We start from the raw sequence: 66,588 nt of genomic DNA on the forward strand, positions 1-66,588 counted from the left end.
CAAACATCAAAGTGCGGTTGGCGTGTGTGAACGTTCAGGAAGAAGACGGCTAGAAACAAACGGCTTGTAGCATTATTTCACATCGGACGCGTGTGCATCGCGTCATCGAGAAGTGTTGGAGATGTGTCTAACGCTCGCATAACTTTGGCAAGTATGGACCAGGCCGCCGCGCAACCCATCTTGGACCCGTCACCTCGCCGCTTCGAACATCTTTGCTCCTTCTGCTATGCTGTGTAACGAACGCCTGACATGTAGGAAAGCGTGCGCATCACGTCATCGAGAGGTGTTGGAGATGTGTAGCGCCCGCCTAACATTTACAAATACAATCCGGGCCGCCGCCCGACCCATCTTTCACCCATCACCTCGCCGCTGCGTTAACGTTTTGCTGGCCGCAATCGCGAACGGATAGCGCCTCGTTATGCTACGGTTAGCGTGCCCGCTAACGCTATGGGCGCGCTAAAGTGGTGCTTTCCGCTATACTAAAACTCCCTATTTTTGTTGATTCTCAAGGGAATGCCTCACGACGAAGAGATTCCATTCTAATCGCGTGTTGCGGAAGGGTGAATGCCGTTTTGAAGTTGCATCACAATGGGAATGGTGTTCAATCGGCCATTAATGCGCTCGATGTGTGCCTATGACTGGACCGTGCAGGTTTGACTTGAGCTTTTTTGATTGCATGCTGCAGCTATTTTGTGGATTCGCATTGCAATTTATTCGTTTGTTCTTAATCAGGTTACGAAAGTATGCATCGTTAAATTATTCAGCCAGAGGAATTTGCCTGTGTACAGGGGGGACTAAAAGAAATACGAACGGAGCACACAGCCTCCGACGCATACCACACCGTCTGGCTGCGCTGTCAGTAAACGGCGCGCATGCGTAATTCTTTCAGAGTGTTTGAGAGTGTGGCCTACTGTTAGTGGAAATCCTTGATAAAGAAGGGACGCCGGCCATTTATTTTGGGGCGTCTTCTTATGCTCTGTCGCCACTGAACATATTGTTATGTACTACATTCGGGAGCCAAGCTCGCAGCAGGCTGATTGCGGCTAGCATGATGCCCTTGAACGATCACCCTACTCAGTGGCGACGCAGCGTGAAAAGACGCCTCTAAATAAACGATCGGGGTCGCGTCTTGATCAAGCATTTCCCATAAATATAGGCCACACTCTCAAACGCTCTCAAAGAAATGCGCATGCGCGCAGTTTACTGACTTTGCAGCCAGACGGTGCAGCATGCGTCGGAAGCTGTGTGCTCCGCTGTTCACATTTCTTTTAATCGCCCCTGTACCCTGATAATAAAACGTGTTGCCATGTTTCATTGCTTTGTTTGAACTTGCCACTGGTTCTGATAGAACTAGTACACTCTGGTAGACCTACCAGACTGATAGTAATAGACGAATACAGACTGATGGACCTAATCTAATAGACTAATACAGACTGATAGGTCTATTAGCGGCAATAAGTATGTACGTGTATTAGAATTTGTATCAGAATTTCGCCAATAAAAGAAAAACAGTTAAAAAGTTTATCAGAAGTTCTTTTTTTTTTCAAAATTAGCTAAGTCCACTTTGGGTGGAATCGAGAAAAACGTCGTTTTTTGCTCCCAAAATAACGGTGGCAACTGCTGAAATAATTTTTTGATATGGTGTAGAAGCAAGGAAAGGAAGGGCAGAGGCGACAAACACACACGGGCGCCTCTGCTCTTAGTCCCGTCCCTGCGCTGTTCAACTTCATGCAATGAACCAACTAGCCCAGTTACAAACCCTCCTAAAGGAAAGGATCTTATTTGAGCACTGAAATAGAAATGTGGCTGCATTACTTCCCTAAATGGTAGGTACTTGTAAAGTTCAGATCTGGCACACATTGATGTGACATGCAGGATTTGACCCATTTTGGATGAAAAGTTGTTAATTGCACAGGTCTTTGCGAGTGAATAACGGCTGGAAACATATCACTTAAGGGCTTTTTAAAGTAACCTGCACAAAAGTAGTAATATGACTCATTTTTCAGCGGCAATGCCTTGCTGCTCTGGAACTGAGGTCACTGGGTGTCGAGAGCACGATTGATGCGGACAGAAGTGTCTTCTTGGCAACATCCGCACTCTTCCTGTTCAACAGCTGCCTTTTCTTTATCTTGGAATATCCTCAAAAAGTCGGAAAAGTACTTCAACTCTTCATGCAGCTGCCATGATTCTCCTAAGCTAGAGAAGTCCCGTGATACCTTTCACCTTCAGGGGGGCTTACGTTGTGCTCGTACAAGCCACGCCTCTCTGGGGCACCTGAAAGATTCTTCCCTTTGCCTGAAACTGAAACAAAATTTGACACCAAGAACTGGTAATGTGGTTCTGCTCGAACTTCCAGGGTTTGTCTGTTGGGGTTCAGCTAGCCTATATACTCCGCTTTAGTTTTCTTGGGTTACCCGTGCCGTCTTTTCGGATGCAGTGTTTTTGCCTTCCCGCCAGGCACGGCTTCCCCAGGTTCTACTGTAATCATTTAGGACGTGCCCGATATCTGTAGTGAGGCCTGTTGCATTAGCTTGTGAAAAAAAGACCGAGAAAAAAGAACATCAGTTTGTATCCTGGAAGTGTACGAAAATTGTCCAGCGGCATCATTTTGACGACGTTCTGAGGATGTACGCTGGACGGACAAACGGACCCCGATTGGACTGGCTGAGGATAAGATATGGACAACCTGAGGATGCTGAAATGTCCAGAGCCGGACATCCTGAGGATTTACCCAGGTTTGTTTTGCGTTATCTGGGGTAAGATCCCTTTCATAAGTTCCGCAATGAAGGCAGTTCCGCGGACCGTGATTAGGACTTCCGGGGCTCCATGTCGCAGCACAACTTGGCTTATAAAGAACTTTGCCACTTCTTGTGCAGTCCCCCTCGGAAGAGCGGCGGTCTCTGCGTAGCGCGTCATGTAGTCTGTCGCTACGACAATCCACTTGTTCTGTGATCGTGACGTAGGGAACGGGCCTAAAAGGTCCATTCCAATCTGTTCCAATCCAATCCAATACACCACCGTTCCAACTTCATCATACTCAGCACTCCTTCGGAAGAAAGAGCCCATAAATATCTTGCCCTCTCCTCCCTGCGCTATCAAGACGCCACGTATCCCCTGGCCAACCATATACCTCCCCCCGACAACACCACCGTCGGCGTGCTCTTTGACGTACCGCCCTCTGACGACCCGGACACCATCCTACGCAGTCTTGTGGACTACAACCCAGCTCTGCAAATCCTCGACGTCAAACGCCTGCACAACACTCACCTTGTTCAAATACTTTTTAACGGCACCCTGGTTCCTTACTGGGTACGCTACAGAGGCGCTCTCCTCCGCTGCTACCCCTTCAAACGCAAGTCTGAAGCATGTTTTAACTGCTGGACCCCCAGTCACAGGAGAGACGTTTGCCCAAACCTGCCACCTACCCCACGCTGCACCACTTGCGGCACCACCAACCCGGCAGAACAGCACCCCTGCAAGCCGTCATGCATTCTCTGCGGAGAAGGCCACAGCACAGGAACAACAGGCTGCGCCAAAAGGTTCCAGCCGCGGCGCACCCAGAAACCATCCCTATACCGGAATTCCCAGTCGGACCGAGCCAAAAACTCCCCAACTGCATCCGGCACGGCACCCCTCACCCCTTCCCACTCATCGAAGACCTACAGCCAAGTCCTCACGTCAACAGCAGGACCCACCAGCTGCACTTCAACTCAGGTGAGCTCCCGGGGTCTGCTCCCTCTCTCAACCCTCCCTCTCGCAAACACAACTACCACACCCACCATCCCCTCACAATATGAAGCACTCATCAAGGAAATCCAATCACTTCGAGCAGAGGTCACCCGCCTTCGACAAGAAAACGCACTACTCCGCCAGCAACAACACAGCCAATCCCAACCCCCTCCACTCCCCCCCCCCCCCCCCACGAGCCCAACCTCGACCCAACCACCGTCCCCACCCAAACGCCACCTGTCAAACGCAAAGCCCTTTCGCCAGAAGAGGGTTACGACAAGTCAGACAAAATCCCCCCCCCCATCTAGCACCAGCTCTTGAGACACAACGACAAGAGTACCTAAACCTCCACCAAACCATCGTAGCCAACCAGACAGCAATGCAAGACTCAATTACTTCCCTCCATACGGAACTCCTTACATGCATGAAGGAACTACTACCTTCCAAATTCGCCCCGTCAGTCTCTGACCCCACCCACTTTGCCCCTCTCCCTGATGACGATGACTTGGAAGAAGATATATGAAGCCTGCCACATTTGGCAATGGAATTGCAGGGGCTTCGCCCACAAAAGAGCAGTCCTACAGACCCTCTTATCCACCCTGCCCACGCCTCCGGTAGTCATCGCGCTCCAAGAAACAGGCCCTTCTACTAAAGTCAAACTCCCTGGGTTTCAATCATTTCAATCACCCGATTTCCCATCTATCGCCACTCTGGTTCACCGCAACCTCCACACAGCTATCATCACCCTTCCCACCTCTCCTATTCCACATGTGCTAATCGCCGTTTATCCACCCAAACCCCCCCAGCCCATTTTGTACATCCTCAATATTTATAGCGCCCCCAAAGAACACACACACAACTTCCATCCCCTCTTCAAAGCAGCCCTCCACGTCGCCAACAAAAACCCCCTCCTCATACTAGGCGGCTTTAATGCACCGCACCCCGCCTGGGGATATAGCCACACCACCCGCAAAGGGCGCCTACTTTGGGAAGCAATCCAATCCCTCCGCCTCACCCTCGAAACCGACCCACACACCCCCACCCGCATCGGCAACAGCGCCCAACGAGACACGACCCCAGACCTAACACTCACCAGCCACCTCCCACACACCACCTGGCTACCCACCCCCAACAATCTGGGAAGCGACCACTACATCATCCAAACGACACTTCAGCTTTCTCATCGGCTATCATCTCCCATCACCCCTCACCACGTCACGGACTGGGACGCCTTTCGCGCCGAATGTGCCGAACTGCCACCTCCCGAAACCTTTTCTGAATCGGACTTAAACGGCTGGCTCGCAAAAATAATCCGCGTCAAGACTTCTTATGACACCCCCGTCGACCCCGAAATACCCCCTGCCCTTGCCGACACCCGAATGACGCATCTTTTGGAAGCATATCGTAGCATCGAGCGTAGGTGGCGCACCCGCAAACACAGACGTGTCCTGCGCCGCAAGCTTGCGTACCTCCAAACACAAATTCAAGAACACGCAGCAGCACTCACCCGAGCTCACTGGTACCAAATATGCGACGATATGCGCGGTGGGCTCTCCATGAAGCGCACGTGGGCGCTACTACGACATTTACTCGACCCCACCACTACCAAAGAATACACATCATCCCGCATTCATTCCCTTATCCACACATACCCTGGTACCGCAGCCCAGCTGATCTCCGAACTCCGGTCCCAATACATCCCCCTCAGTACCACCTGTACTCCTACGGGTACATACGCGGGCTTGCCTAACACCACCCTCGACGCCGACATCACCATCGCAGAGATCGAACATGCCATCACAGAACTTCGGCGCCAAACAGCCCCCGGAGCAGATAACATAACTGATAAACTCCTACGTAACCTAGACGGATGCACCCTAGACACCATCTTGAACCTGTTCAACCACCACTGGCGATCTGGCACCCTCCCCAATTCCTGGCGCCATGCCGACATCTCCCCGATACCGAAGCCCAATAAACCCGTCAAAATCGAACACCTCAGACCGATATCCCTCACGTCGTGTCTAGGAAAACTCCTTGAGCACATTATCACAAGCCGCCTCACAACCTACCTAGAAGATCATGACCTTCTCCCACACAACCTCACCGGCTTCCGCCCCGGCCTCTCTACTCAGGACACCCACCTTCAACTGCACAATGACCTACTTCTTTCCCCATGCAAGAGCGACAGTGCGGCTATCCTAGCCCTCGACTTGCACAAAGCATTCGACAACGTCTCTCACGCAGCCATCCTACGGTCTCTAAATTCCCTCAACCTGGGATCTCGCACTTACTACTATGTCGCCTCCTTTCTCAGTAACCGCACAGCAACCCTTCGCCTAGGGCCCCTTACCTCAGACCTCTTCCCCCTACCACCAGTCGGCACACCTCAGGGTTCGGTTATATCCCCCCTTCTCTTTAACCTCGCTATGATCCCTGTGGCCACCGCCCTACTAACTATCCCCAACCTACACACTTCTGTATACGCCGATGACATCACCCTCTGGATGACCAGTGGCAGTGATGCACACATCGAAGAGACGCTGCAGCTAGGAGCAGAAACTGTGAGTACAGTCGCCCGCACAATCGGTCTATCATGTTCACCGCACAAATCAGAACTTCTCATCCTACATCCCACCCGCCCACGCCCACCCACTGCGCCCCCCATCACCGTCTGGATTGACAACACACGAGTGCCTATCGTCCCCTCCATACGTATACTTGGCATCACTATACAAGCTAACCGCGGCAATACGCCCACCTTTCAACGACTCCGCTCACACACACTTCAGACCATAGGACTCCTCAGACGTATTACATCTCGGCACCACGGCCTCACGGAGCCCGAGCGACTTCGGCTGCTCCATGCTTTCGTAATTAGCAGGTTCACGTACCACCTCCCATACTGCAGGCTCACCGTATCAGACAAAGCCAAATCGGACTGCCTTCTCCGCAAAGTCTATAGGGCTGCTCTTTTACTTCCACCAAATGCCCCTACCGACCGCCTCCTTCAGCTTGGTGTACATAACACCACGTCTGAACTCATCGAAGCCCACCGCACGGCCCAAATCCACCGACTGGCCCGCACCCACACTGGGCGTTCCATACTCGCTCGACTTTCCATCTCAACCCCTATCCTCCCCCCATCCTCCGTCCCCATCCCTAGAGAATTTCGCCAACTCATAAGAATTAAGCCACTACCTCGCAACTCTCACCCCACATTCCATGCGGCCAGACGTGCTGCACGCGCAGCGAACCTACAACGCCTGCACCCCCCCTCACCTCATACCATCTACGTAGACGCTGCTATAGCTACCCCTCCCGATCTGCATTCTCCATAGTAGCGCTCTCCGAGGATAGCACACCTCAGGACTCCCTTACTGTCCTCACGAGTTCAGCCACAGCGGCGGAGGAGGCGGCCATATCCCTCGCCCTAGCCCAAGACCCCTGTCCAGACATCATCCTGTCAGATTCACAATCCGCAATCAGAAATTTCCAAGCTGGCCGGATATCCAAAATTGCCCTCCAAATTCTACCCCGAAAACCCCCTCCTCACCCCGTGGTCTTGTTGTGGGTCCCCGCCCATACAGGAATAGGTGCCAACGAGGCGGCCAACCGAGAAGCTCGAGCTATGACCACCCGAGCAGGCCCTTCGTTGGAGACCAACCACGGCCTTCCTAGCTCCCGGGACATTCTCATCTCGTACAGGGAAATCACACAACATTATCGCCTCCTCCGCCGCCACTATCCCCCCCCGCACCCCAGCCTCACACAGGAGGAGGCCAGAACCTGGCGCCTCCTCCAAACGCACTCCTTCCCCTGCAGAGCCTCCCTCTCCCACTCACACCCTTCCCTGTTCCCCTCCTCACTCTGCCCACTCTGCGGCGCCCGGGACTCTCAACTACACTCTCTCTGTGACTGCCCGCGCTCCCCTTTTCCCCCTTTCCCCACACCCACCCACTGGGAGCAGGCCCTGCGGAGCTCGACCCTGGAGACCCATACCACCCTCGTCTCCAGGGCCCAACAGGTCGCGGAAACCCTCTGGGCCACCGTCACCTCCTCCCCCTGACCCAGCCGTAAAATAAAGTGGTTCTCTCTCTCTCTCCAATATCCTGCGACATTGACTGCCGAACTGCATACTGAGCTCTTTTTCATGCCCGTCTTCGTCATCTGAAGAGGCCTTGTGCACCTTCCAGGAGGTCGCACCAATTTTTGTTGACCAATTTCTCCAAAGTATGCCGGGACTTGGATAGCAGTATCGTTTCGCGAAAGTATCAGAAAAACAGAACGCGGTCCTCTGCTCAGAGCTGGCCCGCACAACAACGGCGAGCGCTTACATCACAGTCGACGTCAGCTCCAACCGTTCGCCTTGAAACCACCGAGCACTCCTCGTCGTCCAGCAATACTACGAGGACCTTTTTCTGCCCATGTCTGTTCTCCGTCTGACGCATTGGACACAAAATGAAATAATCGACGAGGCCCATCCATCAGAAACCTCACCGTGTGGTTCCACAAAGCGACGCGGCGCGGTACGGCGACAACTAGAGTAAATGTTAGAAGACGACTCCATCGAACGTCGAATAGCCTCTCGGCATCTCCCGCCGTTTTTGTCAAAAAGAAAGACCGCACATGAGGGTTTTGTGTAAGTTATCTCAAGCACAACTGGGCGAAAAAAATACGTTCACCCGTTGCCTCGGATTGACGACTCGCTAGCGTGTCTACTAAACGCTGGCTATTTTTCGTGCACGGGTATAAAAATGTGGTATTGGCAAATAAAAGTCGACGGAATGAACCGGGAGAAAACGGTTTTTTGTGACGCCGGAGAGGCTTTACGAAATCAAGGTTTTGTCCTTTGATTGTGCTCAGCTCCCCCCTACTTTCAGACTTATGGGCACCGTGCTGTCATGCCTTCAGTGGCAAACATGCTTGCTATACCTGGACGACGTGATCATATTTTCCACCACGATCGAAGAACACCTAGAACGTCTGACGACGGTCGTCGAGGCCATAAGATCCGCCTGACGTACACGGCAACCCGGGAAAAGTGACTTTGGATACGAGAAGTGCTGTTGTTTTCTATGCGGTCAGCAGTGCCGCAGTTCGCCCTTATCCTGGCAAGGTATAAGCGGTCGCCCAGTTCCCCACGCCGGTCAAGAAGAAACCGCTCAGGTGATATTTAGGCCTGTGCTCCCACTACCAGCAGTTTATTAAGAACTTTGTCCACATTGCTCCACCCCTCACTCGTATTAGCCGGGATGATGCCGTATTACTCGGGACTGACAAACCAGAGAGTTCGCTCGCCGAGATGCTGAAACGGCTGCAAATGCCTCCACTCCTGGCCTATTCACGAACGCACCCGCCACCACGCATCATACCGACGCCAGCATCTTTGGTATCAAGGCTGTCTTTCTGCAATGGCCAGAAGGGGCCGACACATATATAGCATGCACCAGCAGAATACTGTTACGCAAAGAAGCCAACTACTAGGAAATTAAAAACGAGGGTCTGGCGGTCCTGTGGACGGGGCTGATATTTCGACCGTACCTAAATTCCTATTCTTTCACACTGGTCAGCGATCTTCACTCACTTTGCCGGTTATTGATCTTCAAAGAACCGTCCGGACGCCCAGCACGCGGGAGCGTCAGGATTCAGAAATTTGATGTTACCATCGTGCACAATGCCCACCAACAACACGCGGATTCCGACTGATCCTCGCGAGCGCCAGCTATTTCAGCGTCGGCAAATCACTACAACGATGACGACGCCTTTCTTGGAGTGATGGACGCATCGTCTCGCTCGAGCTGTAGTCCGAGCTACAGATCCAGAGCTGTAGTCATTCATTGAATTATCGTAAGAATCGGCGCCTACCGTGCAGAATCCGGTTTTGTGAGAATTATCTTTATTAGATATCCGGGAAGGATATCTAAACAGGACAAACCTTTCCCACGTGGCAGAAGCTACCTTCTTTTTGTTTTCGCAGCACTCAGGAACTATATTTTGCAGGCTTGCCATTGCGAGCCAACAGCGGGTCACCACGGCTACGCCCGTACTCTAGCCAGGATCCAGCAAGCCTATTGCAGGCCCTAGCTAGCAGCAACGGTGGTACGCACGTGTCCCAAGTGCTAAGGGCGGAATGCACCGCTACTACGACCAGTGATTGTACTGCAGCCTGTTTGAATGCCAGGAAACCTTTTGAACAGATTGAAATTTACCTTTTGGGACAATTTCCGACGTCTTCTGCTGGTAACAAGTGTAATATAGTTGCTACCTACTACTTCACTAGGTACGTGGTCGCCCTCAAGCGGGGAAGGCCTCTCATGTCACACAGTATTTCATTACACAGATTGGTCTCCACTACGTTGCTCCGGCTATTGTTATTACCGACCGACGAAAAGCATTTACGGCTACCCTCGTCGAGGAAATCATGCATCTCAGCGGTTGTTCGAATCGGAAGTCAACCGGTTGTCATCCGCAGAATAACGGCCTTACGGAACGCCTAAACACGACAATAGCAGGCAAGCTAAGAACGTACCCCCACGTGGAGTACAAAAAGTTGGACGTTGTGCTGCCATACGCCGCTTTCGCCTATATTATGTCTCAAAAAAATAAGACACCAATGACATCGTTCTCTCTTCCTTATGGCCGACGTGTCACCGCTAGAAGTGACGCAACGCGGCGACATGACGCCAAAATGGACGACATGGAACTGCATCAATTCACGGAAGGAGTGGAGGAAGAGCGGCAAATATGGTGCTTGCAAACTTGACGGCAACAGCTTTACGACTCCCAACGATACAACCTCCGTCACAAGACTGACGTTTACAAACCTGGCTGCCGAGTCTGGAAAAGGACCGACGTATGACGTGAACAACTCTGTCAAAAGCCCCTTAAATGGGGATTTTGACCTCATCGAGTGTTACGGACAGGTTACACACGTAACGTACGAAGTTTTCGACGATAGAATCGTGTTGTTCATGTAGGTCACATGAAGACCTACTTAGATCCCTGATGGACTCGTTCTGGAAAATACGAAAAGCGCATCTACTGTTTTCGATAAGTCAGGGTGTGTTGGGACAATGCTGTTTGAAGGACGGGGGTAAAATGTTGACTGGATGTGGGGTAATCCGAGCATTTCCCTGTTTAAGGTGTACCGGTTTAAGGTGTAAGGTGTACTGTACCGGCAATTGTGCTCGGTACATTCTCCGAGGGGCACGTACACTGTTCCTACGTCGGAGGGTAGCACGACGACGACGACGAAATAAACGCGCATGCCCTGCGCCCTCGTGCTTGATTCCGTAAGCGTCCATCCGCACGAGCTGTGGAACGCTCAGTCGCTGCTTGATCGGAGTTGGGTTTGGCCAAGTATCGGGTGTCTGATTTATTGGGTTTACGTTTACGTTCATCTGTGTGAACGCATAGGCTTTTGCCATGTCTATTTTTTCTCCCGGCCAGGGGTCTTCTCCCTGGTCGGCTAGTCTCTCGGCGCAGGACTTACCCCTGGACACCTTCCTGAGGAATGGTGTGACGGCCGTTCCTGTGGCTTTGGTCCCTACGAATGGCGGAGCGATCCGGCTTAAACATTTCAAAACTATTCAGAGGGACCTGCAAGGGGCGAGTGAGCACTTCATGAACGTGAAGGAGGTGAGACCATACGGGAAGGGCGGAATCGTCTGCAAATCTTCGGATAAGGCCTGCTTAATCGATCTTCTGAAGTGCTCGACCTTCGCATCGTTCCCGGTGAGTCCTTTTGTCCCCTCCCACCTTGCCTGCACAAAAGGAATAGTCCGAGGTGTAGACACGGAGATTTCGCCCAGCGAGCTCCTTGAGCAGTTTCGGGATGCCGGGGTAATCTCGGTGTACCGTTGCTCCCGTGTAGTGGAGAGTACCACTATTCCATCAGAATCGGTGATCGCAACCTTCGCTGGTACATCGTGCCCATCGGAAATCAAAGTCTGGCCTCTCATCTACAGGGTAGAACCGTTGTCCCCCCGACCTCGTCAATGCCGGAACTGCTGGCGCTTCGGACACAGCGCAGGGTCATGCAAGTCAGCATCGCGCTGCTGCAATTGCGGGGGCGAGCATTTGGCTAGCCAATGTACCGCAGACGACTTCTCCTGTTGCCTTTGTGGAGCGTCTCACACCGCTGATTATTCCAACTGCCCGGCCCGCTCTTCTGAAATCAGTATCCTTGAAGTTCTTGAAAAGCGCCGTTGCTCTCGCAAGGAGGCGGTAGCGATAGTTAAAGAGAGAACGCATGGATATGCAGGTGCTGCTGCCCGCCAGGCACCATCCAACGAGGCTTCTCTTGCAAAAGCGATAGCGCTTGCTCTCAAAGAAGTGCTACCGGAGGTTTCACGGAATATGGTTGCGTCTGTAACGGAGCAGGTGTCCAATCTTTTGGCAGCGCAAACACATCAAATTGCGCAGGCACTCTCTCTGCCCGTGGCTCCCTTCCGGCAGCAGGGTTGCTTGCAATCCTCATCTTCGCCTCCCAGGGATCAAGAGCCCCAGGATTCATCGGTGCGAGCTGTCGATCTGGCAAGGAATCCTTCCTCAGCGAGCGCTCTCCAGAATGTGACTTCGAGGGAGACAGTAGGCCCAAACTCTACTCCGATGGCAACTGTCCAGGTTTCTGCACCTTCTATTTCTGAGACTTCCCAAGGTCAGCCTTCCTCTTCAGATCTTTGCCCATTCAATGAGACCGAAATGGAACTTGACATTTCCACTGAGTCGCCAAGGCGTCCTGACGTTAAGCGAGCTACTCCATCCACTTCGCAACAACCAACTTCTTCCCCAGAGTCGCGATCCAAGAAACCTAAAAAGGTCCAAGGGAACATTAAACTGAAAGAAAGCATCTTGGAGGCAGCCATGGCTGCCATTAACTCTCCATAATGTCGATCCGAGTACTCCAGTGGAACTGCCGTTCGATAGCTGCGGCACTGACAGATCTTAAATGTCTTATAAATAATCACTGCCCAGATATTATTCTCCTTCAAGAATCCTGGCTGTCTAGAGGCAAACCATTTACGTTACCAAATTTTCGCGTGTTTCGCTTAGATAGGGACACGCGAGGAGGGGGTCTACTTATTCTAATAGCTACAAAGATGTGCCACAAAGCCAAGCTGTCCTTCCAGTTTTTGTCACCGGTTAGTGAACTCATGGTGGTAGATATATGTCTGCCAGGTTGCTTGTCCTTCTCTGTTCTGAATGCCTATTTCCCCAATGGAGTGTCCACCACAGAACCGCTGGATCTCGCCCTATCCTCCTGTAATCAAAACGTCATAGTTGCCGGAGATTTTAATTCACACCATGTGAGCTGGGGCTTCAAGACCGACACTTCTGGTTGGCGTTTATTAGACTGGACAGAGGAAAATAATTTAGTCTGTCTTAACTCGGGTAGTGCGACTTTTTTTCGGAATCAAACGCGCTCAGTCTTAGACTTAACATTAGTAAAGGGTGGGTTGGTTTCTAGTTGGTGAACAGTAGATGGTCCTACAAGTAGCGACCACGTTCCGATAATTTTTGATATTGCGGTCTCCCCAAGCACACCTAACCGTGTAGTGCGGACCTTGGTTAACTATGAACTCATGAAAAAGAAGTTGAGTTCGTCCCTTGCGTCTCTGCCCAGTGATTCTATGGAGCTTAGGGCCCTAAACGTCACAGCATTAATGAAAAGTACACTGAAAAATTCAGAGTTTGTGGTTTCGTCAACCAAGAGAGACGGTATAAGCCCGTGGTGGAATAATGATTGCACGAGAGATTATCGGCGCAGGAAAGCAGCGTGGAAAAAATTTATCCATAATCAGAGCCCCAATAATTGGACCAATTTCAAGTATTATTCCGCAATCTTTCGCCGAACCATCTCAACGGCTAAGCAAGACTATTATTCGCAACGGTTCTCCGCGCTTTCCAAAACGAAAAACCGGCGTATTCTTTTTGCTTTTTTGCGTAACCGCAAGAGCACTGACGACAGAAGCAACGGTGTATCCATTGTGGAAACGCCGGAAGAAAGCTCAGAGTCGCTCGAAAAAGTCGCCCGGGCCTTGCAAACAAGGTTTACGGCTACTCTCCGACCCATGATATTTGAAAATACCCCAGTTTTAGACTTTACCCCTGTCACGATGGAGGAAATGGCGGATATAGTTATGCGCCTCCCGCCAGCTTCCCCGGGACCCGATGGCATCTCGACTACAGCGATAAAGCTTCTCTTTGAGGAATCTCCTCACGATCTATTAAACATTATCAACACGTCATTGGAGAAAGCATGGGTGCCCGAAGATTGGAAAATTGCAAAAATTGTACCCCTACTAAAAAATCCCAGTCTTGGCCTTCTCCCGGACAACATTCGCCCAATTGCTTTGACCAGTAACTTAGTCAAATTGATCGAAAGAATTGTATACGGCCGTTTACTTCGATTCCTATCTAGGGAAAACTTACTGAGTGCACATCAGATTGGCTTCCGTCCAGGCTGCTCCATTTGGTCCGCCCATGTGGACCTGGAGAGTCGTATCCAGTTTGCCCGTAGAAACAAACTAATCTGCACGCTTGTCACACTGGACATTGCGAAAGCATATGACAGTGTAGAATACAGCGTCCTTATGGCGAAACTTAAAGAATGCGGGATACCCAATTATATTATTTCATGGATTCAGCAGTTTCTATCTGGCCGCAAATTCTTTTGCTCGAAAAATGGTTTTAAGACTTCCACACTACATCAGACAAGGGGCGTTCCACAAGGGTCAGTGCTTTCTCCGGTTTTGTTTAACATACTGATGAGATCCATTCCTACCAGCAATGAAGTCTGCAGTTACGTTTATGCGGATGATATAGCCTTTTTCGCAGCAGCACGGGACATACATGAGCTTTATCAGGCGTCACAAAATTATTTGGATTCTCTCGAAAGGTGGCTGTCAAATCTGAATTTATCGATGAACGTTGCCAAGTGCGCGGTCCTGGTATTCCCCGTATCAGTGCCTGTTACCCTCTGCCTTAGATACCGGGAGGATTTTATTCCGCAAGTGACAACTCTAAAATACTTGGGTATTATTTATGAGAGTAAGCTTGATTGGCGGCATCATATAAAGCACATTTCGACGAAGGGGGAACGGGCACTTGGCCTGTTGCGAAGAATTAGCAACCGGAATTTTGGGATGAGAAGAGACACCTTAATATTCATTTACCGCGGGTACATGCGCCCTATCTTAGAATTTGGCTGTGCTCTCTTTTCAGGATCTCCAATGTACAAACTCAATCCGCTTATACTGCTAGAGCGACGTGCCCTGAGATTGTGTCTCGGCCTTCCGAAATACACAGCTAATAACATCCTGTACTTAGAGTCCCGGCTGCCTGCACTAGAATCTCGGTTTAAGCTTTTAACTGCTCTGACGATGCTTAGGATTTTCGAATCGCCCCTCAGCAGAGATTTGTCGCTGATGGTGGCTCGACCGGCTTTATTTTTTAACTCGTGGTGGCCCCACCAATACCGCCCTCAATGTGTGTATGCCCAGACTTTACTTTCACCTCTTAATATTAACATTCCGTCCGTTATGCAGATGTCCTGGGAAGCTCTCCCTGTTCCCCTAACCTTTAATAACATTTTTCCTAACAATGCGAAAAGGCTACCTACACGTCTACTAACCGGTTTGTTGAACGACTATCTGTCTAGCTTGGATACATACGTGGTCGTAGCGACTGATGCGTCTCAACTTGAGGAGAGAGCGGGTGTGGGGATTTTCAGTCCACAACTCAACTGGTCGTTTTCGATTCGCCTACCGGACTTCACCCCAATATTCTATGCTGAGTTTATGGCAATAGTCATAGCATTAAAAAAACTACCTCCCCAGATATTAAATGTCGTAATTGTGTCTGATTCATTATCTGTTTGCTCCTCTTTGATATCCCCCAAAAATTCTGCTCTTCTTCGCACATTTGGTTATTTAGTTCCTTCCCACTTGAGAGAAATCCGCTTGATATGGGTGCCTGGGCATAAGGGTTTATATCTGAATGAAGAAGCAGACTCTTTAGCGAGGTCAGCACTAGACGGCCCTCCGTTCGACATCTGTCCATTTCCCTCTATATTGGCCGGAGCACGGATCCGACGGCATCAACATCTGGCGAGGAGGCAGGAGGATGCCATCACCTCCCTCGATGATTACGCCCATTTGGCATATGCGTGGGACTCCCGATGTTGCGAATCTCGCCAATGCGAGGTTACTTTAACTAGCTTACGTTGTAGAGTTCCGCAGCTCAACTTCTACATGCACCGCGCTGGGCTCACCTCCTCTCGTCATTGTGCTCTTTGTGATGAACCCGAAACCCTAGAGCATTTTTTCTTACATTGCCGCGGCTTCTCTTCAATGAGAAGAAAATACCTGGTGGAGCCAATTCACCACCTTGGACTTACCCTTTCAATGCCGGTCTTACTGTCATTCGGGGCCATTTCGCTTGGGTCTCCCCACAGGAATTTGGTTACGGCCGTCCACACCTACGTCTCAGAGACTAGGCGCCTACCCTGTTAGCCGCTCTTCTAGTACACAGACGAAATAAGAGCCTATTGCAAAATCCCGCATAGTCTTCTCTTGCAAATTCCTGCATAGTGCACACTTTCATTCTACAAATTCCTGTATTTGTTGTGCAATTATTATGATCAACAATTTTTATTTATTTTTCTTTTCTTTTTCTCCAAAATTTTGTCTCCTAAATTGGGCACATTAGCCCCAATATATCGCCCGATCCTGGCCAATCCCCCAAGTGGGTACGCGCCACAATCAGAAAGGAACAACAACAACAACAACAACAAGTAAGCGAACTTGACTGAGATCTGATGTGTTCTCTCGCTTGTCCATTTCCAGGGCAGGGCCTAATAAACTGGTGCCACACCAAACGGCCGACTCTGCCTGTGTCTATCGGGACGCAGAAATATTCACAAATATTCGTTTTGCTATCCATTCGTCTCGATGTATACGTGAGAGGTGTAGAAACTGATCTTGGCGATTGCTACTTCCTTCATACAATCTCTTTTATGATTGAATACTGGGTTTTTTCTGTGTTTTATGAGAAAGACTGTTCTATGAGAAACACTATGAGAAAGACTATGAGAAAGACTGAGTTATTAACAAAGGGAACAGCGGGATGTCGAACAGCCTGAAATTTATTCTAACGAATTTTATTTTAGGGTTTCAAACGAAGGCCGCAAACTCGAGAATTCATCATCCACGCGGAGCACGTTGATTTTCTCAAAGATTTGAAAGTCCGCACCCACAAATTGTATACTTTCTCCCATCTTCGTGCCAAACGTACAAGTATATGAGGGTTTATTGCATCTACAATGACATCTCAAATAAACACTTGCGCAAGTTTTAAAAAGCATGGATGCTTTATTGGGTTCCAGGGTGAAACGCCGCAGAAAACGTTGCAGAGGTAAGGAACTGCGCCCTGCTTGTTACTATTTTCAAAATAATCAAAGTTAATTGTTTTGCAAACGTGCGGTAAAATAAACAGTAAATGTTTGAAATAAAAGTAAAATGCAAACTTAAAAAATGTGTAGCCTGCATTAAAGTGTTTAACAGAAAAAAAACAGGTTTATTTGCGCATATTGAAACATTTTCAATTGATATTACATTGCGGCTCTTTTTGCATAACTATGTACCGATATTTTACTATCTTGAGTTACACTAACCTTCGAAGAATTGTCATTCCGTCGTTGTGGACTGTGTTGTGCAGCAGCTGCTCCGGTGTGGTGAAATTGATTGGACTTAACGCAGGTAACCTCAGACGAACGATATTATGTCACAGCATAAAGCGTACTGCAGAACATCATATAATTGCCGGAATGTTTTTATAAGTAAGAATCTCCGCGAAATAAAACCAGGTTAGTTAATTAAAAGTGATAGGACGTGCTCGAGTCTATCACACACACCCAGCCCATTTGTAGCAGCGTCGTATCGACCGAAGCCCCACCCAACTATGGCTGCCATGACGTCCACATCGCCGGTGGGTGGGGCAGCGTCGCAGCCACGAATTCACTTGCATTAGAGACTGTGATTTTAATAATTTTGACATTTCAAATAATAAGTTCTTTGAAGAGTTTGGATAGTTTTTTGAGCGTGCCTATAAAAATGTTGCCTTCGTGGTGAACCGGTGCACCGACCGCCGGCTAGTTAACAAGAAAAAACAAAACGTGGCGTGAAGCAGTCGAGGACGATGACAAGATAGGTCGCATACAAGCGCCCGCATACAAGCGTTGCTTTTCTGAAAGATTTGAAAGTCCGCACTCACAAATTGTACACTTTCTCCCATTTTGGTGCCAAACATACAAGAATTTGAGGGTTTATTGCAGCTACGATGGCGTCTCAATTAAACATTTGCGCAAGTTTTAAAAAGCGTGGATGTTTTATTGAGTACCAGGGTGAAACGCCGCAGAGACTGGGTAACGTTGCAAAAGTAGTGAGCTGCGCCCTGCTTGTATATTACTTTCAGAATAATAAATAGGACGTGCTCGTGTCTATTACACACACCCAGCCTATTGGTAGCAGCGTCGTATCGACAGAAGCCCCACCCAACTATGGCTGCCATGACGTCCACATCGCCGGTGGGTGGGGCCATGGAGGAAGAAAAAGTTAGGGGACGGCGCCACCGGAGAAACGTGAAACCTATGCATAAAAAGTAAAATCGAAGTCGGCCCAGGGCGTCACTGCACCACGTGACCCCACCGCGCCGCCGTGTGAGAGCGCGCGGTCGGGTTTATGGGCCGCTGCGTGCTCTCGATTTCGCCTGCTCGAAACTCCTCTGCGTCCCGTTGTCGCGAAGCCTGTTATATGATGAGTTTTTTTACTACGGCTGTGGTCTTTCGCACGTACGCGGCACTCCCGCCCGCACGCACGCGGGCATGAGATCGCCGAGCAGACGAATACAGGTAGGACGGGGAAAAGCTACCGCGAACCAAAGACGAGAGATGCCGGTGGAGTCGGAGACCGCCGCCGCCGCCGGCCCAGCCGACCATGGAGGTCACGTGCTGGGCCGACTCCGGCAGCTTGAGAAAGGGAAACGGCGGAGGGACCGGCTTCAACGGCGGTGGGCTTGCGAAGGCTAGCTGCGTGACGTCATGTCGTCTCCTAACTTTTAAATGCGGAGCATTTGTTAGGCTCGCCAAATCCTCCGTCCACAGGCGTCCGCAGCTCATGACGTCACGTCGAGGCGCAGGTGCGCGCCTCTCCCCCGTACCCTCCTCGCTCTCAACAACAGCTGTGGCGGTGCGGCAGGAGCGCGTCTGCGCGCGCATGCGCCGTAGCTGCCCCGTGCGCCTCGTCGCTCTCAACAACAGATTTGATTCTGGGGTTTAACGCGTCGACGCAACGCAGGCGATGAGGCACGCCGTAGTGGAGGGCTCCGGATTAATTTTGACCACCTGGGGATCTTTATCGTGCGCCGAAATCTCGTACACACGGGCGTTTTTGCTTTTCGCCTCCATCAGAAAAGCGGCCGCCGCGGCCGGGAATCGAACCCGGGAATCTCAACAACAGCTGGGGCGGTGCGGGGGGAACGCGTCTGCGCGCGCATGCGCAGTAGTTACCCCGTGCGCTCCGTCGCGCTCAGCAGCAACAGCGGCACGTGTACACGTGATAGCGGCGTGCTAGCGGCGTGACAGCTGCGTGACAACAGCGTGGTGGGGGGCGTGGAAAGGTCGCGCGCTTGTGTACCGAAGTGCGCGCATGCGCGTCTCTCCCCCATTCTCCTCTCCCTCGACAGCGCGCGCAGTGTATATAAGCGGCGGAGCGCGCGTTCGAACTTCGGTCAAGTGCGTCTTTGCTTGCCTTTCGTTTGGCTCCAGATGAAGTATAAGCGATGGAAGCAACAGTACCGTCAACGAGTTAAGCATTCCAAACCTTCCCCACATTCAAACGGTAACCACAAACTACCTAATTACGCAACTTTCACGCAATACAACCACCCCTATGCGACGCATTTACTCGAGTTCCCCCCGTGGGAAGATGCGGACGGGCGGCTTTTTTTCTTCCTCCATGGGTGGGGCAGCGTCGCAGCCACGAATTTACTTGCATTAGAGACTCTGATTTTATTAATTGGGCCATTTCAAATAATAAGTTCTTTGAAGAGTTTGGAAAGTTTTTTGAGCGTGCCTATGAAAACGTTGCCTTCGTGGTGAACCGGTGCACCGACCGCCAGCTAGTTTACCCAAAAAAAAAAACACGAAAACGTGGCGTTAAGCAGTCGTGGACGATGATATGTCATAGGCCGCATACAAGCGCCCGTATCTGTCGTATCTTGTCTTCATCGAAGTACGTTTTGTTTCTTTTTTTCTTCGGCTACAAATTTTGCGGCGGCAAAATACCCCCTCAGTCATACGCCCTCTACTGCGGCATCAGCAACGTCAAGTGCGAACACACACTGCCTGAGGTTTCACCGAACACAGCTACCACGGAACACGAAGGTCTTCGGCTTCCTTGTAGCTCGTAAACGTGTTAAAGGGCTACTGAAGTGCTTTTAAAACAGGGAAAAACTCTACTTTTTACAATTATTAGATTGGTCAGTTTATGCCTGTAAAGTTTTTTTCACCATTTTTAACTTGGGGACAGCGGTATTCGTCGTTAAAGTTGACCCTACGCCCCGCCCACCGCTCCCTGCCGCATTGCCGGAAGAGCGAGAAACTGAGCGGCAGCGACCGGAAGTAGCGTCATATTCGGAAGACGGCCAGCGACATGCGCCGCTGCTTCACTGTGTCCCAGTTTTCTGGGCGAAGTTCCGAATTAAGCAGGCGTGTAATCTGCACTTTATTAATCATCATTGTCTAGAGTTGCTTCCGCGTCGATTTTTAACCTTAATGCTACTGCGTGATTCTCTAAAGCGACTCCTAGATACCAGAGATTTCCTACCCGAGCGCCCGTGGCTACTACATTGCCTTCACGAGTAGTCGTGGGGCAGGCCGTGTCGTCGGGTGCTCTGTGCTTCGTACGCGAAGCGACGGGCTCAAACAAATACGGAGGTACTCCAAGTTCCTGATCCATTATTATATGGAAATTAGAAAATTTGTGGGACCACAGCGCTCTGGACTTTCGTTTTCCCGATCAACGTTGTTGGCTGTGACGACAGCTTAGCTGAATAGCTAGATTTTAAGAAGAAATCAAGCAAGCTGAAAGCATGAAGCGTTTTCTGCGCGTGGAAGCGCTCCGCACACTCGCCGGTCGTGCATGCCCGTACGGCGCACGAAACGGCTCGCACCACACATGCCGCGGCAGCGACCGCCCTTCGCTGCCGTCCAGAAACAAGGCCGTCGCGAAAAGCAAGGTAAACGTGCCAGAGAGGATGATAGTGTGTTGAAAAATTGTGCTAGGGATTGTCATACAAGGTGATTTGGAAAGAGGTGATCGAATTTGTATCGCGATGCGGAGCGCCGACCGGTCGCGGAGGCCGCGGAAGCTCGTCGACGGCCGCAAACGAACCCGCCCGAGGACGAGATGCGGCGAGAGGCCAATGGATGACGTTACCTGCGCGCAAGAATGAGCACAGCACCGATCGCTAGAATGACTATCAACGTAGGAATAAGGTTCCACATGCGAGATAGGGGATGATAGCGTGGTGAAAAACTGTGGTAAGGATAGTCATTCGCAACTGTAGAGATAGCGGCGACCAACTAGCTCCCTTGGTGCTAAGCCTAAAGTTCCCAACATGCGGCGATCCGAGCAACCTGAGTCAGCTGGAGCTGTTGGGGAAGGCGTTCTAAAGCTCGTCGGGGACCAGCGTGCTGCGCTTGGGTTCCTCTACCCTTTGGGGGGCGACCAACGTTCGGCTCCCCTATTCTAAAACATGCATGCGTATGTGCAGCAATGCCATGTTCCGCTGACCGGCCGAGCGGCGACCCGGCACCAGCACCTCTGCGCGACGCAGCGACCGGCGGCGGCCGCGCTGCCTGTGAGCATCGCAGGCCAGAGCTTGTTGCCGCCTGTCCAAATGTAAAAACAAAGTTCCCATTTCGAGGATGGGGATAATGGTGGGTTGAAAAATTGTGCTAGGAATTGTGGATAGCGCTGGTAGTGAAAGCGGCGAACCAATATCTGCGCAACTTCCCTGCTCCCGAGAAACAAGTCGGCCATGAGTCGTCGGGGGTGAACCCCTTTCTAAAGCTCGCCGCGAGCGAACCTGTTGTGTTTATACTTCCCTCAGGCTCTCCTATTCTAAGGGAAGATTGTGTGAGCCCTCCATTCACCAGAGGACCTTCTAGCCCGTATCTGAAAGGGAACAGAATGAGATCTTCAGGCCGAGCGGTCCCCGCTGCGCCGGCACTTCCGAATATGACGTCATCTGCCGCCAGCCAATCGCGCAAGGCAGCCAGGGCTCTCACCGCGCCCGCGGGCAGGGGTCGTTTGTTTTTACGAAAAAAGATGGTTTGGGTGTATTTACACGTAAAATAAATATGTTTTCCGAATTCAGCTCCAGGAAAACCATAATGTAATGCCACCAACAATTTTTTTTTGAAAAGCTCTTCACCAGCCCTTTAATGCATAGTGAAGAAAGCAAATCCTAAAATCCGCTTAAGAATCCAATTGTCATGCCAAGCCGAAGCCCCAAAGGGGGGTCTTCCCATGAACCCCCACGACGACATGGCTGACGAGGCGCAGTTTCCTCTCTAGTATACTTACTAAAAAACTTAATGGGCTGGGACCAGGCCGGAGTTTTAAAAGTAATTGCTGGGTTATCTACTTTACATGACAGAATGCGCATTGCAACTCGATTCTAGACGGCGCTGCATGCGGAAGTTCGTACAAGCAGGTCTCCCTATTCGCACGTCACGTGGGAACAATTTTTATTTTTAGTTCGCATGCCGCGTTCCAACAATGCTTTCTAGTTCGCACGCAACTGAAATGGAGAGGAGGAATGGACGTCTAGCCATCGCCATTGCCTTGTTTTGGGGTTTGGCCGTTTGGCCTCGGTCGTCGTGGGGTGCGGTCGTGTTTTTCGTTCGCTCCTGCGCGGCCGGGGCGGTATCGCGATTATGCCGGCCACGCGTCGCGAGCCATGGGTGTTTTGTTTGGGCGGCGCGCGCTCTGCTGCGTGGGGCCGTCGAGCGCCTGCTCCCGCTCGCCAGTAACCGCTAGTCTGCCTCGAACTTCACTCAGCAAGCTCCCCACACTTGGGACCTCCGCGCACGACTCATCGCAGCACAGCCTCGCCTCTACGCTCCACCGCTCCCGTCGAGAACTTCTCCCGGACGCAGCATGACGCCAGGACCTGTGTTTGTGATGTGTACTGTGCTCGGTGGCCCCCAGTGACTGTGGCAACGCTTCTGTCTTTTCCTCGCGGCGCCTCAACTTTTCTCTTTACCTATCTCCTTTTTCTCTACCCTATTCTATTCATCCCCTTCTATATTCCCTACCCCCCGGACTGGGTTGTATGCCGGTGAGCCCCCAGATGGGCTCAATAATATCCCCAGTCTATTTCTTTTCCTTTTTCATCGAACCCCCCCCCCCCCCCTTGTTTTGGAGGCACCGTGTTAGTTGGCTGGCCCACAACGTGTGAGTATGAGTTAATTGTTATCGGCACCTTTGTCACTATATTGCAACGCCACTTGTGATACATTCAAAGAGTGCTGAGAGTCAGAAATATCTGTCCTTCACTTCGGCGGGTGAATTTGTGACGACGGTGAATGGTACCGTTTCTCAACGTATATGTTTGCTGTCCCGCGAAGGTTTTACGGCTGCGTACTATTCGCATCCATGAGTGAAAAAGTGTGCGTTCGTGTTACATGCCCAGGAAATATCACTTTCTGCGCGCGTTTGTTGCCGCAACCAGCTTGACGAGGTCGGAAACCGTGCTGCGCATGCCACCCATGACCAGGCATTTTATTTCTTCGCAAGTTATGTGAAAGTGGGACTGTGAAATAACCCTTAAGAAGGCGATTTTTGAGCGTTCAAGTGTACTGATATCTGGCCATCGGATTTGCACTTCAAAGTAAGTTGCCTTTGGGGCTAAGAAGTATCTGTTCCTGGTCCGTTTTTTTTAACTAATCTGAAATGTGACATTCATGCAAAATTTGAGCGGTAATGGGAGGAGTGGTTTCGCTGAAAACATTTTTTTAGGGGCGAAGATCTTCTTGCTCTGGCCCTGTCCCGTCCCTCGTTGCCGCTGTATCCGGCACATTAATGATGATTGTGGCAGGATCCCCCTAGGGATTGGGCAACGAAAGATTGGCCGAAGAGGTCGAAACGTTCAACGCGTTCGTTGCTACCCAACAAGGAGGAGAGGAAGAAGAAGAGGTTATCGTTCGTCGCCTGCGAGCTCAAGACACGTATCAGGGGTACGCGACACAAGACGGTCTGCAGAAGGCGACGGCCAAGGTGGCTAAAATGTCACACACCGAATTCGCCAACTTACCCATGGAGATTCTCATCGTCCCAAACAAGCCCTACATAATCACCACAAACATCGACGTCGTCGACGGGCTTGTCAACGGAGCGGTGGTAAGCTTGGCGTGTCGAGTCTTTATATGATGTGCGGGCGAATGTTTCACGGTTTTACCGATAAGCACTTTACCTTCGCCCCTCTCATCATCATTCACTTCGTGGAGATGGCGGGATTTTTTTCTTGTATGCTGCAACACTTTTCATGTGTGTTGCTGGGTGTTGCAGCAGTAAACAACATGTGTTGCAACACCATGTATATTTCTCATTAGAGAGCAATACTATAACTGTAGATTATTGCACATAAAAGCAGACTTGGGTAGCCCTGCAGGATGGGACCCCAGACGAGCGCCCTTGCCCTCTCATCTCAAAACTGTGCCTGCGGGCTGATCTGCAAATACGTGCATGCTTGTACTCATCGGCGTTCGATATACAAACTCCTTTTAATTTTTTCTGTATCTAAAGGGATGTGGGACGTACCCGCAAAATTTCTGAACTATGCGCCGGACGTATCGGCAAAATATTTTAGGGTACTTCGGGGCACTTGGTTGAATTTGAACCTTTTCAGTTATCAACCACTGACTGCGTGCCACCTTAGTGAGCTTATCCAGGAACTTTAAGCCACCCGAGACACCAATCTGATCGTAATTGTTCTAACGGCCCCATGTCGTCTCGTTGAGTTTGGTGCTTTCCATCCAGTTCGGTCCAGACGGAACGGCAGCTGTTAGTGAAGATTTGTCCAGAGGAAACACAACTTGCTGCGTGAGCCAGGGATGAAGCCAGAGGGGGGGTTTGGGGGTTCGAACCCCCACCGAAAATGTTTCCAGGCAATGTGCAAGCAAGACTTAGTGATCCTCTTAGCAAATAATTTCTCTTCCGATAAACCGTAACTCTATCCGAAAAAAAATTCTGGCTATGGCTCTTGTGGTAGCAGTCTTTATTTTTACCCTACCAGCCAAACCCCTTCGGCTCACTGACAAGCCAGAATCACTGTTAATAATTACTCGCTAATTATAGTTACAGTCGAACCTCATCATAACAAAGTAGTTTCGGGGCAGCAAATTAATTTGTTGTACCATGTATGTGCTGGTAACAGTGGAGGCAAAACTCGGCTTTAACAAATAGGCAATAGAACTCGCGCGAAAATCCTAGACGCAAAAACACAATGGTCTAGGCTTCGAACCTACTGTAAACGAGTTTATCCTTACCTAACTGATTGTGGCATTTCAAAATAAATGAACCTGAACATAAGAACGGGAAATTAGAACAAGAAAAAGTTCATTTTACAAAACAGGCCTGCGTTCGTACTTATTTGAAGGAGGATGTGATCTTCATACGGTGGCTTTTCCTAGCGCTGAAGAGTATAAATGTTTACGCTGTGAGAACGCACGAAAGGGACTTTTATACTTATGCTGTTGTGGGCGTCGGGACTTTTTCCTTTATTGCAGCCGATGTGGCATGCAGCTCTTGCAGTTCCAGCTTTGTGCACTGAAATGAAGCCTTACCAAACAAAGTTTGTATTTAGTTCATTGTAGCCGATAATTCGCTATATGAGTGTTCGTTTTAACGAAGTTGAACTGTACAGATGATTAACTCTAGCTCAGTCCAAATGGAACTCCAAGCCGCTACCCCTTCCCGCTCCCCAACATACAGCAACAGCAGTCTTTCTTGGTATTCACTGAAACTGCCAAAATGCGTCTCCTCGCTGACTGGCCAGGGTCTGTTAATTTTTATCACTGTTATTACTGATTGGACTAACTTTAACCTTATCCGGGTGGAACTCCAAGGTGCTACCATATATGCCCATTTCAAAGTACAAAGCAAGAGCGGTCTGCCTTAATTTACCCAACTTGCCAAACCACTTCCATTCAGTCACCAGCCTGAGCTACTGTTATTAATCACTATTATTAAAAACAGATCATTGGACGTAACTATAGCGATGACTACGTCAGCCTTGGCTTCAGTGAGCAATAGCGGTTTCACCAGTTGTGTAAAAATCTAGGCCTACTGCTCTCACTACGTGAATTTTAAGTGTGGCATTAAGTATAGCTATTTCAAAACGCTATCCACGGGCACGCGCACACAAACAGGAAAACGAAAACTTGTGACGATTCGAATCCATCCGAGTTCAATCTAGCGCTTCGAAGGACCTTTAAGAAATTTTGCGTATATATCTGACGTATCGTTAAGAAAGTTCGCGGGTACAACCCCCGTATCTTTAAGAAATTTTGTGGGTATGCCTGACGTACGTTTAGAAAGAGTGTTTAATTTTCCGCCCCTCCCACCTACCGACCCAAAGATCCACTTGCCAGAGCGTTTCCCCTACTTGACTTGCTCGTTTCCCTCCATTGAAATACTCATCGTTGCCCTGCATGCATGCAGATTTTAGGTGAAAGATCGGTGTTTCTGACCCAGTTGCTTGGACAGCTTAAGATTCCCCTTACCTCATCTTCCAATAAGCCCCCAGGCCTCAGGATTATTTTTAACTAAAGTTGTTCATTCATTCATTAAGTCCTTTGTCTGAACATTTTGTGTGTGGGCGCTCATATTCTTTACTTCACCGTTTGAGATCTCCGTTTTCTTGTGTGGGGCACATATATAAATTCTTTAGGGTGCTGTTCTTTGCCAAGGTTGGATTTTCATCATATGCAGGCTGTTTCTGTGGGAATTTGCTTCAGCGAAGGCACGAGGCCCATCTTTGTGGCTGGTTTTTTGAAAAACAGGGCTAATTCGGTGCCCTCAATTCATTCGCACGAAGCTACTGAGTGTCTTAAAAATATCTTTGAGGAGAGATGTTTCGGCAGAGGTGGCAGCCTGTCCTCAAGACATTCATGCCGCTCAACCTTGCATGCTGAGAAAGTGTGGTGTGCAGTATAAAAAACTGAGAGGATTGCAAAGCTGCTCTGAACAGGTTTCAGTTTCTCATTGCAGCGTGGCGACCGTAACTTTTGCTGGTACTTGTGGGAACCCAGAGTCCTGGCGCGTTCCCCATTCCTCGCCGCCCGCCGCCGATGCGAGGGGGGAAGGCTCCTTCTCTCTCCTCGGCGGAGCGGCGCTCCCGTCGCGGCGGCGGTGGCGTGGCCGTCGCTCGTCACGTGACCGGCTCTTCGGGGCCCCGGGGGGCCGGTCTCGGTGCGCGGGACGGAGGAAGGGCCTCTTGGGTTCCAGCGGGCAACGAGGAGAGACGTGAGTACCGGAGATCCGGCTTCCCCACCTTCCTTTGTCTACCCCCTTGCGCCTGCCTCCTGATCCTCGCCGGACGGCTGGGTCGGGACGGGCGAGAGTCGGCTACGTTATTTGGTGGCACGCCAATAAACGAGTGTTTGGCCGTTTCGTTGTGTTTGTGTGTTCCTTGCTGCTCTCTGCCGCTACGCCGGCCGGCGGTCCGTGGCGGAGTTCAGCCGAGCTAGCCTTGCGGCCGGAACCCTGGTCCCCACAGACTTTACAGATAAAGGGCCACTGTATAAGTACAGGTGTACATATACAGTGGCCCTTTATCTCTAAAGTACAGGTGTACACCTAAGTACAGGTGTACATAGGTGTACAGGAGACGATGTTCAGCTGAAGCCGTAAGAAAGCGAACATCCCTCTGTGTCTTTTATTAGCACCCTCACACCACGAAAATCGCAGGCTGTTCAAAACGTCATGTGGACTTTAGGCTCGTAGGTTCTATCCTGGAACATGCCTTTTTTAGTAGATGTGTTATCCGTAGGCACCATTTTCAAGGCTAGTAGGGTCAAAGCAAAAGTGTCTTCGTGTGTCTAAGAGAAATTTTAGACAAAATTGCACTGAATACTCAGTAAAAATAAAATCTTTTCATACCTTTAACCTAAAGTTTGTCAGTTCTATGTCCTGCGTCTGAAAGCTTCGCTATTTATCCAACTTTAGTGAGTAGAATGGCTCGTTATTTTGTTTATTTTTTCAGCAAGTTCCTTTCTTGCTTTCAATGATAGGGGGCCAACTACGTTCTGTACATTTCTTGGTTTCCTTGACGCTCCCATTAAAACCAGTCGAATGCGACTGCGCAGAAGACAGCGGCGGTGGGCCATCTCTCTGCAGCGGTTCAGGGGGGGGAGGTCTGAAACTGGCGAGCAGCCTCGTCGGCGACTACTGCCTGTCATCGGTTGCAATTTCCACTGAGCAAAAAAAAGTGTTTCATGTGCCCTTACACTAGAGAGGAGCATTGTAGTGTGTAAGAAATTAATACCAAAAGCTGGTCAGTCGAGTCAGATGTATTGTTATTAGTAAATGTAGTATTTCGCATTACAAAGACTCTGTTAGGACATACCATCACAGTGTTTGTAAGCGAACTAAAAAAGCGGAAGCAAAAAGGCAAAAAATGCAGTTGATGCTTCGCTCATAGGAATCGGTAAAATACGAAAGTAAAATGTGCCTTCACAGGAGCATTTATTGTGCATCCATATGACCTTGCACATCTGTATTTATATCACGTCGGTATGACACCGTCAGACGCATCAACGTTAGACACTCAATTGCACGCGCCGGAACTTTGCGTAAATCCGACTGAAACCACAGCCCCTTGAAAATCGTGCGACCGAAACGGAACCGAAACCGAAACCAAAGCATTTGGTGGTGGAGGCAATTACCCCGCGTCCCGCGTTCACGAAGACGCTGGCATTGAGGCGCCAACTGTCGGCGCTCATTAGTGTCATGATGAACTACTTCGCTTCACTTCTCCTAGACGGCTGCATCTCCTAGACATCATCTGAATTAAGAAATCAGTAGGAAAGATACCAGACATGTTCGTAGACCAACTTCCGCTTTTAGTCGTAGCGCAGTGGGCAAAGCTCTGAGTACCTCCCGTTGCGGCGGGAGAGTTCGTGGCTCGAAATCCCAGCGCAGCCGCATCAAGGTAACTATTTCTGGCGACGTTATTTCCGTGACGTATATCACGCCGGTCATATCTTCGTGAACCCGGGCGTAAAACACTTTCGTGTTAGATTGGGTCAAAAAACTAAGGTAATGTGCACTGCATGCTGAATAAATTTTTTATTCGCCACACAAGCGAAGTTGACACATTGCTAAAGCGTATGCTTGTATTTGGGATCAAATACATTATGTACAAAACAAGGACAAGACTGCGGATACTACAGACTGATTTTAGCAATTGCTGCCTGCCAGTAATACAGAACACAAAATGGGCTTTTGCTACGTTGATGTCGGCATTGTTTCACTTGTGTTTACACCCCCACACTGTGCGTGGTATCACCCTAGTCGCTCCTTAAACGTTCGTCATCTGTGGGGCGTTCTTGCTGCAACACGTCTTGTTTCTGTCTTCGGTGTCCGCCTCTTCCGAAGGCCTCTACTCACTTTCACGTCATTTATAACTCATGGACATTTCGAATCTTACTGTTAAAACCGGCGGCTGTGGTGTGTCTGTAACAAGGATGGCGCACATTTTCGCAACACGAGACTTGGAACAATCGGGTGCAGGTAAGTCCTACGTCACACTTTTGTTACCCATTTACGTTTGTTTGCATCTAAGGAGCACAAACATATTTATGGAACTGTCAGCGCCACATTATTCCCAACAAAAACAAGGAAAGTTGTTGGAAGGAATGGTAAATGGCTACATTATGGCGGAATTACTGCCTTTTGATTAACCAGGATAATAAAGTTGCAGGTTCGTTTCCAGGACTGTTACGGTACAAAATAAACAATTTCGGAGCACTGGCGCTTCCCTCAGTTGATGCTCAATCCGAACGACATTATTAGGTGATAATCAATAATTGTGCAAGTAACTGAAAAGCTGCATTAAGGGACGTATTCTGGCAATACATATCAACTTTCGGAACCATACTCAGTAAATGAGCCTTATCTCATGTGCTTAATTTCAGTGGTATAGTGTTAAAAGTAATCTTATCGAATAAATTAATTGTGCGCATAAAAGTTCATTCAAGAAATCTCACTTCGCCTAAAACCACGTAGTTTTACGGTTTATTTGTGCGTAACCAACACTGAATGAACAGAAAATGAGGCACTACAGGACACGAAAAAAGTAAGATGAGAGGGGTAACGAAACTCGAAGCATACAAAACAATGCGCTTGTTCTCAATGTGTTCATTTTGTGCTCTATATAAAATTACCATTTTCTTCAATTTCCCCTTGGTTATCGGATTAATTAACTGTCCTTACAGCCAGTTTCTTCAGGCAAACACGTATACCTTCCCCACTTTTACTTTTGACGAACTGTTCAATGACCATATGAGGCGCATTGTACAGCCATATCCTACCTGCCAGAAGTACCGTGTTGAGATGCTTTAACTACCCTGGTCGAATGTGTTAAACCACTCCAACCGTATTTGATCACCCCAGTTAATTTAGCGCTGCAGCAGTGCCACCTCGCGCCTACTTATACCTAAGGAAGACTGAATAAGTTATCTGGTTACTTGGCTTATTCCTGCTGTTTCCTGTAACGTTGTCTTTGATTCCCAAACTAAAGACTGCGCCTTTAATTTCAGGAGGTTTTTCTGAGGATAACTGACAGATTCGAACAAATATGTCACAAACTTTAGTCGTTGTGTCACAAAGGGTAGAAAAAACAACATCTTTCTAAATAAATAGTTTTATGCTGGGAAAAATTTGGAACGTACGCGTAATCAATGCATAACGTTAAACCAGCGCGTCAGTCACTCTGCTGATAATGCATTACACACGTAACGTAACTTGAAACCTACCCAGTAGTGCAGGTGTTTTCTTACGTGTGGTTCCGGCACATTTAAATTCACTAAACAACCCACATAAATAGGGGAATTATTGATTAAATGTTTTGCACCTGATGTAGATTATGCGCAGTGTCCGCATTATAAAACGTAGTCAGTCTAATCTACAAGAGGCCTTAAAGGGACAGACAACCGATTTTTGTCGAGTATATATTCTCTATCCCAAATGAAAGGTCATCACGTAAAGCACCTTGCCGAGAAACGGTTTTGCTGATAACGCCCTAGAACTTTTTAAATCGAAATTTTTAGATCTGCGAGCCGTCCAAGTGGACCACAGATGTCCGTCGAACATCCGTCAGATATCTAATGGCGGACATTTGGACGTCCATCGGACATCCGCAGAAAGACGGAGGATGTACTACGGACGTCCGTGGTATAGTCCAATGCGAAGGATTTGCTTATCCTAGGAACTTCCGACAGACATCCGAGCCGGATTTTCAGACATCCGGCGGATGCTCAAAATCGGACATTTCCGGTCAGAAATGTCCACGGGGCCTCCAAGGGATAACAAAGTACGGATTTTGGATGTCCGCCAGACGTCCGGTTCTAGTTCTAAATTTTTTTCATCAGGGATTACCTGTACTTGCTGTAAACCTGATTGCTTTCTTGATAACATGCATTGAAGCACCACTCCAGCTTCAAGAATACTTGATACTAAAGCCCGTTCTTTAGCTTGTTTTGAAACAACCTTAACTATGAATGCTTGCACCACACACAACGTGGGCGGACAACTTAATACACACCCTATTCGTATTGTTCATGGCAAGAGTGCGAGCAGTGATGTTTATGGTAGCATAATACAGTGGAAAGTTGCAAGCTTACTGTCGCCACCACTTTTCACTAAGGATCATGCATGCACTGTAGTCTGTTGTGTCAGCAAAAAATATGAGTAAGTTTAAGTAGCCAGTAACCACTTCGGTGAAATGGATGCTTAAACCTCTCCATATTTACACTGATACAACAGCCCACAGTCTAAACGTGGTTCCGTATTTAAAAGTTGTGACAGTAATAAGCTTGCAACTTTACACTGTATCACGCCACCAAAAACATCATTGCTCGCACTCTTTCCAAGAAAAATATGAACAGGGTGGGGAGTTGTTTTTCCAGTGTGTGGGGTAAGCATTCACCTACAATTAGGTTTGTGCCAAAACAAGCCACAGAAGAGGCTTTTGTTTTGAGTGTACTTAAATCTGGAGTAATGCGTCAAGTCATCTTATCAAAAAAGCACTGAAGTTTACAGCTAGTAGAAGTTCTCAAGTTGAATGAAAAACTGGAACCTATACCACGAAGCTTTATGAATCTTAGCCAAGTATGTTTCTGATGGTTCCATATCAATTGCTAAAGAAAGAGTTTCAAGGTTGTACTGCAGCAGACTGCACAAGGGCCTGTCTGAAGCAATCTTTAAAGTGAAGGTGCACTTCAATGCACATTACCAAAGAACACATAACAGCTTGCAGCAAGCAAGAAATCTCAAGTTGGCTGAAAAACCTGTATGAAAAAAATTAGGCTCAATTCTTCTGAGAATGCATCGGTACTATGGTTCGTCAAAAGCTAAAGAAAGAACAAGCAATGCTGCTAATGAACAGCAGATTCTGTAAGACTAGGAATAAAACTGAAAAACAATCGTTACAGTAAGGAGCATGCTGCTGAAACAAAAATAGCAGTTAATAAAATTTACATAGCAAAGGCACATAAAACAACACAAGCCAGGTACAAACACTAAAAAATGGTTTATTATTTCATTTTATTCATGAAAACCTTAATATAAATACATGTCACATGCCTAGCTTGGCTGATGTATTGTCTCCTGTGCTTCGGACCTCCTGTGCTTCAGACCATCCAGTCAGTACCTGAAAAATTGAACATTATGCACCAGGTTGATTTTCATACTTTTCTAATGCACTCCACAACCACCCCCAGCACTTGCTTAGGATAACCCACCAAAAAAAATTCCCCCGCATTTCCCCGAGGGGGAGAATGTGAAAGTGCGAATGCACGGTTGTCGGCCCGCTTGCGGCGCTTGCGCTCGGCCCCCGCAGCCCACCGCCTCGCCGCCTTCTCTTCCATCTCTTCCATCGGGTTTGTAGTATCACGTGTACACCACGCAGTTATCAAGCCGCTATAACGCCGCTGAGTCGCCAACGCACGCCGCTGACGACGTAGTTTGAATGCGTTAAAGATATAAGGCGCGTTACTAACACTGATATCAGCGTCGCGTCCGTGGCTTAGTCGGTAGAGCGTCGCGCTGCGGCCGCAAAGTCCTTCTTATCGAAACCTGGCGCCGGATGCTGTTTTTTTTATATAGAGAGGAGGACTGCGGACGCCGCCGCCGCCGGCGGTGGAAGGTTCGGGGTCGCTTATAAAGTGCTTCGCACTTAAAACAAACATTCAGTTTGCTGCTTGAAAGCTACACCCACGAGATGGCTGCACAACTGTTTCAGCATGTTCTTAAAATTGGTGGGGCCTCCTTGCTTGCACATGTGGGTTAGCTTGGTCGTGGGGGCGCCCATCTTGCCAAGTATGGCGCGCAATACCCATTGTACCATGTGACGTTTGAGCAAGGATGCTGAAGGACAGACCCTCATTTGTCTCTCACCGGTGACTTCTTTGAATCTTTTCGGGCACTGCCGCGCTCGATGAGGAGGAGCTGTCGCATCGCTTCACTGGCCTTCAACACCTGTTGCTCGCAAGCTAGCCTGGGGGGCAGCCGCATGGCAGTGAGAACGCGGGGAGTGCACTGGGTGTGAAAGGCAATAAAGGAGGAAGGGAAGCCGAATGACCGAAGCGCTGGGTTTGACATTTTTTTCTGTGTGCTTGAGAGGTTACCAATGGTGGCTCACACTGGGGGACCGATGCAGAGGGAGGCATTTATTTTGTCTCCGGCAGGCGTTTTGGAGCCATGGTCACGAAAAAAATGGAAGAGTGTGGATTTAGCGACGAAAACGGACATTTTGATGGGTACACGTTGGTGAAAAGATATTGGCTCTAGAGGTATTCAAAATTTCTCACAGCATTTTCGGTCGCGATACTCCGCATCAAATCTGACTGGCAGCTCAGTCGACTTGGTCATGGCCTGGCCGATCCGAAGCGCGTCGTGTGCATTGTGCAGCTCCACACGAGAGAGAGAGGTGTTCGGATACCAAGGAGAACAGCACTGAGTGCTTCGACAATGAAATACGACAACTGTCAACATTCCCATGCGCCATTTTGAATCGCACAATGGCATACCAGTTCATAAGTGCTGACGATGATGTGCAGACTGTGGCGTGATGACACCTGAAAAGGCAGACCCTACTAGTGACCGTGACAATGTTCCCAGCAGCCTACTGCAGCCATGCTTCTGTCAGTGTTCAGATTGGCCACTGTTGTGACACAGGGTACAACTCCAGATTTTCTCATTTAGACGGGATTGAAGCTTAAATATGGCATGATGCACTTTATGACGCAGAAGAAGAAGCAAACGAATCTCAAGGACTCTTTCCATGTTAAGTGCGGTGGTCGTCGTGCTATGGTTCAAAATTTTCATGCTGTGAGGAAAAAAGCGGTAAGCAACTGCTTGCCACAATGACATAATCTTCAGACAGGCATATTATCAATACATATATCGAGCTATTTCGTGATCCCCTTAGAGTTCGGAATATCCATGTTCGACTGCATGCTTAATCGCAAAGTACAAACAAACGAGGTTTGTTTGTGCTCTATGTCGACTGTGTCCAGCTTCGCAGCTTATCTATCATCACAGAATGAATAGGCACTAATTTTTTAGCCAGACCATATGAAAACAGGGTTTTTTAGAGGCAGAAATTTTCAGTGCAAGTGGCCATCAACGTCTGCTAACAGCGGGCAGTCAACCATACTTTAAAAAGCACATAAAGTCCCGTACACCAGCCGAAGTAGTAAATCTAAAAAAACTTCACTAAAACGTGCTTGAAGCAGGAAAAAAATGTGAGGGTCTTATGATAAGCAAAACACGCAGTGTTCTTGTAATTGAAAACAAAAAAAAAACAACTTAACATGAACTTTAAAGGAAGGAAAGAAAGTAAGCGTATACCTTTGGGCAACATATGCTGCAGAGGCTCTAGCATTTTTTACTTTTGCATGCATCCGCTCCGGTGCATGGCGCAGCCACGCTCTTATCGCATCGTCAACCTTAGCTTTGTCTTCATTTGTGATACTGTGAGCAGCCACTCAGGAGAAAGAAAAAGGTGATTGTTTTCTGCTTTAAAAAAAAGGTCTAAGAACACAGATCATGGTCACAGGTTGCTTTCATAGAAATTAGTAATGCGAAACTATTAATAGTATTATCGATACTACAGCTACAGCTCACCAGAATTCAAGTGCTAGTTCAGTAAAACTTGAACTGCCATCAGTGAAGGAAAAAAGTGGGCATCAGGAGAGAAGACCCCTGAACTATAGCGACAATGGAACAGGGGGCTCAGCGATAACTCATACTTTTTGCATGGTGTTGCTGAATAACCCGAAGGAGAACCCCCTTTATCATGGTAATGGTGACAGTGCATGTCAGGTGCTAAACCCCCAACGTTTTTTGGCCACGAGAACCTTGTACCGAATCATAGTTGATGCCATTTTTATAATCACCTTAACAAGCTCACTATGAACCTTCAAGGTACGGTTGTAAGATAAAAAAGTGCATGCATGTTTGTGTGCATGCACACGGGCACAGGTAATAAAATTATATTTTTTAAGTGCGAATGCACTTTATAAGCGACCCTGAATTCCGTTTACGGCCGTCCGTCCACATAGCAACAGCTGCGGGTGCGCGCGCTCCTCGTCTTCCTTGGCAACGGGGGGAGATGGCACATACCCACGTTGGGGATTGGCCAGGAATCTCCTCGTCTTCCTTGGCAACGGGGGGAGATGGGCGCGCGCTGCCTGGCCGCTGACATGGCACATACCCACGTGGGGGATTGGCCAGGAATCGGGCGTGAGAAGGGCTAATGCACCGCTTAAAGGAGTACTGACACGAAATTTCAAATCTGAGATCCGCTCTAGCAATCAAGTACAACGACAACACAAATAGGTGTCTGTGAATAAATGCATCTTTCTTTCTTTGTAGTTGTGTGTGTGTGTGTGATCTCTCTTTCGCGAACATTACCGAACCGCGCAAATTCAACTCCTGCATTCGCACTTTCACATTCTTCCCCTCGGGGAATTGCGGGGAAATTTTTTTTTCAATAGCTTGTCCTAGGCAGCCCTGTAGCACCGGGTAAACTTTGTAGGATATGTTACATTATCTTCAACCCTGTGCTGTTGAAATCGGGGACGCTTTCATGAGCAAAGAAATGAGGTAGGGAGGAAGGGAAGAGCTGGTACCAAGCTGTTCATGAAGATTCAAGCCTAGCTGCATGGTATGGTATGAACTTTTCCGAAAAGCACCAGTGTTTTTCAGTCTACATTACATTCAGGCTACCTTTGCACCTTCTAAAGGCATCATAACCTAGTCAGGTGAGACATGTTCTCAGGGCTAGGATATGAATTTGCATGATCATGGCATATTGGCATCAACTTAGGCTAAAGCATTGAATCCTTCGTCTATTTATTGTCAATTCTAATGAGAACTTATTACTTCTTCATCAATGCTCTTGTTTAGTCCAAGTTGGCCACACATTTTTTACAAGCAGTCATGCTGAGCCAACTGGCCCATTATCATAATTTAGTAAGGTGAAATTTTTAGCTGGTTCATGGTGGACCATAACCCTTGCAATTATTTGGCCTTAGATATTACAGACACACAATTTTTAGCTTACCAGTAACCGCAGCAGCAATTTTCAGCGTGCTGAAACTCATTTTTCCTCTTCGCCCAAACCAGGAAAAAAGGGAAGCAAGTTTGTCATCGAGCGGGTACCCAAGCATTCTTCTTGCTGCCGTTCTGGAATCTTTTCCTCCGAGCTTTATTAACTCTTGAACCTGCACAAAATGTGTTGAACGTGCTTGAAATGTGTACCCTGTTCTCACACGACAATGTACGTCTTTACTCTTTCATAAACCACGCATATTTAAATTGATAACCGGTGATTTATGCTTTACATTGCCGATTTGAACAAATTGTAGTCATTTGTTGTGCACCTAAAGCACTCCAGTGGTTAGTCTAGGCAGTGCACTTTTAGAATCAGTTGAAATGTTCCCGCTTCGGCGATGCAGAGATTTCTGACGACGTTTCTTGTGAGCTGAAGTGTGTACACTCTTGCAAAAGGGGGCATGGCTGCTGCGCTTTACAAAAAAACGCGCCACTTACGGTTATGGTACATCACCATAAAATGTTCATCAAAAGGCTCCCAGCAAGCCAAATACCAAACTAGCTTTGTAATCCTATAGCGCTGAGAGGTGATAATTACCTGATAATGACACGAGCTATTCACTAGTGACCTTTATTTCGGAAAAAAACGCAGCTTTATTCTGCTAAAGCTTATTTCTGAAGGTCCCCAGCATGCCTAGCAAGTAGACCTGGCATTCTCAGCCACTTTCCAGCAGTTTCAATTTTGTTTTTCCGTTTCGAAATTCATATTTGGCACTACTGTGCAGTTCCCCAACAGCCAAGTCAATTTGCCATGGTGCCTTCATCACCCGGTACTGATCCTTAAACAAAGCAAGGTACTTGTGATTTCACTTCATCCACGCCATACTTCTGCAATAACAGCTCTAGCTAAAGTAAAAAAAATAATACCAAATCGTCAGATGTCAGTTCAGACAAGGAGAGCGCTTCCAATCAGCCTTGAACACTGCCAGCTGTTCACCGGCCAGTTTCGTTTCCGTACATGGCTGTTTCCGGAGGTGTAGTGTTGCTTCTTAGTAGAACTGCCTATTCTGGCAGTCTCCAACAGGCCTAATATTGTTTCTTTTCGAAAGTATAAGGTGGCACTGCAACGTAGGCGGCTCATAGCGGCGAACTTGGTGAATGCTTGCTAGTGCATCACACCTCGTCCTTTAAACGGCTATCACGGCGAGTCCGATGATGATGAACTGCACATGAAAGTTCTGATAGATAAGTGACATCAGAATGTCAACAAGCATCCACTACCAAGTTTGGTTTTCAACTGCAAGCGCATTTCTTCACATCGTTTGCCTCTCCTCAACCTTGTGGTGGCTGTAGTAATTGACAAGGTGGCTTTAATATTACGGGGGGACAAATTGGTGCCTCTAATAATGTCACACCACCAGATTCCTCCCAGAGAACCATCCAAAATTCTGCACTTTGAAATGGAGGTTGGGCTTCACCACAAGGCATGGGCACCGTGCAAGCTAATGCTTTTATATCTGGGAAAGTGCTCCGCACAACTGAAATTTTTTTCGGGCACGGCTTTTCGAAGTGTGTACCTACAAAATTTATATTCTAAATTTTTGTTAGCAAAGGAATTTTTATTTTTCTCTTGTAACAAAAGGAAGTACAAAACACTCGTGGTTACGCTTTTCCACGTTTACATACTCGGTCCGTCCGTTACATTGCAGGACGACATCTCTCCTTGCTATTAACAAAGCAGATACGAAATGAGTGAAAAACTAACATTGCATGAACACGAATGCAAATGACGTACACTTCTTGGTACATAAATTGTGCACTGAGAGGACAGCCTGTGTCCTGGGAAGGGGGGAACTACTCCCCCACCCCAAGCACCAGCTCCCTTTACACAAGACGTTTCATTTACTCGGGTCTTCCTTGCTACATACGCAACTTCAACACATTCAAATGCAAAAACAAATACAAAAGAAACCGACCATTGGTTTGTTGACTGTACCGCATACACTTATTTGGCCCACCTTCCCATTTGGGGCCACTAAACTTATTGAATACTCAGAACATGACCTCTGTTTACATAATGCAATTGGAACTGCCTTTGGGTGTAGCAACACAATCACGCGGTTTACATCCGCACGACATGGCTTACACTTGTAAAAACGCAAGTACGCGGCTTACATTTGCGAGCCCGCTCACTTTGTAGTAGAGTGAGGCGCCAAGTGCACAGGTGCGGGAGGAGAGTCTCCCCCGTCCGAGGCGCTTGCGCCTTTTAAAAGCCTCCCCTTATGTTCCCGTAAACTTGACCCGTACGTTATTAGAGTGCAACTCAAGTGCACTCACCTTTATGAGCCTCCCGTTATTTCCTTGAAATGTAGCCCATGTATTGGAGTGCGGCTCAGGCACACACGCTTTTATAAGCCTCCTTTTATGTTCCCGTGAAGCGTAATCCGTGTATTGGAGTGCAGCTCAAGTGCACTTGCCCGTTTTGAACCTCAGTGAAAGGACAAGACCATTTTCTCAAGAATTCTTCTTCCCCTAAGAAGAAGAGCTCTGCTTCCAGGTTTTCGGTTAGTTTTGTGTGCATGTGGATCAGTAAGTTCCACTGGTTATGTCGGGGGCGTGATTGCTTGACAGCAGTATACCTGTTTATCCACAGTACATAAAGACCGATCGTTATGATAAGCACAGCTAGAGGGTTTCTTGGGCACCGTCTGCCCTCCAGGAAGTCCCGAATGCGGAGTTGTCTATATGCCCTACTCACTATGAGCCAAAATGTTTTGGCGACTGTACATTGGACCATTGCGTGTTCATTTGTCTCCCTCTGATTACAGTGCACACACTTGTCTGTTGTTGTTGTACCCCATCTCCTTAAGACCGTTCTCGTCTGCAAGACTGACCACCCATACTTCCATGTTACGTCTTGGGCTTCACCCGGTACATTTGCATTGATCAGCGTGCGCCAAGGAAAGTGCTTTTGTTTCTCTTCTAGGTTTTCAGGACTCGTCTCATCTAATTTCTGAGCCAGTTCTATGTTCCTCATATCTTCTACTTCTCTTTGTGAGTTATGTGTGGTTAGTTTCTTATATGCTGCTATTACTTTGGCGTAAAAGGGGGGTGGCTGAGTTGCCTTGGGCCCATCCGGAGTATGCTGGGAAAATAACCTAGCTTGCGCTCCCAAGAAGTATACACAGAGCTGCCTTGCTGGATGCCCCGTCTGCAGATCAAGGACCCTAAAAACACTTTTCAAAGCATAGGTCACGGCATAATTGGTTACGGAGGGGATTTTCCACCCCCCGAATTGTCTGGGCAGGCCCAGTTTCCCGGTTTTGAACAGGGCTGTTTTATCCGACCAGAACAGGCGCAATACTTCAAATGTAATTTTAACCGCTATGTATCGAGGATGGGCAGCTGTCCCGGCTATATACCATACTTTCCCTGTAAAAACGTTTATTGCCAGATACCTTCTAACCGCGTATGGAAAGTCGTAAGCTAAGGCTTCGTTTACATCCTCCCTGAGTTGTTTAAGTGTCTGGTGCCATGTCTTATGTGATACCCCGCTTGACGTGTAAGTAACTCCGATGATTTCTACATGTGTTACTACTGGGATGCCATATATGTGTTGTTTTTCTAATGGACTTAGGCTTAAGGCTTTACTTTTTGTGCAATTTAGTCTTGCACCAGCTAACTCGGAATACTCCTCAAAACAATTAAGTGCATGCACTAAACTATCTTCGTCCCTTAGATACAAAGTAACATCATCGGCATACGCCGTTACTTTAACTGTCTGGCTCCCTGGAAGCTCTAAGCCTAGGATATGCGAGTTATTTTCAACATTTTTTAAGAACGGTTCTATTGCTAGAACAAAAAGAAATGGGGAAAGTGGGCACCCTTGTCGTACCCCTCTTGTTACGCTCAGACTAGTTGCTACCTGCTTGTTTACAACTAGATCACTCTGCATGTTTTCATAAAGGATTACTAATATATTAATAAACTGTTGTGGATACCCGATGGCTATTAAAGTTGCGAAGATGTAGTTGTGTTCTACTCTGTCAAACGCCTGTGCTTGATCTAAAGAGATGAGCCAGCCTCTAGCCTGTCTTGTTTTGGTGTACTCTATTATGTCTCTGTTTAACATGTTTAAGGTTTGACAGTTCCTGTCTGTAACTGAGCAGGCTTGCCACGATGTTATCACTTCCGGCAAAGTAAGTTGTAGTCGTCTTGTTAGTACTGATGCGAGTAATTTGTAATCCGTCCCCAGTAACGTGATGGGGCGCCAGCTTGTAGGTTCGTTCCAAGCCCCAGCATTTTTTGGCATTAGGATAAACCTACCTCGTTTAAAACTGCGGGGTACTGTGTGCGTTGTGAGAACGTCATTTAGTACTGCGCATAGGAAGGGTCCAAGAAGGTCCCAAAATGTGCTGTAAAACTCGACTGGCAATCCATCCACTCCTGGAGCCTTGCCTTTGTGGAGTTGCTTCATTGACTCTGTTAATTCTTTTAACGTAATCGGAGCGACTAAGTGTACAAAGTCCTCATCTGGTAATTGTGGAAGACTTGCTAAGTAAGGGCTAGAGGTAATGCTACCGATGTCTCTGGTTGTCTCACAAGAGGTCATTTCCTGAAAGTAGGAAATGAACCTGTCGATGTCCCCTGGTGTGAGATTTGCTTGGTTTGACCTGTTTGCTTCTGCTTTCAGCTGTCTGTTTCGTTCGTACCTCAAGACTGCAGGGTTGGCACTGGGAGATTGTCTGGCTCTATGAACAATGGCAGTGGTAAAGTAAAGCCTGCTTAATCTGGAGTGTCTCAGTTTTAAATCTTTAAGGTAGGTTTGCATTAGTAGTGTTGCAGGGTTGCCTCGTTCTATTATTCTTATTCGTTTTAAGATGTTTGTTTACTCATCTGACTGCCTGTGTCTGAGCTTTTTTCCCTCGTCAATGCAGAGGGTCTTCCATTCCACTTTTAACGAGTCCCAGTCGTTAACTTGCCTCCTTTCGATTGACGCTGCTATTCTGTTTCTTAGGCTGGCTTTGCATGTCCTGTCATATAGTATGCGAGTGTCCAGCTGCCAGGCTTGATTATTGCTTGGGTTTCCTTTGCTAGCCATTTTAATTCCCACAGGGCTGTGGTCCGAGATTTGCGGAAGCGATGCTGTAGCTTCCACTATTTCGCACTCTGTGACAATGTCTGCCAGAACCGAGCTAACGTAGACTCTGTCTAGTCCACTTTTCGTCCTTCCTTGTTGCCATGTGTACTGCACTGTTGTTCCATGAAGGAGTACGTGTGCGTCAATTAAATTAAAATGAAGTATTAACTTGTTTAAATCATGTCCTTGGTAATCTACTCTATGTGAGGGCCCTATCCTGTCATCCTGGTTTAATACACAATTAAAATCTCCAAGGCATATGACATGCCGGTTTTCGAGAAACAGATATTCTATATTTTTGAACAAGTTTTTCCCAGTGGAAGGGTATGGAGGAGCATAAATATTAATTAGGCGGGCTCCGGGTGGTTTGTTATACGCGTGTTGTATAAACTTCTTTCTTTTCTCATTTCTGTTTATTTACAACATTTGTTGTAACGTTTTCTTTAATAATAGTTTACTGAATTTTACAGAAAAACAGTGTCTTGTTGAATTTGCAGTGCATCAATTACACGCAATCCCTTTAGGATGTGTTCTTTTTTCTTTTTTTTTGAACGTCTGGACAAACGTTTTGATAATTTTTTGTTGAAACCCTTAATCATGAACACAATATTAAAACGGGTGTTGTTGGAAAATGCAACGAATCAACCGCATTTTACGTCTCTTCAATATGTGCCTAGCCAATAGCACAGCTAGTTTCACTTAAAAAAAAACGCAAAATTTCGTTTTATCTATAGGTACACCTATACTCACTGAAACAGATGCTCCACGCCCTACCAGGCAATTATTTTTCTCATCTATGTTTCATGTGATGAAGCACTATTTTGAAAGTAAATACGAAGGAGAACTTAATGATAGCCATTAATATTGCCTACCTATGAGACATCTAACAATTCCTCGGCACCTCTCTAACACCTCAAAGCAGAGGAATCTTGAAAAATTGGCATTTACCGTATTTACCGTAATCACAAAAACAAAGCGAGGGTGCAGTTTGGAGAGCCAATATGTATACACATACTGAGCTTCGAATATAAGGCGTGGTATTACTATGAGACTACAGATTTCGAAAAAAAAAACCTCGTGTTATGGAGGAATAAATATGGTAAGTTCACTGTCCAAGATTGGAGAACACAACTAACAATATATGAAATGTGCCTCAATATGAAATTAAATTTATGAAATGTTATTACAGCACACCTGCAGGGATAACACAAAAGATTGCCACAAGAAAGAAGAACGCAAGTTTTCTTCTGAAAGAATAAATTATGTACACGGCAAACTAAGTGTACGAAATAAAGCTAATTTTGCATATGCTCTAAGACCATTATCAATCCAGAAAACTATTTCAATAATGCAAGTAAAAATATCCCCAGATTAATCATGCAAACCATTAAAATACCAAGACTCCAGCCTTGTCGCTGTCGAGGCACTGATTAAACGCTCTCAGGTCATCAAGCGCAGTGAAAGGTCTCTCAACCATCGGTGCGCATGTGACTACAGCTCGCTGTGGGATGACTTCGCAGAGCTGGTTCAGCATGTCCCCATGCTGCTGCTGTGTGAACCGGATGATATTTAGGAGGCGGAGGACATTCTGACGAAACGCTTGATATGTAAGGGAAGAAAAATAGTAATAATGTTAATAAGACAAGATACAGGTCCCAGTTCTGAAATTATTTTTAAAAGCATCCCACCGGGTAAAAACACTGCCCTGAACTAACTGCCTGACGCAACATCTCAAATTACAATTATAAAAAAAAACTACAAGTAGCAGAAGCATCACATTTTTAATGTGCATAGACAGGTGCTCAATAATGCACAAGGTAACTTTTTGCAACAGATAAATCGTCAGACTGCGATAACACATTGATGTGGGGGCACTGGCGCTACTTGTAGCGCAAGTGACAAAAATGAGGTGAAAGAATTGCATCAACTGCCTGCAGATTTTGTTTCCTGCCTGATTATGTGATGCCACATGTAGCTAAGGTAGAGAGAGTACAAAATAAGGAATGTGCTTACTGCCACTGAAGAATGCCACATCAAATAATTTCACCTGCAATTAACAGGTACTGTAGGTTCTGCCATACATGCATACGAGCTCTAAAAACCATTACCTTGTGAGCACATGGCACCATTTCCTTAATTTTCCTAATTTTAGCTTATGCTGAGTATCTGTAGAGCTTTTGGCTTCAGTCTAAAGCTTAAGTTTGATATATCAACACAGTTACAGTACATGAGTGAGTCACACTTAAGTTCAAGAAGCATAACAAAACATTTGCAAAAATAAAATAATTATATTTCTTCTTTGCCCCGTTTGTTACTACAATATTAGACATAACCAAAACAGTAACTTCACAGTTTATTTCTCACATTTCCCGTGACAGCCCACTGTCGTCGGTGCTGTGCACCAACCTGTTCTTTGCTTGAACCTATACTGACTGTTTTTCGTGTTTCGGTTGTGTTTTGAGTGCGTGCGGACTTTGAGTGACCAGCTCAATACTTCCCTTTCAACCAGACGACTTGACAACAAACATTTATTGCTTCAAGAATGTACTACCAATTTTAGAGTGTGCTCATGAGCAGGCACTAATGCCTGCTTTTTTGTGGCATCAGAACGTGTATTACATTGAAGGCTTCCAAAGAGAACGCCTTCAGCTACCCTTCCCAAACCTCCCCCCTCTTCCCGGGAGAGTGCGCACAGCTTTTGTCCATGGTCGAGTTGAGAGGGAACGATTATGAGCAATTTGTCGCGCTTCGGTGATGATGAATGAATTTTTATAATTTATGCAGGAGGAAGTCCACATACATTCCAAATAATCAGTGGGAAGTGCTGCAGGGATTCTTTAAGGCATAAACCATGGGTTGCTGCAGCACGAAACAGTTTGCATGTCGAAATTATCATGCACCACACGTTGCTCATGTGATATCCCGTTCACGTGTACTGGCCTCTTAGACTGAGGCATGAATGTGCTTGAGGTACACTGCTCATTCTGCACGGTAAGATAGCTTTCTCCATTATTCTAGGAAATGGGTCACCGTCTGCACAGCTGAAACACGACGGTATAAATTTTTCGCTTTTCACCCTTATTTCGGAAATAAAAAAAATAATGAAAAGGCTAGCGAAATGTGACACGACAGTCCAGTTTGTTCACAAGTTGTGTTCGCAGAAAGAACAAAAACATTACTGACGTTGGTTCACAATTTGTTCATAAAATCAGGTTTGAACTGCATGTTCTGAAATAATCTGCACCACAGCTTCATCCCCATTTAGCTAACAATTGCATGGCACAGGCAGTAGGCAGCTGCCAGGAACTATCCTTTGTTGCTCAGGGCGCCCGTTATTTCTATTTCTAGAGATAGTTACTTCAACCAAGATACACTGGTTTTTGTACTTATAATTGACCAAGCTATCTCAGAAACAAAAGAAAAATAGCACACAGCAAGGAAAGTTACCTGCATCCAGTGGATCCCTGTGCCCATGGATTTTTCCCCCTTGAGGACCTGCAGTCAAAGGTCATTCAACAAAACAATTAAACAAAATTGCTAAAACTACCATGAGCTTGCTGCACTACTCAAAATGCAAACAAGATACCAAGCTGCTGAGGGGACATTATAAGCACACTTAATTTGGAATGACCAAATTCAAATTTACTTCGAGGCAAGGGACCAGAGAAGTCCAGTGCAATCTTCCTTTGCTATCAGGCACACATCAGAGTTCGGTATTCGTTAAAAAACACAAAACGAGCATCGCAACCGCACGATAGATAAGGCGTCCGTGAACAATGGGCCCCTTTATACGTTCCTGGTAAGGACTAGGTTTGCAGCTGCTCGCGAAAAGGGGGGTTGACGTTGCTTGAAGGCAACCGCAATTGTCAGGCTCTGCTACAAAAAAAGCCGAACGCAAGTGAGCGCAAGAGCCCGCTGAGACGAAGAAGATCATTTTACACTATCCCACATCAGCATGTGTACTGGTTTACAAAATCTTCACTGGTCACCCACATTTGCAGGGTGCAATGGCAATCGTTTTTGATGTCATTTTAGTGTGTAGTTTAAAAGTCTCCATATTTCTTGTTTTCTTGGCTAAAAACGACTTCCCTACCTGTAAGAAAGCTGCGTGTTACCAAAGGCTAGTTTCTTCAAAATGAACAGTTTTATTTTATCCTAGCCCTTTCAAGTGAAAATTCCTTTTCTACAGATATCAATTCAACTGCTTACGCCTCAAGAATGGCAAAAACTAACAGTGCCATGGCCCTAACAGAAACCGCACACATTCAACCTTGAAACCAGCTAATTCTGAATCGCACTTATAGATTCAGCTGATTCCTAATAACTACTAGCATGTATAATGTTGATGCGAATCGAACTCAATATTAAAGGGCCCATCTCCCCGCGAGGGGGACTCGAGTAAATGCGTCGCATAGGGGGTGGGTGTATTGCGTTAACGTTTAGTGTTTGGGGAGTTGGTGGTAGTGAATGCGTTGTATCAGCAGCTTCTTGACATAGTTTGAATGAGTCAAGGAAATAAGGCGCGTTCGTAGCCTTTCATTCTGTGTCGGTTTTGTGGCGCAGTGGGAAGAGCACCATGTACCTCGCGTTCCACCCACAGGTAGTGAATGCGTTGTATCAGCAGCTTCTTGACGTAGTTTGAATGAGTCAAGGATATAAGGCGCGTTCCTAGCCTTCCATTCTGGTCGGCTTTCTGGCGCAGTGGGTAGAGAACCATGTACCTTGCGTTCCGCCCGCAGGGTCGTGGGATCGAAACCAGGCGCCGGTAAGTATTATTTTTTTATATAGTGTAGGGGGAGGTGTGCGGACCTGTTGTTGAGAGCGAGGAGGGTAGCGTGATGCGGGAGAGGAGGAGTGGGGGAGAGGGCGCACCTGGAACAGCTGTTGCGGACGCCGAGGCACGCCGACAACGCCGGGTGACATCGTGAGTTAAAGAAATGCTCTGCATTTAAAAAAAGTCCCGCCTGCACTCAGCTTACATTAAAAAAAAAACTTCACGCTTGAAACTAATCACTGTTGTGCCAACATTTCCCTTGCAATCATGAATCCTTTCTGAATAAGCAATCAACCTGCCATGTTTGTTAGCAATTTAGGGGAGGAACTTTGGGAAGTCTCCGCCGGCTACATGAAGGACTATAGGGCTCCCACGCTGGAGTTTGGTGACATGCAGCGGTCCCTTGTGTCCTATGCGTCGGGGTTGTACAAAAGCAGACGACCCTTGCCGACCTCCATGTGTTTCCGATTACAAGCCAGAGCGAAAGTTGCTTGTACTTCGTTTAGTGGCGCTGAAGCGCATATACATGACTGCATACTGAATCAAATAGCCAATAAATAATAGTTGTAGAGGCTAACAAAATGATATCCACTACAACAAGCCGATTTATCGGATTTCTTCTGAGCGAGCTGTCGTGATCGTCGTGATAGCCAGGTCGGGTGGTCTAACTTCCTGACGATATCGTTCTTTCTTCTTGCGTGCGGTCGACAAAGGAAAGTTCACAAGTAGCATAAACACAGAAAGCTGCTCATGTTATAGCCTGAAGTAACTGCAAAAGGTTTCTTCTGCCGGAACATGCTAGCGGACACGCAGCCGACTCAGCTGACACTGCTGGTCTGGTACCGCCTGAAACAGAGCGAAAAGTTTGTTTTGTATTTTCGGAAAATAAATGATTCTTGCTTGACATTTTATGCCGCACGGCTTACGACAAGGTACATGTATACTGACAAGGTGGTGAGGCAATAGCGTCAAATAAACAAATTAAGCGCAATTAAAGCCGCAAACAAGCTTCGAATCACTTGTCAGTGTCCCTTGCAAACCATGTCTGTAAAAGGTATCGATTCCGGATTTGAAAAAATATGAAGTGAAAACAATTTCAAATCTTCTTTTTACGCCCACAATGTCAAAGGGTAGTTTTGTAGCTTAACAGCACGCTAGGCACAACCATATTTACAGTAAGGAGGCTGCAAGCTTTGGATCATCCTTCACCAGCGGCCACTGTGTGGCCCCAAATCAGAGTTTCGCATTTACGAATACTTACCATTCCCAGAGAGACTGCTGTAATCTGTACCACTGCAAGACAATGCCAGTAATTCTACGTCACCTAAACACACAAAAGGTAAACTTCTGCAAGTCATATCTTTGAAGTAAAGTTTTGGCTGGAACACTCACAAAATACACAAAAATCCACAATGCTCCAGCTTTTATTTTAAGCTTATCATCTAATATAATGTGCGCCTGGCCTCAAGCAATAATTTGTGCAAATACTACTTACTTATAGTGAATTCCAGATTCTCAATTTTAATTGCTAGTCCGAATTATGCAAATTACTCTGCATAATGTGCACATGCCGTATGTGTCTCAATATTATACGCATCCCTTGACGCGATAGGGTGTAATTTATTTCAAGTGGATCTCATTACTCCCCTATCAAACCCAGAAAACAGCTCGTTCCTAATAGAATCAATCTGACTGTCATGTTCAGCCAAGTTCAAGCCAGTGCCTCGTACGCTCGCACAGTGAAAGCATATAATCGTTCGCCTGTTCCAAGAAAAGACGCAGACAGGTGGATGGAGGCAAAGCTTGTTAATTTAAGGATATTTTCCCTCCACAAGAAAAATAAATGCTGTGACACTTATATTATGTCATGTGCTTTGTTAAAAAGCTTTAATGGTCATCCACCTCCCCGGAGTGGACTGGCTCCAATTTTTTTTTATCTTTATTCTCAAATCAATGGCCTACCAGTCACATCAAGGTCCGCACTCACAGTGTCTTGGGAGTCTCGGTGACCACCTAAAACTGCACATGAAACAAAATATGTCCAGCACATCTGATGTATCCAAACAATGGGAAAGATTTAAGAAGAAAATGCTTGGGTTATGATTATTTGGGCTATGAGGCATGCTGTAGTGGACGGCTCCAGATTATTTTGACCACCTAGACATCTGAAGAGATCCTGAAATCTTTACAGGCAGACATTTCTGCTTTTCGCCTTCATATAAAAAGCGGCCATGGGAGAGATCAAATTCGCATCTACGGGTTCAGCAGTACGCCTTAGCCACTGTGCTACTCGGTGGGTGAGAAACCATAAGACAGCATACATCTTCACTACAGTGAAGATTACCTTGTTGCAATAACACGTTAATTTTAGTGTCCACTTCATTCAAGTAAAGCTGCAGCAACGTTTCTCACACAAACAACTTGTAATGTGGTATAGGGTGCTGGATGTTTCATATAAAGTAAGGTTGTATGTTGCCTTCATTCCTGCCATTTTGTTAGGTGGTACTTTTCCCCTGAAAAGTGTAGCGAAATGATGTTTCACCGCAAAAGGGTCGAAAAGAGTTTTTGAACCACCTCTGCAGGGATATCGGAGAAGTAGGAACCTTTGCAATCTTGACAGAACTGCATGTACAAGCATGAAAGAATTACTAAAGTGGGGCATCCACTGTTGGCCGCTATGAATTGTCCACTAGATTATCCGGAGCTTTACTACAGTTTCAGTAGCCAACTTTAACCACATACTTGTGGGGCTGCCATACTAAACAAAAACCTCGTAAATGTCAAATGGGCCACAAACGGGACAACTCTGGTGTAATACTCAGACTTGCTCTGAGGCTGGAGCTGGGCAAATTTTTCCTTTGTTAAAGAGGTAGCATTTCTGGCTACAGCAGCACTTTGCGCGCAAAAAAAACATTGATGCTTTCAATATAATTTTTCTGTTATAACCCCCCACGAAAAAAGATCCCATAACCAGCCACACCAGTCCCGATTCGCTTTAATTTAATCTATATTATCTACGCCACAGCTGAGTGACAGTCCAGAACCATCACAAAAAAAACTTAGGCGCTGTATGTACGAAAGTAGGCTTACAGGCACTTGAAAGTTTTGAAAAGCTCAGTAAATTCCTGTTAGCACGAACTTGAAGGGACCCTGAAAAGTTGTTTGTATAACAGAAATTCGTCATAAGCGGACGTTTGCTGCATTGTGAATGTTACAAAATAGCAAGTGTTCGTCTTAGCTAGTATACTGTAAGCCAAGCTTTAGGGGTGAAGCCCCTTAGGGGCTTGGGGGGTTGGCGTTTCATGTCGTCGTCGTAACCGTCGTCTCATGTAGTCATGGTACTAAAGCACCGGGAAACTTGTTTACGCCACGACCTAGAAAGCTTTGTGCGTCAAAATGCTAGAATTTTATAGCAAAGCTGTGTACCTCTATCCCCAACGCTTTCGTCTCCGTTGGCAAAAACACCAAGGCACCACGATTACACTTATACACTGCATGCTTCACCCTTCCCCAGGTTTCACGTTAGTGGAGATGGCCTGGGATTTTTTACAAGCACCTAAGCTGGTAGTTCAATGTGAAAATGATAGAAGTGTTACTGAAATGTAGAATAACTAGAACACAGGACTAAGTGCTTCACACCTTCTTGTCAGTCTTCAATTCGGTAGCACTTTTCCTATTATGATTATTTATCAACATGACCGACTCAGTTACTCAATCACAGCCGTAATGCATCGCTTAAATGACGACCCCTAACTTGGCTTGCAAAAAATGTAAATCTGCTTACCGTTACTTGCTGCAGCACTGCTTGCCTGGCCAGATGAAGAACCTGGGAGCGGAAATATAGTTATAAAGTTAATACATTTTATTTTCAGTGGCTATTTAGCAGTAGTGCCACTTGAAGTGTCAAAGCATTGAGAAAGATACCTCGAGGTAGCTTCGTGCACTCAAAAAATGTGAAAAACAGCACTGGCAGAGACAAAGAAGAGGGATGCACATGTTGGCATGTAAATCTTCTCCCTCTGCCAATTCAGTGCTGCTTGCAGCATTACTGGTGTGCTTGTAAAGGATGCTTATATGTATCTCAATCCAGAATAGAGAGCTTAGCTGTCCTTTATGAGTGCCACCACCCGTCTTAATACCAGTTCACAAATTAGTGACAGCCGCACTTAAATGCTGCTGCCAGTACAGAAGACATCCCTTCTTTGCTAAGCACCAGTGAGACGCTTCCAGCATTGTAAAAGTATATTTTTAGGGTGAGAAAGACTATGCCCACTTCTTATTTTTGCATTTAGGATACAAATTCCAATATTGAGCAATTACCTCGAGGGAAGTTATCTGGCAGCCTTGGCAAGTTTTGAACAAGTTGTGGAGTGGGTAGGTCGAACACCCCAGCCTCTTCCGAATCAGACCACTGCTGCGGCTGCCTCCTGACTCTCTTTCTTAATGGAGCATCTGCGTCGCTTCCCAGGTCTGACGTCATCTCACTTCTGTTCAACTTCTTTCTTGCTTGCTCGGGCGTTGCTTAAAAAAAGTAAGTCATGCAATTCTCTCGTGAGATATTGCAAGTGAATACTTGATCGAAAGTGGCCCGCACCAAACACCCCTTTCACTGACACCTCAAACCATGCCCATGAGGCATCAGGTCAACATTCTTCTTGACCAGAATGACAGCCCTGTCGCCTTTCACATGATCCGGCCACACACAGTATGCATCGTCGATCCAACGTGTAGGAACAACTTCCACTTGTTGCTCTTCCAAAAACTCAACAATTGCATATGTCATCTGAAAAAAAGGGTAAGAAAAAGAGGCAGAGATGATTGGCTGTAAAGTTTGGCAGAAATTCGGCAGCTGCGTAAAGCAAACAAAGTTCAAAGCTTGTACCGAATGTACTATGCACAGGCCTATGGTCGAATACAAGTAAACAGCAACAGGCAATGTTGTCTGTCCCCCCACCAAAGCAATCTAACTGTCATGTCAGTGCACATGACTGTTTCATAATTGGCGTTTGCAAGAACATTAACGTCGCTATTTTTGTTCTTGTGCCTGATTTTATTGTATGTTTTTAAGAATAGTTCCAGCAGGGAGAATCTTTGCGTTGTGCAGAGGAACAGCCAATTGAAGTGATATGGCCCACACGCCACTTCTGCTGCTGCTCTGAACTTGTATCCGAGTATACACTTGTGGGTGGCCCCAGAAGAATGATGCCTACTGAGAGGCCTCGGCTTTCAACAGGCATATAAATTATTAACTGTGAAACTTCTGCTTAGCAATGAACGGCATACATAATATTCAATGAGTCACTGCATCGGGCAAAAACAAGTGTAAGAAGGCCATACAAATTTACAAAGGGTAAACCTTGCATATGTTGTGAAGTTAACACGAAGTGTCACAAACAAATGGAACAGCCAATTAAACTTGAGGCACTTGTATGTTCATTTCTTTGCATATATCACATACTGATTGATGCCATAAAATTGCGAGTTGCTATTTGCATATTCCTAAAACGGATTACACTGTGTTAGGCAGTGTGCAGGTCTGGCAGAACTACGAACTGGCTCTCCGAGGGCAGTTTAACCATTTTACGCAGATTACGCAGGGGGCACGACTTCGGTTCGGAAAGGTGAGACACAATGCAGATCCTCAACCTGGAAGACTCGAAGGGCAGTGTGTACAGGTCTTCTTTCTCACGAAACTCCTGCCCAAGTATGCACAGCTCGCCTGAGGCTTTCATGTGGGCTATGTATCTCGCAACAACTGTATGGCCATCTTGAGAGAAACAATGGTCCCGCTCGCTCAGAGAAATCTTGAAGTCTTTGAAGCTTATCTTTTGATACTCAGGGAGACAGCATTCTGGCAACAGCAGGCCTCTAGAATGGGGTCGACTCGGCCTCACGGCGTTGGCATGACAACTGGAATGCTGCCTGTGGAGCCCCAACTGCGCTTCCACCGTTTGGTTGCAGAGCTGCTCCAATGCCTTTCCATGTCTGCGAAGCTGCCTTTTGAAAACCCGCATATTGTTTTCAAATGGAAAGGCACTGAACGAGTCCAGTACGCCATGCCTTTCAGCATCACTAGCGAGATGTATGAGGTAGTGGACGTTGTTTGTGGCATATTCTGTGCCGTACAGCTTCAGGAAGTGTTACACGAAATTCCTGAGCAGCTCATTGGCATACCCAGCGTATTTGCGACACAACGTGTCGTTGGCAATTATGGTAAGCGAAGCATGAAGCATCAAAAAATTTCTGATACAGGCCAAATGGCATACAAAACCTCAGAATGAAGGGACCAGTGTAAAACAGCAAAAGCCTACATTCAATCGCCTTCCACCTGTCGAGGTCGCAAAGACTTCGAGGTTTGCGCAGGAATTCCCTGGGGACATGTTTGTGAACAATCGCGCTGTACTCATCGAAAGTGCGTCGCTGTAGTGGCCCAAAACGAACTTTGACTGGCCCCTTCGACGACCACATGACTAAAAGCTTCCTCATGACGCCTAGCAGCGCAACATGCATGTAATCCAATGGCACGTCTCGCACCATGTCAATGGCAGTTCCAAAAGCAGTGTCTCCTTGCTGTGATGTTCAGGGTCATGCTGCTGCCTGAAGCTCAGGTCGGTGCGCAATCGGCAGTCTATGTCACGAAATACAACTTTGTTAGGTGCAGGCTCGCCCTCAACAGTGCATTTGGGAGAGGAGTTGTAACCCGTGTGGTATTTTGTTCCTGTTATGCGGGCTCCAGCAGGGGAATCACAAATGATGGCCTTCAGGGTAAATTTGACAGCCCTGCTGTTGATGACCAAAGCCTGTGAAAGCACTGTCCGTAGTTCTTCCACAAAGGCTCTCAGGAACTCGTTAGCTCATTTTGGCTTTGACCGCCCAGCAAATGCACCAACCAGGAATGGTGCCAAATCACCACAATTCTGAGGCAAACACTGAATGGGGCAAAGGGTACGTTGTGAGCTTTTTGACAGGGGCAAACCATTCATGTTAAATGTCAGGGGTACCACAGCTGGCAAGCTGTCCACCTGACTTAAAGTCCAGCAGCAAGCCCAAAATGGCAGTAGTAGCCAGGTGTCATAGGGGTCATGGTGAACTGCGCAGGTAGCTTCTTCGGAGTCTGCAGCAGTGTGCACCCGTCTTTTGGCAGGGAAGACAGTTTACCTTGATTTCTTAGTACTCCTAGAAGGTCTGTCAGCGCCCTTCTTCTGATGCAGTTCACCAAAGCCCAGTCTCGCAAAGAATCGCTGAGCCCGTGGCCATCTGCACAGTCTTCGCTTCTGCCCTCGCTGGTGTTATTGCTTTCAGAAGCAGTTCGACCAGGCCGGCCAAAAAAACAAATTTTCGGCGTCCTGCGCTGCTTCTTCCCTTAGTTCTTCATGCGACGGCGGTTCCATAAACAAAACAGCGGAGCGGCCGACATCTTGCTGCGAAGAGGATGTTCCGGCCTCTTCAAGAGGAGAATCTCTTGTAGGCGAAGCAAGTTTGGCCTGTTCAAGTGGAGTAGTTTTTGGACGTTTACAGCGGAGCTCTACGTCAAGAAACGCAATTTCTACACTTTTCCCTGCGCTTTCTAACACCAGAAGGCTTCTTTTGGTCTCTCTTGAAGCCTTCTCGGAAGCCTACGATGGTTGGAACCTACGCATGCTTGTCTAGCGCGCGCACTCAGGCGTAGCAAACACTTTTAAAAGGCTGCACAAATGAAAGCCCCAACATTTAAAAAGTATCCAGAATGCTGCCGGTGACCATACTACACTTTCTAGTTTCCTGCGCTTGAAAAAACCTTGCGCGGATGGCACCAATCTCGACAACGGTGTCTGAGAACCGGAAATACGCCCACTGTGATTACGAAACAGCGGCGAAAACGGTAGCGTGATTGACGTATCTTTTACTCACCTTGTCGTCACCGAAGGAGACACAGCCGTCGGTCAAGGCTCGGCCTGTACTTGGCAAATAATCTTAAAAATGTAACGTCCAATTAACTGGGTTGCAGTCATCAACCGCAACAGCGACCAGTTTCGCGCAACAACATGCGCCAGGAGCACGAAAGAACAAAGGTGTGCGCAGGCGCGCGTGTACCAAACTGCGCAAAACTGGCAAAACTGCTCGTGGACCAAAGAGTAACCAGAAAAAAACTTTCATTGCTGTGCAAAATTTGTATACGCGCACAAAGTTATTATTTTATGACTAATTAAAAGTGTTTTAAATATTTAATAAAACAAATTTTAACTAAATTGCCGCATAAAATTGAATGAGCCAAGCAACATTCCAAGCCTGTGCCAAAACCAATCCAAGCTCTTTGTACCAGGAAAGTATGCCTTTTTCTACTTCGACCTACCACGCGACCCCATCAGGCCTAGTGGCGAGAGTGTATTTGAGTGTCACAAATTATAATCCGTCATAAACAGCTCTTAGTTGTTCATAACGATTGGTGAAGCGGTCGGGCAGTGTTCCAGAAGTCTTTGTAATGTTAGGTTATTTTGAACCGGTTTTTATCCACTATACACTTGTTTTTACCCCTGTTTGACAACTTGATTTACCGTGACCCCATGGGACGCTCACAGCTTGATCCGCGAAGTTGCTTCGTGCCTAATAGGTATTCGAAAAAAAAACACTTTCAGTGCGCATATGTACCCTGAATACTATCAGGTGGATTTTGGGTTAAGCCAGAGTCCGTCAAGGCTTTTGACGGACTCTGGTTAAGCCGAAAAATCCCGTGTTTAAAGGGGCACTGACACAAAATTTTGAAGGCGAGATAACTTCGGAGATAGATTGGTAGGAACACATATACATCATCTGCAAAATATAAGCGGCGAATACAGCCTAGAACATATTTCAAATCAATTTTAAAGTGTGCGAAACGCAACCGAGCAGCCAGCAGAGGACCACGCGCAATCGACATCCCGAGAATATTGTGTAAATAAACAACATCCAAACACGTCACGAGTTTGTGTTTGCCGCTTCCGCACTGCCGGCGTTTTTCGCCGGCTCGCCGCTCCAATCGGAGGGCCGGAGGGCGGAGCTCTGCTCTCGAGAACGAACGACCCGATCGTTGGCGGCGGAGGCGCCGTGATTTCGTCAGTTCATCGGGCAGCTGGCCGCGACCAAAGTTCTACAGCGATTCCAGGCACTCTGTTTCTATTACTGTTTATTACCATTGGATGCGAAAACACGCCGGAGGCACGAAAAGCCCACTGAGCTAGCCGCACGGTCGCTGTGCAGGCGGCGGCCACGGCCTCGAAGTGGCCCAGGCCGGTGCAGGTAGCTCGAGTGATAGCTTGTTACCGCTGCACGAAATTGTCCCCAAGTCCCGACCATGGTGGCTTACATGAGAAAGGAGTTATTGATGCGATGGCGGGTTGCATTAAAAATTGTCATCTGCACCGCTTGCGAGAGCGGCACTCGAATATCCGCCGCAGTGCTAAGCCGAACACATCTGTAGGCGGACCTGTAGGCAGACCGGCCGGCTGCTCCCAGCGCGCGTCTTGCCACCCACCGTCTCGAGCGTCGCGCGTCGTTCTTTAGCCGCGGTAGAATTTGCACTCGCAGCGCCTGCGGCACATCCACGGTCGCTTTTTAATTAACGCTTCACGAGATTAGTACGTGGGGGCATTCGCAGAAACTGCCGTCGATGCGGATTCGACAGTTCTACGGCGGCTCTGGTCTGTGATATCCCTCCGACGGTCACGTGGTCAGCTTTGTTCGCACAAAATCCACAAAATCCATCATTTCTCGGCACTCGCTGAAACCTAAACTGCCACTGGCCGCATTGAAAATGCCTCTAATTAAACAACCGTCGCACGCTGAAGCAAATGAGGTTTCTACAGGTTATAAGTAGGTCACTAGCTACTTATCGCAACAAAAAAAAACAAGATGCAAAATTTTTGTGTCAGTGCCCCTTTAAGGTTGTACCGGCCACTGTTCTTGGTACAATCTCGGAATGACGGACACATGCCGTGTACCTTGGTGAGCCAGTAGAACGAAGACGACGACATAAACGCGTATGCTGGCCCCGTCGCCTGATTCTGTTCGCCATTTTTTCTGAAATCTGAGCTGCTATACCAGTGTTCATTTTGCGTGCCCCGTCAATAAATCGGTGCAACACCCCACGGCCGAATTTTGTCTTCCAGGGTTGTATCTTAGCGCACGACTCTCGTGATAGGCACCCTGTCTGCTGAAGTCACGAAATATCTCGCCACACAAAACGCAACGTCGCCTGGTCATCGTCAGTCAAGCTCGCCATCTCCGAATCAGACTTTTAGCCGACCATTTCTCACCCTTCAGACCGCTGTCAAACAGGTTTTTCACCCCCGGTAGGGAACTTAGGCGAAGCAACGTCAGGAGGCAAGCTTGTGAAAGACCAAAGCTGTGTAGAACTCTAAGGGACGCAAATAACCACTTAATGTATTGGGACGAAGACCCAACGAAGTAGCGATGTATCAATACCAAAATGCAAGCACAGGACGGTGACAAAACTACGCACTGACACAGTCGCGAATGCCGACATCCCTATTACTCTCGACTTACATGAGATGACCGCGTTACTAAACAACGGCGGATATTGTTCCTTGATCATCCAGGAACTTGCCGACTGTGGAGCTGACTGCAGTTTCGATCTCAGGAGGTCAGCTTGTAGCGCCGGTCGCGAAGTGTACAGCCCGGAATGATTTGGAAGGCGCTGACCATGTCGGCATTTTCGCCGTTTTTCCACGGTGCTAGAAGGAACTGATCTTGGGTATGAATTTTATGCGTGATTGAAACGCATTAATAAATATTGGAGACACCGGATGAGTATATCAAGAAACCAGCCTCAAGAACAGCTTAGTGACCAGCGCCGTTCGCCACTGTGTAGAGCCGTTGACGACGTGAGCATGCCACAGCAATTATGCGTACTTGTTCCAATATCTTGCGACGATGCCTGCCGAACTACATACTGAGCTCTTTTTCTTGCCCTTCTTCGTCATCTCACTTGGCCTTGTGCACTTTCCAGGAGGCCGCACCAATTTCTGGTGACCAGTTTCTCCAAAGTATGCCGGGACTTGGATAGCAGTATCGTTTCGTGAAAGTTTCAGCAAAACAGAACGTGGTCCTCGGCTCAGAGCTGGCCCGCACACAACGGCGAGGGATTACACTTCAGTCTACGTCAACTCCAACCGTTCGCCTTGAAACGACCGAGCACTCCTGAGCCTCCAGCAATACTACGGCGACCTTTTTCCCCCACGTCTGTTGTCCGTCAGACGCATTGGACAAAAAATCGAATAATCGACGAGGCCCATCCATCAGAAACCTTACCGTGCGGTTCCATAAAGCAGCGTGACACGATACGGCGACAAGTAGAGTAAACACTGGAAGACGACGTCATCGAACGTCGAATAGCCTCTCGGCATCTCCCGCCGTTTTGGTCAAAAAGAAAGACCGCACATGAGGGTTTTGTGTAAGTTATCTCAAGCGCAACTGGGCGAAAAAAAAATACGTTCACCCGTTGCCTCGGATTGACGACTCGCTAGATTAACTACTAAACGCTGGCTATTTTTCGTGCACGGATATAAAACTTGGGTATTGGCAAATAAAAGTCGACGGAATGAAATGGGAGAAAACGGTTTTTTGTGACGGCGGATAGACTACGAATTCAAGGTTTCGCCTTTTGATTTTGCTCAGCGCCCACTACTTTTAGACTTATGGGCACCGTGCTGTCGGGCTTTCAGTGGCAAAGATGCTTGCTATACCTGGACGATGTGATCACGTTTTCCATCACGTTCGAAGAATACCTAGAACGTCTGACGACGGTCGTCGAGGACGTAAGACCCCCCTGACGTAAACGGGAACCCGGGAAAAGTGACTTTGGATACGAGAAGCGCTGTTCTTTTTCTACGTGGTCAGCAGTGCCGGAGTTCGCCCGTATACTGGCAAGGTACAAGCGGTCGCCCAGTTCCCCACGCCGGTCAAGAAGAAACCGCTCAAGCGAAACCGCTCTGGGCGCCCACATTGCGCCGCTCCTGACTGGTCTTAGCAAGGGTGATGCCTTATTCCTCGGGACGGACGAACCCCATTGTTCGCTTGCCGGGATGCTGAAACGGCTGCAAATGCCACCACTCCTGGCCTATTGACGAAAGCGCCCGCCACCAGGCCTCATACTGACGCCAGCATCTTTGGTCTGGACGGGCTGTCTGCAATGGACAGAAGGGGCCGACAGAGTTATAGCATACACCAGCAGAACACTGTTACGGACAGAAGCTAACTCGGAAATCGAAAAACAAGGGTGTGGCGGTCCTGTGGACGGGGCTCAAATTTCGATCGTAGCTAAATGGCCATTCTCTCACACTGGTCAGCGATCTCCACTCACTTTGCCGGTTTTTTATCTTAAAAGATCCATCCGGACGCCCAGCACGCGGGAGCGTCAGGATTCAAAAATGTGATGTTACCATCATGCACAATACCCATCAATACAACGCAGATTCCGACTGCTCGTCGCGAGCGCCAGCTATTTCGGCGTTGGCAACTGACAACGACGATGACGACGCCTTTCTTGGAGTGATAGACGCATCGTCTCACGCGTAGCATCGACACGCAGATCCGGAGCTGTAGTCATTCATTAAATTATCGTAAGAATCGGCGCCTACCGTGCAGAATCCGGTTTTGTGAGAATTATCTTTCTTAGATATCCGGGAAGGATATCTAAACGGGACAAACGTTTCCCACGTGGCAGAAGCTACCTTCGTTCTGTTTTCGCAGCACTCAGGAACTATATTTTGTAGGCTTGCCATTGCGAGCCAACAGCGGGTCACCACGGCTACGCCCGTACTCTGTTTCGGATCCAGCAAGCCTTTTGCAAGCGCTAGCTGGCAGCAATGGTACGATATTACGTACGCACGTGTCATTAGTTCTAACGGCAGAAAGCAACGCTGCTACGACCAGTGATTCTACTGCAGCCTGTCTAAATACCACGAAACTTTTTGATCAGATTCAAATTTACTTTTGCGACAATTTCGGACGTCTTCTGCTGTTAACAAGTGATATATACCTGCTACCTACTACTTCAATGGGTACGTGTACGCCCTCAAGCGGGGAAGGCCTCTCGATGTCGCACATTATTTCATTATGCTGATTGGTCTCCACTACGTTGCTCCGGCTATTTTTATTACCGACCGACGAAAAGCATTTATGTCTACCCTCGTCGAGAAAATCATGTGTCGACCACACGGAAACAGGACCTTTACCCAAACTTTGGGCGCAGAAAATCGAAAGCAAACCCCTGCCCCGAAACATGAGACCGGGTCGCAACGACGGGCGTAGAGCGGCAAGGGTCAAGGCCCTCATCGAAACGCTAAGACAAGCGGAAGATCAAGAAGACGCAACGGGGCTCACCCTCTACACGGACGCCTCTCTACCCAAGTTTTCTGCGCGAGCCGCGATATGACGCGCTGGTGACGTGCTCCTCTGTCAAAACGGTGTTCCCAGCAGAAGCGGAAGAGACGGAAATAGCCTTGGCGCTCACGCTGCCTAACGTGAGCAGAAATAAACACGGACTCTCAGAAAGCTTATGGTAACTATAGAAAAGGGAAGGTGTCTCTAACGGCACTCAGAATACTAGAGGATATATACGCCGCAAACCCGAGCAGAAAGTCGAACTGATATAGACACCGGCTCACTCAGGACTAGAGGGCAACGAACTCGCCCACCAGCTCGCAGAGAATTTGAACAGCCGGCAGACGAGTTCGAGCTCCAGTCCATAACGACTTACAAGGACATAACGAGCCACTACAGGGAAGGCACGCGGCGGTACCCTGAACCGCAAAAAACGCTCAGCATCGCAGCAAACCATCTATAGGCAAATACAAGCAGGAGCCTTCCCACACCCTTATCTCTAAAGCAGATTGTTCCCCGACAGAAACGATAAAGAGTGTGCTCCTGTGAGCAATCAGGCACGCTCAAGCACGTCATCGGAGAGTGCGATTTCACCAAGGCCATCCCCACCCCTTACCCAACCCTTCACCACCCTTCCCACACCCCTTACTGAGCGATGGGAGGACTTGCTAACCAGCCCCGCCTTGGAAGACAAGCTAGTCCTAGGGCCGTATTCTGAGTCCCTCCTCCACTCCGTTTGCTTCCTCCACTCGGCTGAGGAGAGGATTCCGCTATGCTAATGCATGGGCAAATCGATTTCAAGGATCCCCTCCACTGGAGGGTCGGGTAAAGGAAGGACTCAGAATACCAGGGCTAATATACAGGGGCCAGGCAGCCGAGGAAGCATATGGGACCCGTGAAGAGGGAACCACCCCATCCGGCACGTAGTCGCCGCAATTTCGTTTGGATCAATAAAGCTGTTCTCTCTGTCTCTCTCTCTCTCTATCTCTCTCAGGGGTAGTTCGAATCGGAAGTCAACCAGTTGTCACCCGCAGAAAACGGCCTTAGCGAACGCCTAAACAGGACAATAGCAGGCAAGCTAAGAACGTACACCCACGTGGAGTACCAGAAGTTGGACGTCGTGCTGCGATACGGCACTTTAATCTATATTATGTCTCAAAAAGACAAGACACCAATTACATCGTTCTCTATTCCTTATGGCCGGCATGTCGCCGCTAGAAGTGACGCAAAGCGACGACATGACACTAAAAGTGACTACATGAGTCTGCATCATTTCACGGAAGAAGTGGAGGAAGAGTGGCAAATAGTGTGCTTGCGAACTGGATGGCAACAGCTGTACTACTCCCTACGCTACAACCTCCGTCCCAAGACTGACGTTTACAAACCTGTCTGCCGAGTCTGTAAAAGGACCGAGGTCTGACGTCAACAACTCTGTCAAAAACCTCTTAAATGGGGCTTTTTACCTTATCGAGTGTTACGGTCGGGTTACAGACGTAACGTACGAAATTGTCGACGATGGAATGGTGTGTAGACGCCGTCATAACCCCTGCTTTGACGTGGTTCATGTAGGGCACATGAAGGCCTACTTAGATCACTGATTCACTCGTTCTGGAAAATACCAAAACACGCATCTACTGTTTTCGATAAGTCAGAGTGTGTTGGGACAGTGCTGTTTGACGGAGGGGGTAAAATGTTGACTGGATGAGGAGTAATCCGAGCATTCCCCTGTTTAAGGTGTGTACCGGCAATTGGGCTCTGTACAATCTCCGAGGGGCACGTACACTGTTCCTGCGTCGGCGGGTAGCACGACGACGACGACGAAATAAATGCGCGTGCCCTGCGCCCTCGTGCTTGATTCCGCAAGCGATCTTGGCTGAGATCTGATGTGTTCTCTGGCTTGTCCATTTCCAGGGCAGGACCTAATAAATTGGTGCCACACCAGACGGCCGACTCTGCCTGTGTCTATCGGGACGCAGTAATATTCACAAATATTCGTTTCGCTATCCAGTCGTCTAGATGAATACGTGAGAGATGAAGAAACTGATCTTGGCCATTGCTACCTCCTCCATATTATATCTTTCATGATTGAATATTGGGGTTTTTCAGTGTTCTATGAGAAAGAGTGTTTTAAAGTACATAACAATAACATCACAACTAAACGAGTCAACAACAAAGCGAGCAGCGGGATTTCGGTCAGCCTGAAATATATTCTTAGTAATTTTATTTTAGGGTTTCAGGCGAAGGCCGCAAACTCGAGTATTCAGCGTCCGCGCGGTGCACTTTGATTGTGTGAAAGATTTGAAAGTCCGCACCCACAAATTGTATACTTTCCCCCGTTTTGGTGCCAAACGAACAACCATTTGAAGATTTGTTGTATCTACGATGGCGTTTCAATCAAACAGTTGCGGAGGTTTAGAAAGCCTGGATGTTTTACTGGGTACCAGGGTGAAACGCCGCAGAGGCTGAGAAACGTTGCAGAGGTGATGGGCTGCGCCCGTCTTGTACACAACTTTCAAACGAATAGACAATGATTGCTTAACAAGCACGTAGTTAAACAAACAGTAAATTTTTAAAATAAAAGTAAAATGCGAACTCAAAAAAAAGTTTAGACTACATTGAAGCATTTAACAAAAAAAAGTTTTATTTGTGGACATCAAAACTTTTTTCTATTGATATTACATTCCGGTACTTTTTGGTCAACAATATAGCGTGATTTTTTTGATTTGCTGCGAATAAAATTTGCATCTTTATTAACATCGGTTCCTAAATGGGTGCGCTCATGCGTAGCAATTCATTCCTCAGGTGTGACGTAATTTAATCGAGTTATTGCAGCTAACCTCAGACGAACCATATCATGGCACTGCATTACGTGTACCGGAAACATCATATGATTGGCGGAATGTTTTATGCAGAAATGCTTTATAGTCGGGGTTTGTCGTGCGTCCCTTGGCCGGCGTGCGCAGCGCGTCTGATGATGATTGTGGCATGATGCCCCTAGGGATTGGCCAACCAAACAATCCATCACGAGATAGCTTCGCGTTCAACCACCATCGTCATCTTCCCGTAGGGGAACCGCTGAAGAAGAAGAAGGAGGAGAAGACAAAGCTGCGAAGAGGAGGGCTGCGTGAGTTTTGGCTACCGTTATCCTCCTCGGCCGGCGCATCTTCCCGGTCGAAGAGCGGCTCATCGCGCCTCGACTCCCCTTCATGAGCATCAGGCGGCTGACTCGAGGCAACGGGCAGTTTGGAATCAAGGGACAGGCGGTGAACGTGCCCATCGACGTATCGAAGGTTGTGCGGTAACTTCCTCGCATGGTACCCGAGGACGTTGCGTTCGACGTTCACATCAAGCGGAGGCTGATGAGTCCGCAACGTACAAGCGCGGGTTGGTGAAGCGCGGCAACATCCTGGCTTGGCTGAAGCACCTGGAACACACCCCGCTGTATCGCGCCATCAACGTTCGGGTCGATGGGAGTCGGCTGGATCACTTCGATGACGGCGGCGAACGAGAGGAACCGCAGGAAGACGACCTCGATGATGCTGACGGTGAGTTCGAAATGATTCCCGACGACTTTGACGTGAACGATCCTCTGCAGTTGGCGGTTGCGCTCAACGCGGTCTCGAAGACTCTACTCTACTACGAAGCGGAAATGACAGGTGTGGGAAAAGAAAAAAATAAATGATTACGCTCACACTCTCGCCTCTCTCTTCGCCATTAATCGCATCACACTCATTGGTGCACCCAATGCATTTCTTCATCCTCACAATCCCCCTGGAGGAGGTGCGGGGGAATTTTTAAAAAATAAGATTCTCGGCGAAATAGAACCAGGTTAGTTAAATAAAAGTGATAGGACGTGCTCGAGTCTATCACACACACCCAGCCCATTTGTTGCAGCGTCGTATCGACCGAAGCCCCACCCAACTATGGCTGCCATGACGCCCACATCGCCGGTGGGTGGGGTAGCGTTGCAGCCAGAAATTCACTTGCATTAGAGAGTCTGATTTTATTAATTTTAACATTTGAAATAGTCAGTTGTTTGAAGGGTTCGGAAAGTTTTTTGAGCATGCCTATGAAAACGTTGCCTTCGTGGTGAACAGGTGCACCGACCGCAGCTAGCTTAACAACAAAAATGAAAACGTGGCGTTAAAGAGTCGTGGACGATGACAAGATAGGCCACATACAAGCGCCCGTATCTGTCGTATCTTGTTTTCGTCGAAGTGCGTTTTGTTTCTTCTTTTCCTCAGGTGAAAATTTCGCGGCGGCATATTACCCGCTCAGTCATGCGTCCTTTGACTGCGGCGTCAGCAACGTGAGGTGCGAACACGCACTGCCTGCTGTTTCACCGAACACGGCTACCACAGAACAGGAAGGACTTCGGCTTCCTTGTAGCACGTAAACATGTTAAAGGGACACTCAAGTGAATTTGTCAAGCTCCCGTTTTTGCTTGCACTGTGTAGACTGGCTCAAATTAACACACTATTCATCGTTTATCCGGTTGACAAATCGGTAATTATTTTACAAAGCGCGAAAGAAGAAAAACTACTATGCGCGGTTTGCGGCGGCCGCACCAAGTAAAGGCGCTGACGTCAGGAGGGGGGGAGGGCACCGTGATTGGACGATGCCCAAGGTTAGCAATCAAAAGTTTCGGTTTCGGTTTCGGTTCTGTAAAACATGCTTGACATCTGATGGCGTTGTTGGATGGGCATTCTCGATTTCTCAATTATCGCCGTACCGCGCTTTTGACATGTTGTCGGCTGTCAAATGTCTAAGATAAACCTCCCAGGGCAGCTTGGAATCGTAGAAATCACTAGACGAGGCCTACGCAGTGGATGAACGCCCTCCGCGTCACCGCGGACTCTCAAATGTCATGCGCTTTTCCCGCATATTCGGAGCTTGCCTCACTCATGTCTGTTCGTAAAAAGCTAGTTCGCACCAGGCCAAGGGCGAGCTGATTCAGGCCTGGGCCCACTGCCCGCAAGCAGTCGGTGCTTGTGGCAACAGCACGCCAACGAGAACTCGCTAGCGCGTCATTGTCAGTATGCGCGCGTTCTGCGATCTCGCTCGTGGAGCAGTAAACGTTACGGCCCAAAAATGGTGAACTCAGTTCAGAAAACATCGGCCGCATACGAAAAAATCAACTTAGAAAAAAAAAAAATACAAGTACCCTCGGGGATTCGAACTCGCGACTTTCAAAACAAATTGCAGCGCCTCAGACCGCTAGGCCACGATCCGGCGCTGGCCGGTTTGGATATATAAGGTTTATAATGTATGACCAGTTTACACTTCTATTTATTTTTAGCATTTTAAGTTCTTTATGTGACTATTTGTTGTATAGCACTCCTGCAGTTAGTGTCCCCCAAACTTCCACAATATCTCACGTCTAGCAATTGCATTTCTTTGACGGAAAAGCGTTCGCAGATGTGCGGTCGTGCTGCTGACCGCTGTGCTTGTTTACCCAGCGCAAAAAGTGCTTCCTGCTCCCTAGTTTTGCGCTGTACGGTAAAAGTTTCAGGTGATTTTATTTTCTTAGTACCTATATTGACTTCGCTGACTCTTCTCCCGCCTTCAATTGGCCTTAGATTTTCCTACTAGCGTAAAGTCAGCGAAGCGTCGCATGTGCACTTGTGCAGCGCTTGTGTGGAGCGACCCGGACTCTGAGTTTGACAGTGTAACAAAGTAAGGAAAGGTACATTCTTTCATTAACAAAGGTGTTGTGGCTTAGTTTCAATTGAGCGAGCGAATAGCGACGACCCGTCGGCGGCCGGCGGACGAAACGCTGGGCCGACTGACTCGATCGGTAGGTCGGCTGGTCGGCGAACCGTGCAGTAGCGCAGCCATTTTCCAGCTCATCTCCTGCTGACGTCACACGAAAACGCCACAGAAAATGGGCGAGCGTAAAGAGAGGAGGACAGCATTTTCGAATTGATTTTTCTACTAAATAAATTCGCGTAAACGCGGCCAGAGTGGTCAAAACAATGCCTACGGACTCCGAACTACAATTTGCGCTAGTAATCCCGCAATGTTTACAAATCACTTTAGTGTCCCTTTAATGCATAGTGAAGAAAGCAAGTCCCCAAAACCGCATAAGAATTGAATAGTCATGCCAAGCCCAAGCCAAAAGGGGGTCTTCCTATTAACCCCAACGACGACATGGCTGACGAGGCACATTTTCTTTTCTACTATATATACTAAGAAAGTCTATGGGCTGGGACCAGGCCAGAGTTTTAAAAGGAATGGCTGGGTTATATACTTTACACAACGGAATGCGCATTACAACTCGATTCCAGATGGCGCTGCACGCGGATGTTCGTACAAGCTTGTCTCCATATTCGCACGTCACGTGGGAACAATTTTTATTGTTAGTTGGCACGCCGCGTGCCAACAAGTTTTTGTAGTTCGCACGCAACTGAAATGGGGAGAAGGAATGCACATGTAGCCATCGCCTTGTGTTGGTGGCAACGTGTTACTTGGTTGGCCCACAACGTGTGAGCATGAGTTAATTAATTGTTGTCGACACCTTTGTGGCAATATTACAATGTTACTTGTGATACATTCGAGCAGCGCTGAGAGTAGGAAATATCTGTCTCTCACTTCCGAGGGTGAATTTGTGACGACGGTGAATGGTACCGTTTCTCAACGTATATGTTGGTTGTCCCGCGAAGGTTTTACGGCTG

At 47.6% G+C, this 66,588-nt stretch overlaps 1 pseudogene; it reads right to left on the reverse strand.

Annotated features, from left to right (window-relative positions):
* Window positions 1-32,713: 32,713 nt before the first annotated feature.
* On the reverse strand, window positions 32,714-51,338 carry LOC144166292 (uncharacterized; annotated as a pseudogene).
* Window positions 51,339-66,588: the final 15,250 nt, after the last annotated feature.

The sequence above is a fragment of the Haemaphysalis longicornis genome, unplaced genomic scaffold (assembly GCF_048455015.1).
Source record: "Haemaphysalis longicornis isolate Haplotype H1 unplaced genomic scaffold, Haemaphysalis longicornis Haplotype H1 scaffold_166, whole genome shotgun sequence".
Lineage (NCBI taxonomy): Eukaryota > Metazoa > Arthropoda > Arachnida > Ixodida > Ixodidae > Haemaphysalis > Haemaphysalis longicornis.